At 38.2% G+C, this 72,089-nt stretch overlaps 2 protein-coding genes and 1 long non-coding RNA gene across 4 annotated transcripts in view; all 3 read right to left on the reverse strand.

Annotated features, from left to right (window-relative positions):
- The window catches only part of atg4db (autophagy related 4D, cysteine peptidase b), a 10,004-nt gene extending 8,048 nt beyond the window's left edge, over positions 1–1,956 (reverse strand). Inside the window, exons 1-2 of one of the 2 annotated variants that reach the window (XM_084387670.1) lie at positions 1,843–1,956; positions 966–1,256 (exon numbers count right to left, since the gene is read on the reverse strand). In XM_084387670.1, the coding sequence (XP_084243796.1) occupies positions 966–1,137 (172 nt within the window). In that variant the 5' untranslated portion in view covers positions 1,138–1,256; positions 1,843–1,956. The remainder of the gene's footprint in view (positions 1–965; positions 1,257–1,842) is intronic. The other variant, XM_084387671.1, reaches the window with a different exon arrangement.
- Positions 1,957–6,801: 4,845 nt separating this feature from the next.
- On the reverse strand, positions 6,802–56,055 carry LOC311304483 (myosin-9-like; the record flags this gene model as incomplete). The annotated part of the gene is made up of 25 exons (XM_084431493.1): positions 6,802–7,065; positions 10,696–10,899; positions 11,037–11,204; positions 11,398–11,589; positions 12,544–12,645; positions 13,653–13,862; positions 16,852–16,912; positions 17,027–17,167; positions 18,829–18,989; positions 19,069–19,138; positions 23,264–23,385; positions 23,777–23,952; positions 28,195–28,309; positions 28,395–28,559; positions 28,794–28,967; positions 29,058–29,329; positions 29,582–29,677; positions 29,760–29,903; positions 30,035–30,133; positions 37,411–37,474; positions 37,564–37,656; positions 42,423–42,501; positions 42,596–42,623; positions 42,957–43,113; positions 55,729–56,055. The coding sequence occupies 25 exons, from the start codon at positions 56,053–56,055 to the stop codon at positions 6,802–6,804; spliced, it is 3,684 nt and encodes a 1,227-aa protein (XP_084287619.1).
- Positions 45,886–49,007, reverse strand: LOC311277572. The gene is made up of 3 exons (XR_014625290.1): positions 48,621–49,007; positions 47,744–47,776; positions 45,886–46,699 (listed from the first exon to the last, which is right to left on the reverse strand). It is a non-coding gene; the product is annotated as an uncharacterized lncRNA (long non-coding RNA).
- Positions 56,056–72,089: the final 16,034 nt, after the last annotated feature.

The following is a 72,089-nucleotide window of genomic DNA, read 5'->3' on the forward strand; positions in this document are numbered from 1 at the left end:
TTAAATAAATGCTGGTCTTTCGAAATTTATAAATCAAAGAATACTGATTTTTTTTTTTTTTTTATCACATTAAAGTACAGTAAAGACATGAAACACAAAATGTATCACAGTTTCCACAAAAGTATTATTCAGTGCAATGGTTTTTAACATTGATAATCATCATAAATGTTTCTTGAGCATCAAATCATCATATTATACTGATTTCTGAAGGATCATGTGACACTGAAGACTGGAGTAATGATGCTGAGAATTCAGCTTTGATCACAGGAATAAATTATATTTTAACATATATTCACATAGAAAACAGATATTTTAAATTGTAATAATATGTCACTGTTTTCTTACTGTATTTCTGATCAAATAAATGCAGCCTTGGTGACAAGAGACTTCTTTCAAAAACATTACAAAATATTACAGACTCAAAACTTTTGACTAATAGTGTATATGCTAAAAGTAACATTAATAATATATTTACCGTGAAAAACACAAAATTATATTACATTTAATCGGGCCAACAAAGAGTAAAAGAATTGCCTCAATATAAAAAAAAATAGTAACATTACTATCATGTTCTCCTGAATATTATGGAGGAATTATCTTAGCTGTCAGAACTAACAAGCTAATTCAATCAAATTAATATCTTACTTACATTATAAGACATGAAACTAGTGAAATCCTTTTTAATAAAACATACTGCCCCTCTGAGAAGCCGAGATTAATCTTCAGCTAGATATTTTAATAAGATAATGTTTTTAAAAATACACTTATAGTTTATTAAGCGGGATTATCAATAACGTGTTTGTGTCAGTCATTTATGTAAATTATTTAACCAACAACCTACAGATCAAATAAGTTTAAATTCAATGAAATAAAAATGCTGGACAAACACTGGCCATCAAAAAAACACGTTTATAAAAAAAATGGTTGTAAAAATTGCTACACAATATCTTCACTTCTCCACACACCTCCATATCTGACGTTATTCCAGGCAGAAACGAGTTTGGTTTTGAGTTTGGGCTTCTCCTTGGACTGCTGGACGTGTCCGTCGACATCAGCGCTGAGATCCAGCAAGCCCGGGTTCGACGGGTTCGACAGGTGGACCACCTCGAAGGACGCCAGATCATCTGCGGCCTCCATCACTCACATCCATGACCCTGTTGCCATGACATCCAGAGAATCTGAATCCCAGCCGTCCAATCAGAGGAGGGATGAGGGGTTACGGGTGATGCTGTACGGGTGATGCTGTACGAGTGATGCTGTGGGACAGTGAGAGAACAAAAGTAACTTTACTGAGCTCTGTTCAGGACTTTCTCAGGGAAACACTGAAACATGTGACTGAAGGAATCCTACAAATGTGTCAAAGCAAAAGTTAAGCCACATTAATATCACTAAACTCTAAACACACACACACACAAAAAAAAAAAATCCAAAAGTTATTTGATAATAAGTGTTTAGATAACTTTTTTTTTTTTTTAAGTTAATATAAATGATTCCGGTTTATCTGCCCTTTAAAGATGGTATTGAGAGACATAAGTTACTCTGATATTTCCCATGGAACTGAATGTACATATTCATAGTAGGCTATAGTACATCATCATACTGTACTACACTGGCATATGTAAAAAAAAAAAAAAAAAGGTATTGTCATCGTACCATGTTCAAATGTACAGTATTTAGGAGGATAACAGCACATTTCAGATGTGAGAGTCACTTCATACGTTTGATGTTGATGGTTTGTTGAGTTGACCGGAAACAATGTTGCGTTTATATGCATCGATTCGGCTTTCGGGTCATTTCTTTCACGAAAGGAAGCACATTTTAAATATTTGATCAAATACTTACCTTAAATCTGTTTTGACTGTCATGTCATTGTAAATATCGGAGGATTTCTGCTGGAATGGAAACTTTCCGCATTACAAACACGCCGCGACGCCACTCGGATTCACTGCCTGTTTATTTTCTCCGCCTCTTCCCTACTTCACTTGGCAACGAAACTCGTATCTGTCCTCTGATTGGCTGTCTGGTACTTTAACGCTCTCTGATTGGTAATTTTAGAAAGTAATAAGCAGGGGCAGTTTTAGAAATGACCTAAACACCCAAACATCTACCCTTCTTTTACTGTCTATGACACTTACACACATATCCGAATAATTAGATTTGATCGCAAGATCAAGAAGTGTTTGATCTGCTTTGTGTTTGATATTTGTCTCCAAGTGCATCATTTCCATTCAAAATAATTTTGATAAATTCCACGTATCACTTTATTCTAAAAAAGCCTATTTAGTTTGAATTTTTTTTTAGTACATTCAAATAATTTATTTAGTTTTCATTTATTTATTATTACTTATTCAAATATTTTTATTGCAATAAAAAAAAAAAATCCAATATTCAGCATGTAGTTGTCATTATTAATGTTGTGATGCAATAGCGCCTCACAGTGTTCACTCCATTATTACAATACAACATATAGCCTACACATCATACATGAAAGATTTCCCTTTCTCGCTCTCTCTCTCTCTTTTTTTTTTAACAAACATTACTAGAAAATTAGTACAACATAATTTAACAATGACAAGAAACTTATGTTGCTCAGGACTATATATTGTCACTGTATTAATCCCAGTACCTCTTAGGTTTAGGACTATACAGTCACTACCAGGCACTCTGATCCCAAATCTTGACTTTCTCTCATTACTCATTGTGTGAAATTGATCATTTCTCACTGGTAAATTCTTGGCATTCACAGACGCTGAACAACTTGCACTGGCATTAAAGGGACACCAGGCAACTTTTTCGTGTTAATAAATCATCTTCTTAAAGGGATACTCCACTTTTTTCGGAAATATGCTCATTTTACAACTCCCCCAGAGTTAAACAGTTGAGTTTTACCGTTTTAGAATCCATTCAGCCGAACTCCGGGTCTGACGGTACCACTTTTAGCATAGCTTAGCACAGATCATTGATTCTGATGAGTCCAGTAGCATTTCTTTCAAAATGACCAAAGAGTTTCAATATTTTTCCTATTTAAAACTTGACTCTTCTGTAGTTAAACCGTGTACTAAGATCGACGGAAAATGAAAAGTTGCGATTTTCTAAGCCTATATGGCTAGGAACTACTCTCATTCCGGCGTAATAATCAAGGAACTGTGCGGCTGTACCATGAGTGCAGCAGGCGTAATGATATGACGCTGCGCCTGAAAATAGTCCCCAGCTCGGTAACTTCTTCCAACGTGACCGGGACTAAGTTTGTCTAACCTATTAGACCTATTTTCAGGCGCTGCGTCATATCATTACGCCTGCTGCACCCATGGTACGGCCGCACAGTTCCTTGATTATTACGCCGGAATGAGAGTAGTTCCTAGCCATATAGGCTTAGAAAATCGCAACTTTTCATTTTCCGTCGATCTTAGTACACGGTTTAACTACAGAAGAGTCAAGTTTTAAATAGGAAAAATATTGAAACTCTTTGGTCATTTTGAAAGAAATGCTACTGGACTCATCAGAATCAATGATCTGTGCTAAGCTATGCTAAAAGTGGTACCGTCAGACCCGGAGTTCGGCTGAATGGATTCTAAAACGGTAAAACTCAACTGTTTAACTCTGGGGGAGTTGTAAAATGAGCTTATTTCCGAAAAAAGTGGAGTATCCCTTTAAGTCGGTATATGGTTAACTGACTCATTACAGGGCGAATGAAGACTCTCTCACCCGCAAATACTGCCTGTAGGAAGAATTTCCCGCTTGCAAGTTCGGTGTATCCTACCCGCGTCCTTCAGTCTCGCAAAGTCTCACAAAGTCTCAAACATCGCGAGAAGCAGGATCAGTTTACGGCAAGCATCCCCAGCACAGAGGCAGGCTAACGAAATTCGGCTAGTGATTGTTGATAATGGCAGAGCCGGGGAAGAAGCAGCGAAAACCCTTGACAGAAGAATTAAAAAAAAGGAAAAGAGCTTCAGACCGAGCGAGGGCTCGCACACGTATCAACATTGGTCAAGCTTTTTCAGAATGGCGAGAGCTGAAAGACAGAGAAGGCTCCAAGTCCTCGCATTCTTGCTTTTGCGCTTGCCTACACTTTTATTTTATGTCACTAAGTCAACGCGTCGGATAATAGGCAATAAACATGTTGCACATATCATGATCGAGCTAGAATAAACGTTCTGATGTTTTCTTAGACAAGCAAAGGTATTTTACCAGTCATTACCGTCATTATACCAGATGAACTTTTAGGCCTTGCTAATATAACTTTAGACAAATATTAGCCTCCGATATATATATATTTTTTTATGCTCATGTCCACTCTCCCAAAAAAACAAAACACGAAAGCAGTAGTTCGCCTCGTTCATATCGTTCGTTCCCGGTAAAAATACTAGTATGCATGACAACACAATAAAAAATAAATAAAAAACTCGCCATCAGTTGTGAAGAAAATATTACTTTATATACCTCGGTAGACATAACTGGTTTTGAAATAGCCGGTTCCTCTGCTCAGCTGGGTTGCTCGTGGCGAGGGGGGAGGGACAACAGTTAGTTTTTACAACAGTGTGTTTGAAAGCATTTACTACCAGACACTAGGGGGAGCTTCGTAGAGAAAAAAACACTCAGACTTGCCTGGTGTCCCTTTAATGTCCACATTGTTTTCCTGTTCTGAATTCTGCTCTAAATCTTGTGAAACAACAGGTAAGTCTTCAACAGCTTCAGTTTGAGTCGAATGTTACATTGAGGAGTAGGCTATTTGTGCATATATGTGTCTCTCCGTGACGTAACACATAACAAAGGACACACTATCTTTTTTATTTTAAGCAAAGTCCCTGTTCCTTCTAAAGATGTGACTGCATGTGTTTAAACATTCTAAGACCTGTTGTTCAAGTTTATCAAGAATCATTGCAGGTTGCCATTGATTTGCTACCCTGTCTAATCCTCACTCTTTCACCTTTCTTCATTTCAGGTAGCTCTTGTTTAAAAATGGGGCGCGTTTTCCCCCCAAAACTACTTCAGCGGAAATCCCGCCCTGCAGCCGATTCTAAAGATTGTATTGGTCATGTGAATCACAGTAGGCTACTGATTGCCTACACCAAACACTGATCCCTAAACCTACCCCTCATTGTAACCTTAGCCAATGAAATTAGCTGCAGGGCGGAATCTCCGCTTAACTGGTTTGCGCCCAGTGGGATTTTTTACTTTTTTTATAGAAAGATTAAAAATATGGGAGAAATACGGGAAAATATTTAAACGGGATGATAGTGGGATAGCAAGGTAAAATACGGGAGAATCCTGGGAAAAACGGGAGGGTTGACAGGTATGATCCAGAGAGAAACTGATGTTATAAAGTCAAGACCAACTAAAGAAAACACTGATCACCATCACAGTGACTAAAAAACTTTATTATTTTCAATAAAACATCAACAACTAAATATCTGTTAATTCTCAACTATAACTTTTGTATCAAAGAAATAATGTTAAACTGGTTTGTAAACTGGTTTCACACTCAGTGTGGCTGGAAGTCAGATGTAGTTCTTGTGTTTCTCTTTTTTCTGTTCTTGTTTCTCTGTCCTTCAGTGATTCTGCTTATCAGGTGTTCATCAGTGTCTCAATTCACTCACTTCTTTTTATTCACTCTGTCAAGTGGACTATATTAGTGAACTAATGTAGGGAATAGTGAATGAGGATATAGGGTGTGATTGGGAAAACAGCCTCTGAGTGTCGATTTTGAGCATTGTTAATTCACAGTATATTCCTGTAGGCTATTTTCTCGAAAACGACTAATATTACCCAGAATGCATTGTTTTCTACAGTATATTACTGTTTTAATGGAAAAGGGTATGATACTGTCAGAATTTGCCCTTTTTTACAGCAAGGGTTAACAGTGCACATATCTGCCTTATTCAGAGTAACCTCACAGCTGAAGCTAACGCAGCTTTTCTTACTCTGTAACTCTATATGATGGAATGTATTTAAGATTAAATTAAATTGTATTATTTAATAGCCTAATTTATTATATAATTGTATATGGATTAGCCTATATAATACAATTAATGCAACACATATAATTATAAATATATATAATAAATAATAAATATAAAAAAAAATAAAAAAAAATATATATATAATAAATAAATATAATAAACAAAAATCCATCAATATTTTTCAAAATGTGCATACTTTTGAACTAAAATCTCTGAGGGACGTAGTTTTGTCGAGCGCTTTCATGAAGACCATATACAGGTTTTTTTTTTTTTTTTATCAATATCGGATGTGAGTGAGCCTCATATATCATATAAAAGGTTTTTCACAACTCCTGACACAAATTAAGAAATTACTGTTACATGAAATTTTTTTAGAGTAGAACAGGCCAAAAATTTAAGCTTGAGTCTTAGATTATTTTAATGATGTACAGTTTGTAAATTTAATTACATTAATTTACATTAAAACCTAATGGTAAAGTTGACCTAATGTAAACAAAGAGCGCTTAAGTGCACCAGTGTCGTCCTGCTGGGTTAACAGAAAAAAGAAAAAAAAAGTATAAAACTGCTTATTGCACTAGAAATAATTCAAAAGGAAACATATTAAATTCACATGTACTCAGGCAACTTGGAATACAACAAAAAGAGCAAATTATAGTACTATATAACACAACTTAATCAGGGATTAACTGGAGAAAATAGGGAATGAGAGACGAGACCTACAAACTAAGAATCCGCATAATCAAAGCTTGTGTTCAACAACATCTCTGTGTTAGTTATAGTGCCACATACAAAGATTTATACAGCTATATTGCATTAAAACTTATTCATTAGAATCTTTCTTCTAGTTGTTCTCTAGCTGTTCCGCCAGATGGTTTTGATTCATCTTCTTCAGGATGTCCGCTGTGAGCTTTAAAGCTCCGTTTGGTCCATAACTCTTCACCATCTCATCCACTATATCAGTGTTATCTGTATTCTCAAGCAGAGAGACTGAAACGTTCCCATATTCTTTTAAAAACCACTTGAATCTCCTTAGTTTGCACCTGCCCAGATCATCCAGCTTGTCCAGAAGCTGCACTTTAATATCAGCCAGCTTCTCTGCAGGGATCTATGACATATAAGGTCAAAAGTTATTGGTATTATTGGTCTCTGGAGTAAAAAAAACAAAAACAAAAACAAGAAAGCATAAAAAAAAAAGAAAAAAAAAAGTATTTAAATAAATTGACGCAACATTGACACAACATAACACTCAAAGACACGAAAAGGCCAGCATCTCAGCTTGGACATATATGTTGATTGTGTTAAATTCAGGGATGAAAGACAAGCAAAAACGTCGTTCAGGACCATTTTTGATTGATTGTGTGACATCAGGCTCCTAATACTTGGGAAGTTACCCTTTTAAACCTAGTGGGACAAATCGGTTTCTTAAAGATATCTGAATAGCCTTCCAATCCAGTGAGTTTTAAATTAAGACTATTTCTAGATACTACTAGTTACTAGTTTTTTTCATTCATAATGTGAAAAGTCAAACGGAAAAAATGTCTGTAATATTTCAGATTGTTTATGTTTTCGGTTCACCAAGGTTCCATTTATTTGATCAAAAATGTGTGTGCTATAATCATGAAAGAAACAGGCTTGCATGTAATTCCATGAACTCTCAACTTTACTTCTGATTTTTCACGCAACCACACCCACAACAACTCCCATTACATGCATAATAAAAGTCTCATGCAAAAACTTCACAATACACATATTGTTACACTATCTCAGAAAAAAGCGATTAACGACCAAAGCACAAATAAATACAACATAACATCACAATCAAATGTCACAAGTTACAACCTATTAAACATTTCTTTTTATACTATTATAGACATTGTTTTCATATAACTTATATCGTTTTTATTTTACAGTGTGTATTTATGAGTAGCCTATGTGTTGGCGCTTTCTTAAGGTCTTTATCACTTTATTAAAATTAATCAAAAGAAAGAAGAATTAATACATAGAAAGAAATGCTCTCAGGGTAATATTTGTCATTTTCGAGAAAGTAGCCAACTGCAATATTACTGTGAATTAACTTCCCAATTTAAGTCACCATTATGGGGATCAGTATTTGCTTTTTAATATTAGTTTTTCTTTGGTAATCGACAGCCTGTATGCTAATCTTCAACACGTTTTACGCCAAACAATACTTTGGGAATCTGTTGGGAATGATGTGTAGATTTACTATGATAAAAAGGGTATAAAATAAGGGGGTAGAGAAGGGAATGTCGCAACAGGTAGGAATCATTTACAGTAATAGTAATATTGAATGATATTGTATATTGTCTAAAGAATGTAAATATTACTGATGTTTTCTTTCTTTTGCTTTCAGGTTTTACCAGTTATGATAAGACTTGAATTGTAATGACTATTATAACTGCATGTATGCATATGATATGACACTGTTATTATGCACTTTAATGAATAAAGACAAACTTTTATTAAAATAAAACATATGAACATATAAAATGTCATACAAAAACATACAAGTGTTGTGTCAATTACTGTGTGCCTAATGATGATGATTTAACACTTTTTAATGAATGATGGTAAAAATACATATATTTCTATGAATTAAATATGTAGTAAATTACTACAATCAAGTTTTTAGTGTAATCTTAAATGTATTTTTTTTTGTGCCCTGCAGTGACTAGTACTTAGAAATACTTTAATAGTTAAAAGACATAGCTAAAAGTGAGACTGTGTATATCGTGATGCTGTATAATTCTGCTAATTAAAAATGTATTATGCAGTAGCAATATTGCTCTGAGCATATGCATGTGACAGTGATTCATGCGCATACATGTCAGTCAGTGTGGCATCGCACATCAAGTTTGTAGAGAGCTTTATTCAGTCCATTTTAAATTCTGATTTTGGCCGCCTCTCAAATGGGTTAAACCAAAGATATTACCTAAGAAGTTCCAGTAAATGCGCTAGAAATCTGCACTCATTCAAGGATGTGCATGTATTGCATGGACGGAGAAAGCACTGACACCTGCAGGATTTCATCTGACGGTACTTCATATATAGTCGTTCTGTTCGGTGAGAGCAACGGTACCGCAGAACGAGTGTAGCCTCTATATCTATAGATGTTTTTAAATCTGAAAAAGCAACAAAATTGTCAGACATCCACAGGGTTGCCAACTCTCACGCATCTGGCGTGACACTCACGCTTTCAGCATCAATCTCACGCTCTCACGCACACGCAAGAAATGTCACGCCAAAATCCACGTTTCTCCCCTCTCAATCCGTTAATTTTCTGTTGATGACTATACTAGACCACAGCGTATTAATGACAGGAGAGGAGTTTAAGGCACACAGCTGTAACATCTGCCTACAACGTTCTCACTGCAGTATTCTCTGATCGTTGATTCGCTGAAACCTGATACGTCAGTTGCGTGTGAAAAGTTCAGAGAGAGTTCGAACTTCGGGGCATAGGTTCGGAGTCGGAGCCACTGATGCGCGTTTGAAAGTTTGGATGACAATCAAGGTAAGCTGATAATAAAATGGTGTGCCTTGTCACTACAGACGTAGCCTTGACTAATCAGTCTGTGTGCCGAGAGTACAGACTTCAACTATAGTTGCAAACATTGTCTGACGTGCGTTATGTGGGCTAGCTATTTGCTCAATAAAAATAGGCTCATGGTACAAATTACGTTTTGTCAAATCGGGCAAGTGGCATTTTAAAATTCCCCAAATTATGAAAGGTTGCCCAGATTGTGTTGAGTATGCCACAGTCAAATCCGGAGCGAAGCTTTTCAGCTATTGGCCTAAACAAGACTGACACAGGAACAGACTGTCACTTGATGGCACCCTGTGAGTGATGGGAAGTTCGGATCATTTTACTCAATCGTTTGTTCGATCTCGTTCATTAAAATGAACGAATCTTTTTTCGAGTCATTTCGTTCATTTAAGGGGCTTTAAATGTTATACTTTTAACAGCCAAATTCCACGAACACAGTCTACGCAGTCTTTATCATATTCTGAATTAAGAAATCATTATAATGCAGTCAAAAATAATTTACAGGGAACATAAATAGGCTACTTACTTTACTTTCCGAGTCTTTCGTTCATTTGTCACGTGACAGACGCAATGAACGTTCATGACCGGATTGAACCCTGCTTCAGATACGAGCTCCTGCAGAGGTAGTGAAGCAGGCCAACACTGCCACTGTGGCACAACAGGCCTAATGTGTGAAACTTTTGTGTTGTGGTTTTCTGGGGAGGTTGAGTAACTATTATGTGTCCCTTTTGTTTTGAGAGATTTCTTATTGTTTTGATGTTGTTGTTTTACATGTTTGTTATTTAATCACCTCTATCTTACTTTTTTATATCAATCGATCAATCAAATTAATTGTACAATTCTATTAGTTTTTTGTCTTTTTCTCCCATAAATCAGGGTTTATACTAAGTAAACAAGGACTGATATTTTTAAAATTAGGGTTAGGGTTGGCAAAAACTTTCTCCGCGCGCGCGCACTGAAGTTTTACAGAGTCTCACTCCAGCCAAAGTCCCAAAGTTGCCAACCCTGCATCCATGAGTGCATGTTAACAGAGGAAAACAACTGTAAAACAGCACTGGTTGTTCTCTCGATACTCGACAACGACTGAATAGAAGGTATAATGCGTGTATTAAATGAAATAATCCAGAAAAAACAAATTATTATATATTTTTTTGCATTATTGCTGAATCTCACCTGCTGTCTCTTCTTCTCCATTCCAAGCTCGTCGCGGCCCTGCAGGTCTCGCTCATATTGAGCCTTCATGGTCTGCATGTTGACCTCCAGACGCAGCTTGGCGTCTTCAGTGGCCTGAAGCTCATGCTCCAGCTCCTCCAGCTGAGTCTTCATCTCCTGCAGCTGCTGCTCCATCGAGCGCTTCGACTTCTCCAGATCGTGGACCTGAGAGAGAAAACCATGAGATTAAAACTTTGGTTTTAAATTCTATTTTAAAAATCATGATTTAATTTTATAATCTTAAAGGGGTTTATAAATAAAGTTTGAAGTGAATTATTGGAGCTGAGGTGGTGAAGCCTTGCGCTCTTGCCCACATCATCTTTAGAGGACACCAGGTCCTTGAGGTCCGTCAGGGTTTCTAGTTTGCGCTCTAACACTAGTACGCGGGTCTCTTTTTCACGAGCTTCCGTCTCGGCGCGGTCGCGTTCCTCTGCGTAACGGGCGGAGATGGCCTTCTCCTCAGCCAGCATCTGTAAAACAAATTTAAAAAAAAGCTTTATTATCATTATTTATTATCATTATTTATCATTATATTATTTATTATAATGCTTTATAAAAAATTTGCCATTAGTCTTGATTTTGAGTTGTTTTAGCTTTTTAATTCTTGTTTTGTCTTATTTCAAAATCTGGTTGAGAGCGGCAGTGCAGATGTTAATTCCTGACCTGGTTGAACAACTTCTGCTTCTTCTCCAGGTCGGAGACAATCTGTCTCAGACGGTCCTGGTCCACCAGTATGTCGTCCAGCTCCTGCTGCAGACGCGTCTTGGCCTTGTCCAGCTTGTCATAGGCCACGTTCTTCTCATCCAGACGCTGCGTCACAGCCTCCAGCTCCATTATCTTCTTCATGTCCACCAGCTACAGGAGAAGAGACAGACAAACATTAGACATCTTCATGGAAAATGACATGCTCGTACTACTTTTTAATGATTGCATACTGTGGTAATATAAACATAAGCAGTAGTATGTTTAGTACTTGCATTTGGATGGTGTAAAGGATACTTTTCACATACTATTAAAATTGTTTAAAAATAATATAGCATGCTTTATACAGTATATACTTAACAGTATGCAGTTGACAAATAAAAAAAGCACAATATTTTTTCACACAACAATCTACAATTGTAAAGCTTTTTATGTTGTCTCTCGGGAAACAAAAGGTACAAAAGTTGTCACAGGGGCAGTGCCCTTTCAAAAGGTACACATTTGTACCTAAAGAGTGCATATTAGTACCACACAGTAATATATTAGTACCTAAATGGTATATATTAGAACCTTTTAAAAGGTTACCGCCACAGTGACAGCTATTGTGCCATTATTTCTGAGAGTTTAGAAAATCGAATAGACTTTTAAATGTTTTCTTCTCACTGCTCACTGGGTGAGGATTATTGCAAACCATTTTGTGCAGGTTCACAAATTTATTGAAAAGAACCGACTCAACAACAACAACTCAAATCCAACCGCAAATCAAATGTCACAAATCAAATATCACGATGGCTTGCAAAGTTAAACGTCTCAGCTCAGAAACATTTAGTTGATTCAATGTTTTATAGCAGAACCCTAGAAAATGTATATCCACTATAGAAATGTCCATGACTTTTCCAGTTCTGGAAAACTTCAAAATTCCCTGATATTTCCAGATTTTCCATGAAAAACATCACTATGGCTATGGGTATGGCTAAGTAAATTTTACATAAATAGGAAAATTCCTTCTCACTATAGAAATTTCCATGACTTTTCAAAGTTTTTTTTTTAAGGTTCTGTTCATTTCCATGACATTTCCAGTTCTTCAATACTCATTACTGTGTGTGCCTGTGCTTGCATGGTGCTGAGGTTCCTCTTGGCCTCCTCTTTCTCTTCCAGCTGCTTCTTAAGGCTATTCTGTTCATCCTCCAGCTGCCTCAGGCGCAGTTTCAGTCAGGACCACTTCGCCAAGTATGGATAAATAGATTTATTGCGATAATAGCATACAGTTAGTGTTGGCGGTATGGAGCTGTTCTGGGCAAAACTCCCACGCCTGTCCATGCAGCTATGCCTGGACAGAGCGGGAGAGCAGCAAGGCAAACCCCCCATGGGGTACAGAACAGAACCAGTATATGCATGATTACAATTCTCAATTACATGAGTTGAAATGAGCAATTACATGTGAAATACAATATATATAGACAATTTGCCAAGATTACACTGTAAAGAAAACAAGTGATCAGAAAGATGAAGGTTTGTTAGGAGGAGTTGGGGTTGGAGGAGGGAGTTTAGATGCGAGCAGCAAGCTATGTGGGAACTGCTGAAGGAGTGTGAGATTTAAGTGTGCCGCTGAGATAGATGTCGACACCTGATTGGACCACGTCATGAACAGCTGGCTAACAGCTGATGCGGGCTTGGCTGACATGGCCTGCCTGAACTAACGCGATGCTTGATTTCTGCCACGTCTCCTCGTCAAGTACCTCCTGTGAGGATATGATCAGGGTTCAGAGAGTGAGTGAGAGCCAAACACCTGCAGAAATCCCATAATGCAGTCGCTGCTCTCTGTACCACCTGCACATCCTGTTCATGTTATCTAGCTCCAGCTGAAGTAGGAAACAACCATCAACATCACACAAACACCTTCATTACATCTCCATTCATAATGAAAATTGATCAATTAATTATAATAATTGTTTTCGGTCAGTTATTTGAGTGGGAGTACCAGATGCATCAAGCTCTGATCAAAAATTCCTGTTCGCTGTGTTATATTTGGATGTTTGGATTACGGGTAACTTTCTCTGTGTTCAGGTTTGACTGTAATCATAGTGCAAAAACTGATATAAATAAAATCTAAACATTGGACTGTGTAAAATGTTGTGAATGAGGAATCTGGAAACATCTGCGTGGCGTGGGTTTTGCGGTTATAAATTCAGTGTTGTTCTGTGTGGTTGACACACCTGCACTTTGTCAACTGTCTCAGCCAGTTCGATGCGCTGTCTTTCGCTCTCGGCATATTTGACCTGCAGGTCCTGAAGCTCCTGAAGCTGCATCTCAGCCTTCTTCATGTGGTTTTCAAACTCCCCTTTGTCCTGCAAGAGTGTCTGCAGCTCGAACTGAAGCTTGTTCTCTTCCTCCAGAGACTTCTCTTCCTCCATAGACTTCTCTTCCTCCATAGACTTCTCTTCCTCCATAGACTTCTTCAGCTCAGTCCCCTTAGTTTCACGCTTCAGCCTTGAGGAAAAAAATAAAAAAATAAATAAATTATATATACACTACCATTCAAAAGTTTGGGGTCAGTAAGATTTTTTTATGTTTTTAAAAGAAGTCTCTTCTGCTCACCAAGGCTGCATTTACTTGATAAAAAAACAATTAAAAAAAACCAGTAATATTGTGAAATATTATGACAATTTAAAATGACATATAATATATTTTAAACTGTAATTTATTCCTGTGATCAAAGCAGAATTTTCAGCATCATTACTCCAGTCTTCAGTGTCACATGATCCTTCAGAAATCACTCTAATATGATGATTTGATGCTCAAGAAACATTTATTATTGTTATCAATGTTAAACAGTTGTGTACAATTTTTTTTCAAAATTCTTTGATGAATAGAAAGTTCAAAAGAACAGCATTTATTTTAAATTCATTTATTTTATTTATTTCCCCCAAAATAAAATTAAAATTCTTACTGACCCCAAACTTTTGAACGGTAGTGTTTAATGTTACAAAAGCTTTAGATTTCAGATAAATGCTGTTCTTTTGAACTTTCTATTCATCATAGCATCATGAAATAAAAATGTAAATAACTGTTTTCAACATTGATAATAATCATAAATGTTTCTTGAGCATCAAATCATCATATTATAATGATTTCTGAAGGATCATGTGACACTGAAGACTGGAGAAATGATGCTGAAAATTCAGCTTTGATCACAGGAATAAGTTATACTTTACTGTATATTCACATAGAAAACAGCTGTTTTAAATTGGAATAATATTTCACAATATTGTTTGTATTTTTAATCAAATAAATGCAGCCTTGGTGAGCAGAAGATACTTCTTTTAAAAACATAAAAATCTTACTGACCCCAAACTTTTGAACGGTAGTGTATATATAAATAATATGTGTGTGTATATATATATATATATATATGAATTATTCAACCCCCCTAGACTGTAATAATTTACAAATTCAAGCTTTTCTAAAGATACAGCAAAAACCCCAGTGTTAAATTAACACTTCTCAGAGTTTATTTGGAGTCCAAACTCAAGAGTGTTAAAATGAACTCTGAAGCAAGAGTTAATGAGATAATTAAGTGATTAAGTGATGATTTACCATTAGTGGTGACACCTGATGTTACTAAGCAGAATCACTAAAGGAAAAAGTAACCATTTATAAGTCATCGATATTGTGATCGGTGTTTGCTTTAGTTGGGCTCTTGACCCCTGACTTTACAACATACAGACCTTTTTAAAAATTGCACCTTGGCAGTGGCAAATAGTGGCAAATTAAAAGTGATAATGTCAATATATAATATAATGCTTTTGAGTTATATGATTTTTTTGTAATTTAGCTGTGTCATAATTATTCAATCAACCCCTATTCAACATTGCTGTTTTTAAATCGCTTATTTGTATGGTATGGTACAAAATTGTTAAAACAATCAAGCCTTTGAAAACTCTAAGAAAATTAAATTAGCTTGTGCTATGATGACACATATTTAGCCCATGCATGGGCTAAGGTTGAGTAGCAAATAGGGTTGGGAATCGAAAATCGATTCCAATTCTGGAACTGAATACATGAGGTCAGGAATCAGATACTTGTTATAAAATAAAAATGTTGATTCCTCTAATTGATTCCTTTGTGTGCATTTTAATATGACTTTAAACCATTAAAGGGGTCATAGACTGGATTATTTTATTATTTGTGACCCTGGATCACAAAACCAGTCACAAGTCACACAGGTATATTTGTGGCATTAGTATTAGACAATATTCACCTCTAAATTATAAACCTTTCTTTTTTTTTTATTTAAAAAAATTATATTTTTATTTTTTATTTATTTTGTGTTATATATTTACCTAATGCACCATGTTAAAAATGAGTAAAATGTAATAGTCAAAATTATCGATTTTTATTTTATGCCGCAAATCATTAGGCTATTAAGTAAAGATCATGTTCCATGAAGATATTTTGTAAATTTCCTACCGTAAATATATAAAACATTTATTTTTGTGAGTGGATGCAGCACAATCGCGCAAACATAAATGGACAACTTTAAAGGCTATTTTCTCAATGTTTAGATTTTTTTGCATCTTCTGATTCCAGATCGTTAAAATATTGTCTTATCCTAACAAATACACATCCTTCCAAGGTGGCGCCTCCCACTATGCAGGGCAGCTGCGGCGTTTCAGTGCTGTGTGTTTGTTTGTTTTGTCGGGTTGTTTTAAGTCATCAACCATTATTCCAGTACCGAAGAAAAACAGTCCGTGGGCCTGAATAACTACAGACCGGTGGCCCTTACATCAGTGGACATGAAATGTCTTGAGCGGTTGGTTCTATTCCATCTCAAACCCATCATAGCTCTCCATCTTGACCCACTGCAGTTTGCTTACAGGGCAAACCACTCAGTGGATGATGCAGTCAAAGGCCTGCATTATGCTCTGGACCATCTCGACTCTCCTAGCTCCTATGTAAGGATGCTGTTTGTATATTTCAGTGCCGCCTTTAATACCATTCTACCCGAGTGGCTGCGGAAGAAGCTTTCACTGATGGGGGTGGAACCCTCTATCTGCCGCTGGATTATGGATTTTTTCTCAGCAACAGACAACAGCATGAGCGGCTTGGCCAGCACATGTCTGATCTTCGGTCCACCAACATTGGAGCATCTCAGGGGTGCGTGCTGTCACAATTTCTCTACTCACTGTATACCAATGATTGCACTTCCAACAACCGTTCCATCAAGCTGATTAAATTTTCAAACGATACCACCTTGGTCGGCCTTATTAAGGGCAATGACGAGTCTGCTTATAGGCAGGAAGTGTCTCATCTGGTTGCGTGGTGTGATATGAACAATCTGGAGCTTAACCAACAAAAGACAGTGTAAATGGTGATAGAAATGGGAGAGAGGCGGGGGCTCTGTGAAAGTCTAACCATCAAGAGCTCTGTTGTTAAGGAGTCATTCAAATTCTTAGGCACTGTCATCACAAACAACCTGAAATGGGAGGAAAACAGTTCCTCCATTATCAAGAGGGCTCACAGTGGAATGTTTTTCCTAAGGCAGTTAACCAAACTGAACGTTTCCAGCTCTGTTCGGTCTAGGTTTTACAGAGCCACTGTGGAAAGCCTTCTTTCAACATCTATTACTGTATGGTTTGCCTCAGCATCGGCCCAGGCGAAGAACAGACTGCAGTGCATTGTGCGCACAGCAGAGAGGCTGACTGGACAGAGGCTGCTGTCAATCAATGACCTGTATGAGGCCAGAGTCAGGAAGAGGGCAGCTAAAATTGCTGCTGATCAGTCTCATCCAGCAAGTGACATTTTTAGGCTAGATACAGGATACTTGATACAGGATTAAACTATGAATAAGATTAGTGATTGAACAGGCTATATGATGATTGCAAACAGTTAAAGCAGCAAGAGAAAAACTAATGTTAAAAAAAATCAAGGGGCAGAATCCCAACTAAAGCAAACACTGATCTCCATAATGGTAACTTCAAACCAAACATTTTCAATTAAACATCTCAATAACATCTTCTGTAGATATATGACAGAAATAAAGTTATACTGGTTAATAAGTGTAATAATGTGTAATGGCTGGAAGTCAGTTGTAGTTCTTGTGTTTCTCTATTTTCTGTTCTTGTGTTCCTCTTTTCTTCAGTGATTCTGCTTGTTAACAGCAGGTGTTCATCACTAATGCTCAACAATCACTTACATATTCACTGAATTATCTCACTGCAACACTGTCTCAATGTTACTTTTTACTCTTTGTAGTGTGGATTTCCCTGTGGGGTTGAAAGGGTTAACAGTGTAAGATAAAAAGTCACACCCACGAAATGTATTTTAACAGTAATAAACTATAAGTTAAAAAACAGTTATATACTGGCAACACTGTTGCAAATGAAATGAGATAACTCAAGTTTTAATTCAGTGCATGGAATTTTTACTGTAACATTGCAGTAAAGAACTGTACAATTAACAGTAAATTACTGGCATTGTGTTGCCAGTATTTTACTGTAAAAAAGCCTGGTAAGGTCTAACAGTGTATATATCGATTTAATAATAAAAAAACCTTGCTACGTGTACTGTGCTGGACTAACTGGGACTAGTCGCAGCACTTACATATGGTTGCCCTATTGTTGGTTTGATTGCTTATATTGCTCTCCTCATTTGTCAGTCGCTTTGGATAAAAGAGTCTGCTAAATGATTAAATGTGAATGTAATAATATTGTTTTTATTAATATTCTGAATTAGTTGTTATTTGTTTATTTTCATTTCAAAGTTAAAGTTTAAGTATTTTTATTTGTTTTTGCCGGATTATAGCTACATTTCTAAGTACATAGTTTTAATTATAGTTCATTTTTAGTTTTAGTTTTAGTCAGCACATCAGTTTTACCTAAAAAAAAATATTTAAATGTTAATTTTTTTTTATATTTAATTTGGTTTCAGTTAACTTTTATTTTTCTCCATTAACATGAATGTTGTTTGATAGCTTTAGTTAACAGAAATAAGCTTTTAATGCTAAAGTCCCTGTTTATTAGGGCTAAATGACATTGTGTCACTGAAACAAGCATTTTCTGTAAAGCTGCTTTGAAAGAAAATGTACTGTGAGAAATACTATAGAAATAAATTTGAATTAAACTGACCCACATAGCAATGCCCTAGCAACCACAAATCCAGAGCGACCACAAAGCTACATCCCTCCCAAGAAACCAGCTGCCTCTGACTAGCAATTACAATTAGTAAATAATTTTGTCAATGAATAGTTTAAATGAACAATTTTACGTATTGTAAAAAAAAAAAAAAAAAACACTATATGTCTCATTAACTGTCATTAAACTGTATCATTTAAACCACTGAAAAACCCCGCAGCGATGGGGCACTAGTCGCAACGTGTGTCATAATGCTCACTTGCGGGCGACGTATCCACGACACCTGGCCTGGAAAGAGATGATGACGTTAGTCATCTTCATATCGAGCAGTTCCTCAAGGTGAGCCATACTTCCAGCACGGAGAAACACCTTGCTCTGTCCGATCTGGTACAGTTTGGGATCCAACTCCAGGGCTTTGATCTGAGACACAGATGAAGAGCTCATGATCAAACTCCAGCTGAAACAATGGATATCACTGTGAAGCTTTATTTAAGCTTACAATCAGCACACAAGCATGTCTGCCATCCATGAAGCCTTTGGGAATGGCGTTGGGAGTGAGGATTTCATACCTGTGCAAAAACGCAAACCATCACATTAGTCCAGGCAAAATAGCGTTTTACGACAGACTAATTGTAAAAGATTTTTTTTTCAGCATAGATCATTTCTATGAGGTGTCCAGAACAACATACTAAAAGTCCTAAGAAATCCTAGTTGAGGAAATATGTTAAATTCTCATCAATCCGAGATGTGTGCCAATAAGGCCAGGCAACAATACACCCCAATGGGGCTATTTTCTTCCTTTACTTCTATCAAAATGAAATTTTGTATTACAAGTTTCTTTGAAAATGAATTTTAATATGCAAATGAGCTATACACTAATAGAATATGCCCAAAATACACCCAAATATGCTTATTCTTTTCCTTTACTCCTAACACAATAAAACTTTACATAGTAAAAGTATACATGAAAAGTAACTTTTTTTGTATTACAAGTTTCTTTTGAAATGAATTTGAATATGCATATGAGGGCCACACTTATTGAATATGTCCTAATTTGCATAGGCAGAAACACCATTCATATGTATGACAAATACATCGGCCCAATCTTCATCCAATCATCCTACTGCCAATGGGTGATGGCAGTGCTGCTTTTAGACTGGCCTCTAACCTGAAAACTGCCTGGCTTAGTAGTACCTGCCAGGGGTATACTATAACCCCCGCCGGTATAGTCTTCAGGGTCACGGAGGCACACAAGCCTCCCCACCAGGACAAGGTAGTAACAACAGGGGAGGTTTCTTTATGTTTTTTTTTTTTTTTTTAACTAACCTAGATATTGCTGTTGCTAGCTTCTCATAACACTGAAAAGCTACTTTACAAACAGTGGAAGTCTGATGTGTGGCCCGCCTGGTCTGAAATACTTGCTACAAAAAGAGAAGCAGTTTTGGTGTCTGGAAAAATTATTTTAAAGAGCTGGAATGTCTGGAAAGTGTGTCTGTCTGGTTTTTCATCTGTCTTCTGTGTGAGAGTGAATCGTTTAGTTGGTAAGAATTACTTCTGCCTGTAATCTCGTAATCTTACCAACAATAGCCTACCAATCATTTGTAAATCTACCAGCCCAAAATTTTATCTCACCACATTACTAATGACTAAGATGGCTATTCTGACTTTCTTCTGATGTTATCTGTGGGGGAATGTAACTAGGTAAGGCTTGTTCACAAAAAAAAAAAAAAAAAAAAAAAAAATTTGTAGAAAGCAACTGGAGGCAAGACTGTGCAATCAATTCTTAAGGTCAATATAAGTCTTTTTGTGGCAAGTGACCCAGGTAAGTGTGGCAAGTGACTTCAAATTTATCGTGTTTATGCATAGGTTAACTTACTGAATGGACATGAATGTGTTAGTACAAAATGCAGCTGCAAGGCTGCTGAGGGACTAAGAAATATGATCATGTCATCCCAATTTTAGCATCCCTTCATTGGCTCCCGATTTATTTTAGAATTCAGTTTAAAATATTATTGTTTGTTTTTAAAGCTCTTAATAATCAAGCTCCATTTTACCTTAAAGATCTTCTTACTCCTTTGCCACCTTCCAGATTAAGATCTGCAGACAAGGCTCTATTATATATTTCCCGCTCCCGTTTAAAAACTAAAAGAGAGTTTTCTCAGTTGCCGCCCCCGTCTATGGAATCAATTGCCTCTGGACATTGAAAACATACCTCTACTCTCTGGCGTTTTGATACTTAATATCCTTGTCTTACTGTTTGTTTTGTGTGGTTCTACGTTACTGTGCTTTTATTTATTTTAATTTTCTTTACTATGTCCAGCACTTTGGATAGCTCTGCTATGTTGAAATGTGCTTTATAAATAAAATGTACGTACTTAGTCATTTGGCCCCTGTTTTTTCTACTTGTGACTATGGTTTCTTGGCCATAAGTCAATTAGGCCTAGTGTTGAGCTCATTTGCATATTTAAAGGAGTCATAATGTAGAAATTTCACTTTTCCACGAGAATCAATGTATGTTATGATTGCATAATGATTGTACACTGGCCGGGAAGCCGATATTTAAAAGTGAAGCGTTTGTTTACCTCAGGGTTTGTAAAATAGGCCACGTGCACGCGCACGAAAAAACGAGATTTTGATTTCTTCCCCCTCTTGACGTCAAGACGGGGGAGGATATACCAAATATGGACACCGCAAACCTATGCCGCGGGAAGCCCGCCCCTCTCCCCCTCTCCCCCTCAGATTCAGTTTAGTCGACTCGAGAAAGATGGAGAAACCGAGTGTAGCCTACACTTGAGATGCTCTGTGGGTGACTGCCACAAACAACATGCAAATGTGTTTTATCTACCAAAAACGGACGAAACTATCAGGGAACAGTGGATGAAATTCATTTTTAATGACGCTGTCCCAACAACTCTTTCAAGTGGCGTATCGTTAGGTGTGTGTGCTAAACATTTTACACCGGAATCATTTACAAATTTGGGGCAATATCAGGCGAACTTGGCCTCGAAGCTCCGTTTGGGAAAAGGTGCCATCCCAACCATCAGGGACTTGCCAGAAATTGAAAAGGTAAGACTGTGTTTTTATTGCTCTACTGTGGTTAACAAATAGCAGCTAACAGTTAACTGCTAATGCGGCTATTGTATGTAACGTTACCTTCGAGGTAAACACGGGGAATGGACTCTACGAATGCTAGCCACATCTTTCCACTTTGTTTTACACTAGCAGCTGTGACGGTACAGGAGTCCATGCTCAGTGGCTAAAACTGTTTAAATGCAAGTATAACATCACGTTGCATGTCTAAAGAAGAAACATATTGAATGTCTAAATAACCACAACATGAAACAAGGCAAAAACACCACATGATAGTAAAAATCTCAAAACCACTGTAAGCTGATTAAAAAAAAAACTACATCTCCGTTAATGTAATCTACATTAAATAAAAGGTAAATTTATGTGGGAGAAAATAGCAACACACGTTTTTGCTCGAACTGATGTTAATGTATGTCTCAGTCAAAATGATTGTCTTTACCATTCAGAGACATCTTGATGTAGACGTGCATCCAACAACTCTACATCTTCCCTTTCCAGCTCTGGTTCAGAGTCCGGCTCAAACATGTACGGTTGAATCCCATATGTCGCGGCCGGGTCGGGTTCTGACAACTTGCGCCATGTCAGTTTGTAATGATGCTGAAGTTACCTGCGGTGTCAACCCCCCTCCTTCCTGCAACCAATCAACGCGCCCCTCATTTGCATTATTATAATGACCGTCCACGACAGCCAAACATCGCATCAGATCTCGCGAGACAATAATGCCTTTAGAAATAAGGGTCTGAGGGGCTCTGTGTTGATTTTTTTTCCACTTTTCTTTTTTAGAAGGGCCTGAAAGACTATAATAGAGCATTGGGTACCAAAGTTAAAACAACATTATGACTCCTTTAAAATAGATTTTTCAAAGAAACTTGTAAAACAAAAATGTTACCTTTCATGTATACTTTCACTGTGTGAGGTTTGATTGTGATAGGAGTAAAGGAAAAAATAAGTCCATTAGGGTGTATTTTGGGCATATTCGATTAGTATATTGCTCATTTGCATATTCAAATTCATTTTCAAAAAAACTTCTAATACAAAATGTTTTACTTTTCTTGTAGACTTTCATTGTGTAAATTTTTTTTTGTGGTAGGTGTAAAGGAAAAAATTAAGCCTATGCGGGTGTATTTTGGGTAGCCTATATTCGATTAGTGTATAGCTCATTTGCATATTCAAATTCATTTTCAAAGAAACTTGTAATACTAAAATGTTTACTTTTCATGGGTACTTTCATTGTGTAAAGTTTCATTTTGATAGAAGTAAAGGAAGAAAATAGCCCCATTGGGGTGCCTGGCCTTTTTGGCACACATCTCGGATTGATGAGAATTTAACATATTTCCTCAACTAGGATTTCTTAGGACTTTTAGTATGTTGTTCTGGACACCTCATAGAAATGATCTATGCTGAAAAAAAATATTTTACAATTAGTTCTATTTTTGGCTCCAAAATGAGTTACTTTGCCTGGACTACATTGAAACACAATCAAATCTACCTAGCATCTAACAGATGCTAATATAATTTATTGTGAAGAACTTGCTAATTTATTCACTCCCAGAAAACCAAAACACCATGAGAAGCACAAAACATTGCTGTCGTTCATCCAATACCTCTGTCTGAACTCTTGGAAGACAATGCGGTTGGGGAATCCCTGTTTGTAGATACGGATGCCCTCCAACACACCGTTACACCGGAGCTGATCTAGAACTAGGAGAGGGTCCAGCATATCAGGCTGAGATAGACAGAGATGCAGATGCTTTAGATCAATTCAGGGTGAACAGCTCACAGGTTAAACTTTTGTCAATTTTATTATGTAAAATTTCAGTGTTCAGCTGAAAGAAGAAAGTCATATACACTAGGATAGCTTGAGGGTGAGTAAATTAGGGGATAATTAAATTTTTTAGGTCTATCCCTTTAATAGGGACAATGTCAGCTTCATTTATATAGTGCTTTTAACAATGTAGATTGTTCCAAAGCAGCTTTACAGAGATACAAGAATAGCCTAAATGCACATTAATGAACATCAGCATAAAAAAACTAAATGTTAACATGCTGGATTATAGCTAAATTTCTAATTTACATCTGCACATCCATTCTGCCGTTGAATGCAGAACATTTCATACCTTTTTCTGGCGGTTGGGAATGATGCATCGGACGAAGTTGGGGTTGGTGTTTCTGAGCATGGCCATGAGTTCAGACAGCTGCTTCTTATGGAGCTGTCCAACTGTGCGGAACTTTCCCTTGCGGGGTTTCAAGGTACCCGTCCTCGCTTTATCATCCAGATCCTTGTCCTGGTCCACTAAGAGACAAACAGACAGAGAGAGAGAATATCAATGTTCTGTAAACACGTTTCCTTTGTCAATCGTTGTGTCAAATGAGAGACACTAAGGGTCACTCTTGGGAGCCCCAAACACCTCTGACATTGTTGTTTATCAGAATATCATTATATTCTATGGAGATAGCAATAACACGATGGAGGCTGAGTGCACTTACAACTTAAACTTTACTTGGCCAATATTCAAGGTATATGTAATCACACAGCGTCATCTAAATCATAAGACAACAATTGCAGGACAACATAGTTTATAACACTAAATACATCAAAACATCAAAAAACTCTAATCAGAGGTGGTCATACACAACAAAGGGGTATTTATTTTCCTGAATTCAGCTTTAACCACAGTTTAGCAACCTCATCTTATTCAAATTACTACGCATTAATTTCTTCTTTTAACATACACATTAGGATGCTTGATGACGGCCAGGTGGTCTAGTGAGACAGGCAGGATAATGCTTAAGGCTACATTTACACGTGGACAGCTATTTTAATAAACAGACATTTCACCCCTCTCCGTTTTCAAAAATAACATTGTGCACACCTGTCAGTTTTCAGAAAAGTGTTTGTTTACACGAACCCCTGTATATGCCGTCAAGAGCATGCCAAACCTGTAGGTGGCAGTGTAACGAGAAGCTCAAGCCCACGTTAGCCAATCGAATCCCAAAAATAGTCACATATTGTGATGTAGACTGCCTAAAACTCAGTTTTTCTCAGTTTACATGCAAACGTGCAAACAGAGTTTTCCAAAATCTCCACTCTGGCCGGAGTTTTTAGAAAAAAAACGTTTTCAGAGGCGAATTCTCCGTTTGCGTGTAAACGAGGGGCACAGCCGAAAGGAAATGTCTCTGTTTTTCAAAATAACCATGTATGTGTAAACTGGGCCTAGAAATGTGGAGAAGGGGTGGTGGAGGGATGCTGCTAAACTGTCAATGAATTGAGGTGAGACTGCTGAATATATAAATACAACTCTTATCGTTGAAAAATAAGTCCCAGGCACTCAGTCAAATTTCCAATGAGGAGAAGGATAAAGTTAAAAAGCTTAAATTCTTATTTATGGAATTAAGGTATTGGTGAAATTCCAAAACCTGAGTGTCAGTATACCCTTAAAAATAAATAATAAATCATCAATGTAGCGACCATACCATGTTATACAATGATAAAAAGGATTAACCGAGTTGAAGACATGCAACTTCTCCCATAACCCCAAATATAGACAGGCATAATTGGGTGATAAACAACAACCCATAGGAACACCAATCTTCTGTTTGTACAGCTTGTCAATAAACACAAAGACATTGTTGTGAATAATAAACTCAGTGAGATGTTCAATGAAATGAGAAGGAGGTTTGGTGTCATTTCTATCAGAAATTAAGTGTTTCAAGGCGTGTAGACCCTCCTCGTGGTCAATGTTGGTATAAAAAGACTCAACATCCATGCTAATTAAATATTGGGACCCAACATTTCCTAAATTAGACAAACTGTTTAAGACATCCACAGTATCCTCAATGAAAGAAGGAAGAGTCCTAACAAAAGGCTTAATAAAAAAAAAATCAACAAACTTGGACGCTGGTTCAGTAAGTGTACCATTACCCGAGATGATGGGTCGCCCAGGGGGGTTATCAAAAGGAGGTTTGTGTACTTTAGGAAGTATATAAAATGTAGCCAAGGAAGGGTGTTCAACTGTCATATATTTAATTTCACTCTCAGTAATCCATTCTGAATTTTTGGCATGGGTTAAAATGTTATGAAAAATAATAGTCAGTTCAGACAAAGGATTACTTGCAATTCTTTCATAGTGCTTGGTTTCTAATTGTCGTTGATTGCTGAGTGCTCTCCAATCGTGCTCCTCCCGAACTTTATAATTAAACATAAGGGGCCCTATCTTGCACCCAGCGCAATTGACTTTGTACACTGACGCATGTATCATTCCTATTTTGCACCCGATGCACAGCAGACTTTTCCCTCCACAGATGCATGTCGGTAAGTTAGGGAATGAACTAGGCATGTTCCAGCACAAATATTCCCTGGGGCTATTTTGCAGTTTCAGAAAACAATTAAAATCTGGTCTAAACCCAGCAAACACGGAACGTTGGCACAATGTACCCCACCTTCTAACAACGTTTTAACAACACACTGTAAAAAAAAAATTACATCCCCAAGTCAAAATTTTCTAGTGACTGGTTACATCTAAATTTTTCAATTAGTCTGACGTATTATTTCTCATTGAGCCAATGTTAACAGACTATTGCAACAAGAATTGCACTTTGGCCAATTTAAAAATTTAGATGTTATTAGTCACTAGAAAATTGACATGGAGAGGCTAGAATTTTTTTACAGTGCATGGCCAAAAGGTTGCTATAACTGCGTTGTGTGGTGAAGGTTGTTACAGCATTGTCACAATGTTGACATTGAACCACCGTTCAGGGCCATTGCTTAAGGTTGTGCCTAGGGTGTCTGGACAACCACTGGACTACATAATGTACTCGTCACTGCCCTGAAGGGCGAAAATCAGCCTTTTAAATTTCAACTGACCATTAGGCTGTCTCTCATTCTTCATCGAGCAATCCTTACGTGAGAATTGCATTTAATTTACCTCAGCTAAATAAGATACGTAATTATTCAAACACAACCTACAACTTCCTTGTCTAATGTGACATTTATTTGAACATCTTCTGGTCAGGCATGACAAGTTTTTAAGAACTTTATGCCAAATTATGAAGCCAAAATTACTTTAATGATGAGTAATTGATTTCAGCGCGTAGCCTACTTGTTGCACGTTAATGCTTTTTCCTTTTTTTCTTTTTTGGAAATGCACAGAGAAAAAAAAAACATCGCACAACTGTTTATTTTTTTCTTTCATTTGTCATCTCATTCGTTTCTTTGCTAAATTTTCTCATGTCTGCTCATGCTAGTTCACGTTAATCCACTCCCTGTTTTGTTTTCTCACAAATGTATGACTTTTGGAGGTGCAATTGGATTACCATATGCAGTTTTGATAAAGTTGAATTAGATAACCTTCTATGTTATTTTTACTCTTCAAAGTTTACACTTGCAGATGTTGATTATAATGATTTACTGTTAGGCCCATAAATAATAATAGGGATAAACAATATTTAAAAAGTAAATAATTTTTTAACATACGACTAATTAAAAATTAACCACAAAACATGCTAAATGGGGGATACTGTATCTGTATCTAGCATAAAAAAAAAGGCCAGAACAGTTGCTGAATGTTGCGCGTCTTACAATTCTACATTGTTTCAATGTGGCGAGCACGTTGCCACAACGCAAATGTGTTTGCTGGGAAGTCAGTGGCGTGATATTCAGATGCTATTTTAATGGGCGCATGCTTGCTTGGCCATTTGCTACTTCAGACCAACCCATTATGTAGGGTACGCACAACGCGCATACTTTGCTTCTCTCATTTACACAGACACAGCAGTTCCAATTTTTGCAAACCATACATAATTATAAGGAAAATTACCACACGAGGGAAATCATTGTGGTGTCCATGAAGAAGTGAAAAAATAGGCATAAATCTAGCTTACACATTTACCCAAATTATTATATGCCTGTATTAACTGTAATTATATGGAGTATTAACATGCCTAAGACTTTTGATATTTAAGATATTATGAAAAGATATTGCCTAAGATATTTTTTAATAACTTTTCAATTGTCGGGTTTGTCAAAAGTGAAATTTGGACCCCAAAATCTGTGTTTGTATGCATGTCAATCAAATTATAAAACTTCAGGGACATTTTTTAAATAAATATGCATTTTTATAGTTTTGCAATTATTATATATAACTTATATATTTTTTACTCTCTATTTCCACCAAATAAAATATTATTTACTGCTTAACCAGTAAATCAGAAAAGACTGGAAAAGTCAAGTAAATTAATTGATTCAAAAGTACTGGATCCCTCAAGAACAATAAGCTCTTCTGGAACGCTGAAATTTTTATGTATGTATTTTTGGTAAATTAAAGAACCACTGATAGGGTGAGCCCTGGTTACCCATTTCTACTCAAATTGCAGAGAAAAAGGCAACCAGAATGTAAATACATTAGTCAATTGTTCAATTTACAAGTTCCACCCCTTTCTGAGAGCAACAGAAACACATTTTTTCATCATTTATATTCTTTCTACATGACCTTCTGCATTAATATGCATTAAAGAGCTGTCCATCCATCCAACTCACCGTCCTTCCACAACTCTGAAATAAACTCGATAGTAGATTTGTTCAGGAGAGTAGCCACATCATCATTCAGAGGGTCCCTATTTTTCATTAGCCACTCGTCTGCATTATATTCCACCTGAGAAACACAGTTATAGACATTTAGCAATCCCAAAGGAAACACTGAAATCCCACAACAGTACATCTGTGGAGCAGACAAGGACCTTTTCAGCGTAATGGCTGATGCAGAAATTGGCCTCGTCCTTCTGTTTCTTGGGTTTGTGTAATTCGCAATGTACGCGCAGGACCTTCTCCACAAAGCTCTTACCGGTAGCTTTCGGCAAAAGGCACTCTTCGTCCAAGAGAGCCAAGATTCCAGGAGGATTCGTCTGGATAAGGGAATACAAACTCAAAAAACTGATCCATTGATTTTTGTCAGTTTCTTTATAAAATTAAGATTATTGGTAGAGATGGAAATCATTAGGAATTAAAAAAATGCAAAGGATTCTCGACCCGACATTTGGATTCTAATCTCATCAGAGTTGGCAAGAAATTCACTCTTTTAAAGGCCACAGGTCATGTGATCGCTCTAGTAGGCATGTGATTGGTGGAGAGACGCTTACAGGTTTCTCTATGAGGTCAATGCAGGGCTGCAGGTCGAGGCCGAAGTTAATCAATTTCCACTCGATGCCCTCGCGTTGGTACTCCTCCTGCTCCAAGATGAACATGGTTTGGTTGAACAGCTGCTGGAGCTTCTCGTTAGTGTAGTTAATGCAGAACTGCTCGAACGAGTTCAGCTGCGAAGAGGAACACAACTACAGTCACTGCTAGGAACTGTGGGTAATCAATCTCACTGTAAGCTTGAAGCAGTAAGGATTCTGCCATACCTCAAAGATCTCAAAGCCGGCGATGTCCAGGATGCCGATGAAGGAGGCACCCTGACGCTTGGTCTTATCCAGAGCTTTGTTGATGCGCATTACCAGCCAGCAAAACATCCTCTCGTATGTGGCTTTGGCCAGAGCCTCCACCGCGAACTTGGCCTGCTCCTGCGTCTGGGCCCATTGCACGTAACAACCGCCAACTTTGATCCGGGGCGAGAGGATGGTGCGCGTGAAATCGGTCACGCTCACGCCCATCAGATGGCACACCTTCTGGGCGGCTGGAGAAGTGAAGGATAAGTTGTTTAAAAAAATAAATAAATAACACTCAACTGGCAGTAACAAATGCTGCTGGTTTGCCTTCTCTACTACCAGCGCTAAACAGCTTGATCAAGATGATCTACTGGGTTAATCTTGTTCCAACCAGCTGTTAACATATAAATTCATCTACTACATCCATGGTGTCAATACTTGTACGGGTTATTAAAACAAAGCCTGATGGACGTGTTTGTAAAGTCATAATGTGTGTTTACCTGTGTCATCAGGCATGGAGGCTTGGTCCGAGTGACACTCCTTCTCAAAGGACATGTTACCCAGCTGTAGCACAGATGACATGACCCTCAACAGACCTGCAGAAGGCAATGCACACAACTGAAGCACCTCAAATATCTCTAACACACATCAGATAACACTGTCATGATATATATATACCGATATGTTCTTTCTTAGATAAGCCCATGATTTTCATGGCCTCCATGGTCTCCAGGTACATGTCTTGGTCCTTCTGTCCCAGAATTGCCACGTTTCCATTGGACAGGAACTGGTATTTATTGTAGCTCTCCAGATACAGTTCAGCTAAAATTGGTCCAATAATTGACATTCATTCATAAACAAGAGCCCCATCCAACTATTATTATTTTAGTTATTTTTAAACTCAAACTATAGTTCAACAATCGTGTATTAAAGCAGTAAAGAGTGACACTCACAGCTTAGTTTGTCTTCTGCGCCGGTGAGCATGTAGTAGAACATGTGGAAGTTCCTCTCTTCTTTAGCTTGACGAATCACACGAGACATTTCCAATAGATCTGACGGTTGGAGTCAAGGACACACTAAAGCACACAAATACTCACACAAAGGAATTTCACAGTCGGCTTAAAACCCAAAGTATACTTTGTAGCATGCGCACACCATCCACTAGTCAGCAGAATGGTACAATTGCGCATGTGTAACTGATTTAAGTGCTTGAAACAAAAGTCCAATAGATAGTGCACACATTCTGAACATGTCTTATCACGCTCACTACCAAGGAGTATACTTTGAAAGGCTTGTGCAGATGTGCACTCAACTGTGCCCGAGACAGGCCAAAGCCTCATGTGTACTTCATTTTCTGCATTCTGCCATGTCTTATTTAATCTGAGATGTCCATCTCCAAATGAAACAAGTTTTGTGTTGTGTATATGACAGAATATTAAATACCTACATGATGCTTTTATAGTTCCGTTATCGATACGGTTCTCTCGTATTGCGTTGCTAGACGCTCTGGGAAAACTCTCTGATCTGTTTCTCTGAATACTGAAGCCTTATTGAATCACGCAGAGAAACTGCACAAGCCTATAGCCTATCCGTCTGTAAAAGCGAGTGTCTCGCCATAGGATTTCAGAATAACTCTCCTTCAACGACGAAGATCTTCTCCTCCTGGGACGCAAGAACCTTCTCGCCTTAGACAAGCCTCGCAGCGGATCATGCTAACTCAGCAGCGCTCTGCAAGCAAACTGACAATCTTCTGGTAAGGAACTTGCCAGGAACCTCTGAGGAAGAAACAGCAGAGACAGAGGAGTGAGCGGTGAGGCATGAGTGAGCTCATGCTGCCACAGGTCCTGCATGCCTCACTTTCCCCACAGAGCTAAAATTCGCCAGTACTCCAGTACCCTGGGTCTGGACGATGACATCACGGTTTTCTCCAGAGTGGCTATATATATATATATAAATGAACTAAATTAATAACTTCTTTACAACAAAATGAAATATCACTGAACTTACTTAAAGGAGAACTCCGGTCAATTTTAACATTGAGCAAATTTTTTGGTAAATTTGGAGTGCTGTCAATACAGAGAACAACTCTGAGTATACAGAGAACAACGACAAAAATCGGGTTCACGCGCGTGATCATAGGTAACTAAACCTATGCGCGTGAACTTGACAATCGACTACTTTGGACTTCGACCGAAAACAGGATGTAAATACAGGTATGTGCGCTGGCTTAAATAACATCAGTTGTATTCTTATCTTTCACATCTACTGCAGTCAGATTCACTCGTGTTCACTCTGAAGGAATCACTCACATTTGGCTGTGCACTTGTAATGACACATCAAGGATATTAAAGGGATAGTTCACTTTGAAATTAATTTTTGATATGTTTTAGCTTACCTCAAGGGCATCCAAGATGTAGGTGTCTTTGTTTCCGCAGTAGTTTCAATTTTGATATTTTTAGGTCAAACCGTTCTTGTCTGTCAGTCATATAATGCAGGTCTATGGTCACTGGCTCAAAACACAAGCACAGAGTCCAAATTAAAACAATTCCCCACGTCCAAATGAAACAATTCCCCATCATAAGTACACATTGATGGCCTAAGACACGAAACGAGCGGTTTGTGTGAGAAAACGAACAGTATTTATATCGTTGTTATCTCTTGAAAACAGCACACGTCCAAATGATCTGACGGCGCGGGCGGGTATAGATATATACATAGATGTCGCCTTGGCTACTGCAGTTCATTTGAATGAAACCGTAGCCAAGCGACATCTAGTGTATATATCTATACCCGCCCGCTGGCGGGTATAGATGTATACACTAGATGTCGCCTTCGCTACTGCAGTTCATTGGAACGAAACCGTAGCCAAGGCGACATCTATGTATATATCTATACCCGCCCGCGCCGTCAGATCATTTGGACGTGTGCTGTTTTCAAGAGATAACAACGATATAAATACTGTTCGTTTTCTCACACAAACCGCTCGTTTCGTGTCTTAGGCCATCAATGTGTACTTATGATGGGGAATTGTTTCATTTGGACGTGGGGAATTGTTTTAATTTGGACTCTGTGCTTGTGTTTTGAGCCAGTGACCATAGACCTGCATTATATGACTGACAGACAAGAACGGTTTGACCTAAAAATATCAAAATTGAAACTACTGCGGAAACAAAGACACCTACATCTTGGATGCCCTTGAGGTAAGCTAAAACATATCAAAAATTAATTTCAAAGTGAACTATCCCTTTAAGAGGCTAAAAGTAGGTTTAAACATTGCCCCACTGAAGTCAACAGGGTGCACATTTTAAAAAGAGGATAACACGGTGTAGGCAACACCGATTTTTGTCGTTGTTCTCTGTACTGACAGCACTCCAAATGTACAAAAAAATGAGCTCAATGTTAAAATTGACCGGAGTTCTCCTTTAAGCTGGACTGTGCTATGTTGGCTTTAATTAACTTTTTTATGTCAACAGGTCCCACATAACTAGGTTACATTGGATTTATGTAACATTATTTATTTCAATTAACTTAAGTTAATTACATAAGGTTTATCCAGTTGGATTATTTGTTTTGGTTGAATGTAAAAATATACATTTTAGGATAATTGAACTTAATTAACTTTAATTAAGACTGTTAACCTTATTAAACTAAACGGCATTGAATTAACCTTATGTAATTAACTTAATTTAATTGAAATAAATAATATTACATAAATCCAACGTAACCTAGTTACGTGGGACCTGTTGACATAAAAAAGTTAATTAAAGCCATCTTAGCATTTTTTAGAGTGTATTTTCTTCTGGAAACAAACTTTGTTGCAATTTCCTGTTATCTCTGTAACACTGCTTTGAAACAATCTGTATTATAAGAAGCACTATATAAAAAAATGTGACTTGACTCTTTTCCCACTCAGAAAAGGGTACGGCAAGCTGCCTCCTCTCGAAGAAGCCCAGGCAGCGCACCTATACCCACCCACTGCACTTGGATGGAAAGCGAAAGTCGCCCACCCATTCAAGCCCTGCAGGACCACTTCAGCCCTCACCGTTTGGACCTACTCATTGACTGGCTAAGCGGGCTCCACCCTCCACACCATGGTGGTCCTCCAGGTCTATCAAACTCTTCCGCTCCATAGACTACTCTGGCCCGGACTCCACCACGTTTAGAGAGATGTGCATCACAACAGACCTTGCCCTGCACACTACAAAAAAAGAGCCCAGCTTAGTGGTGTTGGAGTGCCACTTGTGGCTAAATCTGATGGAGATTAAGGACGGATTAAGGACAGAGACAAGGCTTACCAGTCTCCCCCACTGGTCTCCTAGGGCCCATAGTGGATGGTTTTGCCAACCGCTTCACCGCAGCTCAGAAGTCGTCGCAGGCAATGCACCACTTCCTACCCAGATGCTCAAGCTCTGCAAATGCCTCAAATGTGCCTCCCATCCCTGTGCTCAGTTCCGGGCATTGGAAGCGATGTGTTCGTTGCAAGCTTTGGGTTCTTTCACGTTCACGCATCTACGCAAATAACCAGTTCCTCCAATCCACACTGTCTATGGCACCGCACACTTTCACAAAGCGCATGGACCTAATGAATTACCTTGACAACTGGCTTGTATTGGCCCAGTTGGAGGCCGAGTTGTACACATTCACAGATCTTTGCTCCTCAGCCATTTGGAATGCCTGGGACACAGGATCAACTTGGCCAAGAGCTCACGGAATTCCAGCCAGTGTATTGCCTTCCTGGGAGCATTTTTTGATTCGACCCATATGAGGGCCTTGCTCACCCTGGAGCGTGCTTTAACTATTCTGCAGCTCGCGTCGGTGTTTATTGTCTGGGTTTTACTCCCCCTCATGACCTTTCAGAGGATGCTGGCTTAATGGTGTCTGCATCCTCATTACTTCCGCTGAGGCTGCTGAACATGCAGCCTCTGCAGTATTGGCTGAAACCACGTGTCCCAGCCTATGGTTGTCGTCTCAGACGCCTCCATATCAAGGTGGATCATGCCAGTGTTTTGGCCTTGACCCCTTGGAAGGACCCTCATTGGTACCAGAACGGCGAAAACCTGAGTCTGGTCTTGAGACGGAAGGTGGTTCGACAGATGCTTTCAACACAGGTTGGGGAGCTCTGTGTGAATATTAACTGCCTGGAAATGCTGGAGGTTTTTCTTGCCCTCAAAACCTGTCTGCTGGACCTGACAGGGCACCATGTCTTAGTCCGCTCGGACAACATAGCAGTGGTGTCCTACATAAACCACCCAGGTCGGCTCAGGTCCAGGTCTCTGTACAGACTAATGGGACACCTCCTCTTATGGGCACAACCTAACCTGCTCTTGCTGAGAGCAGCGCACATGCTGGACAGACTGAACCAAAGGGCAGTTTTTCCAAATGATTTGGAGTATCTTCGGGAAGGCAGAGGTCGACCTATTCACCTAAGAAAACAGCTCTCACTTCCCAATGTTATTCTAAAAGGACAGGCATGTACTGGCCCAGCCTCACCTTTTATGCCTTCCCTCCAGTTGCATTGCTCCCTCAGATCATCAAACAGATCAGGGAGGACAGATGCGCAGACCTTCTGCTTTCCCCTCTGGCGGAACCAGTCATGGCTCCCTGAGTTGATGCAGCGGCTGTCTGCAGCCCCCAGGCCATTCCCCTGAGGAAGGACCTCCTTTTCCAGCCGAAGGGAATGATTTGGCACCCCCAACCTTTTGGTTGTGGGCCCTCCATGTCTGGCCCATCGACGGGAGACAACGTCACATAACATGCTACTAAAGTTACAACAAAACAACAGCAAAATAAAAGCAAACAGGAGCAATCAATGAAAATTAAAGACAATTCAGCTGCAGGGATCTATGACCCCTGGGGGGTATTCCAGAAAGTAGGTTATGTGACATACCCGGGTATGTTTAAGGGTAAGTAAGCGGATAACCTGAACTTTTGGTTCCAAAAACGGAGGTAACTTTCAGGTTATGTAACCAGCCAGGTAATACTTTACTGAACTAATCATTTACAAAACATTCATAAATGATTAGCAAGTGATATACTAACATTTTATGTATGTTTTGTAAATTCCGTTACAAGTCATTAGTAAATGATTAACTATGATTTTACGAAACATCACTATGCGTTCATAAATGATTAATAAGTGATATGTTCATTATTTTATGTACATTTTGTAGATTCAGTTACAAGTCATTTACAATTGATTAGTTAATGATTAACTAATCATTAACAAAACATGAATATGAGTTTCATAGATGTTTAATAAATTATGTTATTTTCTTTATGTATGTAGCAATTAGAGGGTGCAGAAAGTGTTGTAAATGCCTTGCATACACGTACAGATCGTTTGTAACAGGTAAGTAACAGTGTTCAACACAATGATGTGTAAACGCATGAATAAATCATTTACAACACTTTCTGCATCCCCTAATCTAAAGTGCAAACTATTCATCACTTGTAAATGTGTTACATTCGTGGCTAAATAACAAAACCACAAAACATACATAAAACCCTAACCCTAACCCTAAGTGCACAAGAGAAAAATTATGGTAAGCAAAGGCTAGGTAACTGCTAAAGCGCTGTACTGGCAATAGTGATTTAGATTAAAGCTAACGATGTCAGATCAATGTTACAGACAATATTAGATAATATCAGATATATTGTGATAATTAAGCTATATTAAGCTATTTAAACAGCATTAAAAATTTAAAATAGAGATTAAAAACAAAGCTATACGGAGCTACATGAAGTTCAGAAAGTTTCTTCCCCACAATTTTGATCATTCATATACAGTGCTATGCAAAAGTTTAGACACCCATGCTAAAGTTGACTAAAAAGAGGAATAAAAAAAATCATCTTTTGGAAATTGAACTTAATGCCTTAATTACAAAAAAAATAGGAAAAATCCAACCTTTAAGGACACCAATTTTCTTTGTGAATGAATAATGTATCGTAAATAAATAAATGGTCTTCCTTAAAATACAGGGTGCATAAGTCTGGACACCCCTATATTAAATTCCCATAGAGGCAGGCAGATTTTTATTTTTAAAGGCAATTTATTTCATGGATCCAGGATACTATGCATCCTGATAAAGTTCCCTTGGCCTTTGGAATTAAAATAGCCCCACATCATCACATAGCCTTCACCATACTGGCATGGTTTTATTTCAGTTCCCAGATAGCAGCATTGTTTCGGCCCGGATCCGGCCCACATCTGGCACGTGTGGAATGCGGATCTGGCCCACATGCAGGGTGGAATGACGGCACTTGACTGGACCGCTCCTGTTTGCCAGATCTGGGCCACAAGCAGGCCATAGCAATGCCACATGTCAGCCAAGAGCAAAGAAATAAACCAGAACTGGACCTTATCTGAGCCATAAAATCTGTGTATATTAAATATGGAGTCATCTCAGCCTTTATAAGCCTGTTAACAAGCAGAATCACTGAAGGAAAGAAGAGAACAGAAAAAGAGACAAGCAGAAACACAAGAACTACAACTGACTTCAGACACAGTCTTAGATGAAATCAACTGAAGAGAAAAGAAGACATTAAATCTGTGAAGATCTCAGCAGAGGAGGATTAAACAACTCCACAAACAGCATTACCAGCTTCACTTATTACTAACCAGACTGACTTTATTTCTGGAAACTGGCCTTTAAAAATAAAAATCTGCCTGCCTCTATGGGAATTTAACATAGGGGTGTCCAGACTTATGCACCCTGTATTTTAAGGAAGAACATGTATTTATTTACGATACATTATTCATTCACAAAGAAAATTGGTGTCCTTAAAGGTTGGATTTTTCCTATTTTTTTGTAATTAAGGCATTAAGATCAATTTCCAAAAGATGATTTTTTATTCCTCTTTTTAGTCAACTTTAGCATGGGTGTCTAAACTTAGGCACAGCACTGTACAACATTTTAAACCATATTAATTCCATTAAAACCATATTCAGTTTTGTTATATAAAAGCAGCACACAAGTGATTTTTATGTGAAATGGTATTCAGAAAACGGCCCTACTCCCAGACAGATATTAATCTTTCTGTGACAGCCCTGGTCTTGGACAGCGGTCTGAATCTTTGTTTAGGCAATCAGAAGACTTTTGAGGCACTTACTGCTATCAGTTATTTTGCAAGTTCACAATGGCCAGGCATATTTGGAAAGTAGGAAGCTGTGTGTGCCACAGCTGAACAAAAGAGCCATTTTCAGCTTCATAAGCAGTGGGTTTTAGTTCTTTTGTGAGAGAATGCTACTATAATGCAGTGGCTAAATCTAGCAGATGTTCCAGAATGGCTAACATCACTTACAGCACATGCTTTCAGCTCATAAAGATACAGGTTTCAATATTGATTCCAACCATGTATCCGTTATTGTCGAAGTTGATTCTGATGAATTTGCTCTAAAATGTAAGAAAGACTGAAGTTAAATTACACAAATTCAGAATATTGTACAAAAAGATCGCCATAAAGGGTTATATCCCTAACTTACAAATCTAGAAGAGTTGTCGTTATTCACAGTCTTGGCATTGCCGAAGGGTTCTAGGATAGAGTTCACCTGTAACAGTTGCTTCTCCAGCTCTCCCTGTGCTCAAAACAGACCCATTAAGAATTGAATTCAGTTCAGGTGCTTGATAACTGTTCAAACTGATCACTGTGATAACATTTTAAGAGATCAATATAGGCAATCGAATACACTAAAATGTTAGTATTCACCCAAAATGACACTTCCACACTGTAAAACCTGATGAGTTAGTTCAACTCAAAACGTTTGAGGAAACCGATTGCCTTAAATCATTTAAGTTTATTAACTCAAACAATTTAAGCATAAAAAAAAATTTGATTTGTGTCCAAGTAACTCAATAACTTATTGTTAAGATAACTTAGGTAAATAATGTTAATAGTACTAAGTCCATTCAATTAATATAACTCAAAGTACATTAATTCATACACGTTATTTATAACTTTCATTTAATCTCAATGTGAGCACTTTTATTAGTATAAACTTAACTTTTAAAAGCTAATCTGCTAACATACTAATTTGCTAACATATTAACAATAGTATGTTATACAGAAGCAGTTGTTTTCAGAGCGCAATATTATGAAGAGATTATTTGCTCTCAAATCAAGCTGCATGCACCACTTGTCACTATGATGGTAAGTATCCTACACTGTAAAAAAAAGTGTCAAATGACTGGCAGCTGCGGCTGCCAAACAAAAAACATAAAATTTAAGTAAAATATTCTAATTTAAATAAACTGAAAAACACCGTGATTATTCAGGAAATACCTGTAAAATAACAATCATATACCTTCATTGTAAAAAAATCTTTAAAAAAGGGTCAAATGACTGGCGGCTGACAAACAAAAAACATAAAATTTAAGTAAAATATGCTAATTTAAATAAAGTGTAAAAAACTTGATGTCACCATGATTGAGATCAGTGTCTGCTTTAGTTGGCTCATGACCCTTGAGATTTTAACTGTAGTTTTCTCTGGCTGCTTTATCTCTGTATTTGATACACATTTGTTATAGTAATAAATGCCAGAGAAAACATCAGATGATCTTAGTCAGATAATGGTGATGTTATAATCATCATATGATGATCTGGTTCACTGCTTAGTCAATCAAGCATGAATATATTAGATTAGATTATGTAGATGGATTTTAGCTTTAAACAAAGTCTATAATACTATAATTTATCACATGACCCTTGAAATATTGTGTCATCAGTATTATAATAATCTGCAATTTTAATAAATATAGATTATACAGAAAAAGTTTTGAGCTGGTTCATTATTATTGTAGTATAGAAACATCAAGAATCAACATATGAATCTCAACAATGGTGACAACCAACAAAGCCTTTTGTGACTTTATAGTAGTTCAGAGTTGATCAGATTTTTTTTTCATTGTCACCATTGTTGCGAATCATGATTCTTGATGTCTGAGTGAGTCTATATGATCCTGTCAAAACATTTTCTGTATAATGATTTCATAAAATCTGAGTATCACAGCACTGCAGGATCTTATATAGCAGTTTCATCATGCAAAATGATCAACTAATATTTAACAGCTTAATCAGATAAAACATTTCAGATGGCATCAATGAAGCAGGACACTACATGATGCCTATTATCACTAAAAAGAGACCAACATCATCTAGTCTGAGTTTTTCTTGGATTCCTACCATAACTAACATGCATCAAAGACACACAGTTAAAGCAGCCAGAGAAACATTAAAGTTAAACACTAAAAGGTCAAGAGCCCAACTAAAGCAAACACTGATCTCCATCATGGTGACATCAGACTTTATTCTTTTCAATAAAGCTTCAACTTCTAAACCTCTGTTAATTCTCAATAAGAATGTTAGTATGAAAGAAATAAAGTCTGGATTGTAATAAGTGAATATGCTGAGATGCTGAGAGATCTGGTAGTGTTTAAAGGAGTCATAAGCTAGTATTACATTGGATACCTACTGCTGTATTATAGTCTTTCAGGCCCTTCTAAAAAAGTAAAGTGGAAAAAAAGTAAACACAGACCTACTTTTACCCTTATTTCTGAAGGCATTATTGTCTCGCGAGATCAATGCGATGTTTTGGCTGTCGTGGACGCTCATTTTAATAATGCAAATGAGGGGCGCGTTGATTGGTTGAAGGAAGGAGGGGGGTTGACACGCAGGTAACGTCAGCATCATTACAAACTGACATCATGGCGCAAGTGGTGAATGAACCCGACTCGGCCGCGACCTACGGGATTCAACCCTACATGTTTGAGCCGGACTCTGAACCAGAGCTGGAAAGGGAAGATGTAGAGTTGGATGGACGTCTACATCAAGATGTCTCTGAATGGTAAAGACAATCATTTTGACTGAGACATACATTAACATCGGTAACGAGCTAAAACGTTTGTTGCTATTTTCTCCCACATAGGTTTACCTTTTATTTAATGTCGATTACATTAACGGAGATGTAGTCTACTTATTTTATCAGCTTACAGTGGTTATTGAGATGAGACGTTTACTATCATGATGGCACCTTTTCCCAAACGGAGCTTCGAGGCCAACTTCGCCTGATATTGCCCCAAATTTGTAAATGATTCCGGTGTAAAATGTTTAGCGCACACACATAACGATACGCCAGTTGAAAGGGTTGTTGGGACAGCGTCATTAAAAATGAATTTCATCCACTGGTCCCTGATAGTTTCGTCCGATTTTGGGAGATAAAACACATTTACATGTTTTTTATGGCAATCAACCACAGAGCAAGTCCGGTGTGCACTCGGTTTCTCCATCTTTCTCGACTGAACTGAATATGAGGGGGAGAGGGGAAGGGGGGGCTTCCTGCTGCGGTGTCCATATATGGTATATCCTACTACCTCATGACGTCAAGAGGGAGCTGAAATCAAAATCTCGTATTTGAGTGCGCGTGCACGCGCGCTGGTTTATTTACCATGAGGTAAACAAACGCTTCACTTTTAAATATCGGCTTCCCGGCCAGTGTATAATCGTTAGTCGATCATAACATACATTGATTCTCGTGGAAAAGTGAAAATTGCAGGTTATGACTCCTTTAATGTTCTGTTGGGGTTTAAAGTGTTTCTGTATGGTGTGTTTTGTGTTTCACCATTGTGTTGAAGAGTAGAGCCTGAGCTTCAGTCCAGGATGAGCAGAAAACACTGATAATATGCTGCATGTTGCTTTATTTAACTGACAGTAACTGTGAAGTTGCTGATGCAGTGACATATAGTTGCAGCAAATCATGCATGTAATTAACTACATGTTTTTCAGTAAAAAAACTCAGAAAGTAAATGTGAAATAACTGTGTTTCTGTTAAAAAAGATTAATGAAGATTTCTGTAAAAGTATTTTGCACTTATTTAAATTAGAATATTTTACATTAATTTTACGTTTTTTTGCATGGCAGCCATTGCTGACGGTCACTGACCGTTTTTTTAAGATTTTATTTTTTACAGTGTAAAGCCAACATTAACAGAAATTCTTCTAAATTAGCACGACAAACCATTAATCACTACTAAATCTCAAATTTAACATTAATCTTACACACACACACACAAAAAAAACCATTATATTACCCTTAATTTTAGCATTTACTCTCCCTTTCGAGTGCCATCGGCAAAGCATGCTGGGAAATAGACATCCCAGCGGTTTCAGTTAAACTTAAGTTCTAAATTAAAATAAATAATTTCATAAAACAGTTGAAACAGTTCAGTTTACTTAAAATATATCAGTTCTGTGAACTTGAAAGAAAAAGAAAGTGCTAAATACTCATACAAGTTAATTGGACTGAACTAATTAGTTGAATTTAAGTTTGTCCTACTCAAACCAATTAATTATTTTGAGTGTTAGGTTTTACAGTGAAGTGAGTAATTTCTCATTTATCACCTCTAAAAACACACAGTCAATGCTTGAATTACTCACTCTTTATTGTGCAGACTTTAGGAAATGGCAGGTAATTGGAATAAGATTTGATACTGTATGTAAATGAGATTTGAAACATCAAATAAATTAACATCAATAGCAAATGTTTATTTCAAGGCCTGCTCTAGGAATCCTGCAGTTCTCAACTGAGTTTGGTCATGGGAAAAATTGGGGTAGCTCCGATCAAATGTTCCTTTTCTTAGATTCATTTTTTCCAGTCCTACATAGGTAAATTACAAAGACTCTCAGTGTGGCTTCATGCATAAATTGTCACACATGTATTTGACATGTTTTTAATGATTAAAAAAAGTTCTCATTCTAGTGTAGATATTCAGCCATTTTTAACAGATGCAGTTCAGGATGTAATGAGATCACAGGTGTGCTTTACAATGGCTTTGAACAGCTGATTCACAGACAAATTACTTTTATGAGTTGATTTTTAATTAATCATAAAAAAAATACTGCAGGTTTGATTAAGCCTGACGAGTCCTTTAGTCAATAACCTCACTCAGAGACAAAAAAGGTGAAACTTTTAAAGCATCTAAAGCTCAGTTTTTTTGAAAAGTGACATGGGGAGAGCACATCTTGAGCACTGTGAACATCTTGATTCATCTAGCTGCAAATCAATTAGCATCTAATATTTTAAGTTATCAGGGGGATGTAACAACATAATATGACTTCTAAAATCACAAAAGAATGTTTGGTATCCTTTGAAAAATTGGGTAAATTTAATACTGTAGGAGTGCTGGTTCTACTGAACTGAGACACTTTGGTTAATTGATTTAGTTTTCTTAACAACATACACTGTCAGATTTTTTTAACCTTTACATCTTTTCACCATAGGGCAGCACACTCAAGTAAACACCTTTGTATCCCTGTACCTTGTCTACCCATATAGGGTGCATGTTAGTACCTTAAGAGATGAGGACATGTGGGCCAGATACTGAATGACCTTCTTGGTGTTTTCTGTCTTTCCGGCACCAGATTCCCCCCTCAAAACACACAAACACAAAAGTGTGAGACGTCTTGCACATCTTCAATGCTCAAAACACAAAAAAGACACATGCAAGAACGTGAGTGACTCACATGCAGAGAATTGACTGATTAACACGGCCTGTTGGAAGAGTGAATTTATACAACAATGAATTTATACAATGCAAAAACATTCAAAATTTGACACACATTTTTGAGTGAAACAGAATATTCAGTGGGAGATAATATAGTACGAACTTGATTTTATTCATCAGGAATTGGTTGTAAAAAAATAAATAAAAAATAGGCAGAAAAATATTAATGTTCTCCACCCACACGCACATCAGCAGAAGAGAGATTCAGCTCCCCAGATAATAATGCTTTAAATCTGTTTTGATACTGTTAACAATTTTGAAAGTAATGAACTTGGATTAGAAAATTGTGTGATTAGACTGGTCTGTATGTGTAAGTTTACCCTGAATCATACTCCTGTAGGTCATGTCTGTGATGGCGTAGATGTGTGGCGGCATTTTGTGTCGTTTCTTGCCCTTGTACATCTTGATGTTCTCCTCTGAGTAGATGGGCAGGTTCTTGTACGGGTTGATGACCACACAGAACAGACCCGAGTATGTCTGTGGAGAACAGAGACAGACAATCATGTGTTTGTAAAGTAAGAAATATACTCTACCCCAGTGGTAAATTAAAAGTAAGGATGTAAGGAAAATAAATCTCTTTTCACCATCAACAATGTCACGGTTGGGGTCAAGGAAAGGCAGAGAACTCAAACGGGGATCAAATAAAAATTTTGTTGGTATATGTTTTGGGGAAAATATGCATTTAACTGTGGCAAAATTTAACTCTGACGTGTGTGGCATTCATATCTGTGATTTCATGATAGCCAGCCCTTACAACATAATACAAACAAAGTTTACTACATCAACCAAATTAAACATAATATACTTTACAAAACCTATTATTTCCAATAAAACATCAACATCTTCACCTCTATTAATTCTCAATAACTAGTTGGTAATAAGTGACCCAGACAGCACGTTCAGTCTTACCAACGTTAGCACCAGCGGCAAAGTATCGGAAGGGGTTTTTCCCCTGCACACCAAAAAAACGTAGGTGGGTAAACCATCGGTGGGATGAGTCTACAGCCACTCCAATTCATGCACACTACGGAGATCGGCAGAGGAACCGTGAGGAACCATTCTGCCGATCCCGCTTCTTTTTTTCTTTTCTTTTTTTTCAGCTGACATAATAATGTTAATCATGAACTTAATATAATTGATTTAAAAAGATAATAATAAGCATTTTAAATGAAGTTGTCCAGTGTCCCATGCATAGGACTGGATAAGGAAAGTACAAAGTAAGCCAAAGTTTTCTGTCTTTCCAAGAGACCGCAGTTAAAGGAGAACTCCGGTCAATTTTAACATTGAGCTCATTTTTTTGTACATTTGGAGTGCTGTCAGTACAGAGAACAACGACAAAAATCGGTGTTGCCTACACGGTGTTATCCTCTTTTTTTAATTTGCACCCTGTTGACTTCAATGGGGCAAGTTTTAAACCTGCTTTTAGCCTCTTAACATCCTTGATGTGTCATTACAAGTGCACAGCCATTGTGAGTGATTCCTTCTGAGTGAACGCGGGTGAATCTAACTGCAGTAGATGTGAAAGATATTAATAAAAATGATGTTTATTCAGCCAGCGCACATACCTGTATTTACTTCCTGTTTTCGGTCGAAGTCCACATCAGTAGTCGATTGTCGAGTTCACACGCATAGGTTTTTGGAGGGAATTTCTTATTTGTTGTATGTTTGTTGTAGTTTTCTATGTGTGATTTGTGGAGTGTTAAAATTAATGATACTGCTTTTGCAAAAACAAAGTAAAAAATAAATGGTCAAGGTCCATCTCCCGGTGCCCTCCGGTTTTGTTATTTCTCCCGGAAAACTCCTGTAACTTAATTTTAAAATCACTGATCCCTTCTTTTTTTCTGTTAGACTGACATTTCCCAGGTTGTCAGATTGTGTATGAAATACACCCTACACATAAACAATCACTTACTTTCAATTTAAACTTAAATTTAAACTGCCTACTTCTCAACTAGCTCTTGTCAAATTGTTAGGGAAGAAATTTTATGATTAACACATCACATAAACTGTTATTGAGTTTTGTTGATACACAATAGGAAACTTGTGTCCTTGGAACACAATCTGACAGCAGTTAACCTAATCAAATCAATAAGACCTAACGGTGGGATCCCACTAGAGCGGCGAAAAGCATTCTGTCGCCTCGCTCCCTTTGACTTAACACTGGAACAGCTGATTTTCAAGCATGCTGTGGCGTTTTCAGCGATGCAGCCGAAAATCAGCTGTTCCATTGTTAAGTCAAAGAGAGCGAGGCGACAGAATGCTTTTCGCCGCTCTAGTGGGATCGCGCCGCATAGATCATAATTATTTCGGGTTTACGTTGGCTCACGGTCGGCGATCATGTCGGGTTTACGTTGGCTTACGGTCAGTGATCATTCTAACGCCACCATCTTCCCGATGTCTTGCCGATTAGCTATACCGATCTCCATAAGACATCTCACCGAGGCACTTTATGTCGGGCAGGCACACGCGCCCGACGTCGGCAAGACCTAATTTGCTGTCTGGCGAAGCTGGTAATGCTGTTTGTGGAGTTGTTTAATCCTCCTCTGCTGAGATGTTCACAGATTTAATGTCTTCTTTTATTTTCAGTTGATTTCATTTCCGGAAGTCAGTTGTAGTTCTTGTGTTTCTCTTTTCTTCAGTGATTCTGCTTGTTATATTAGGTGTCTTCAATGCTAAATCATCACTCAATTAATTACTTAATTATCTCATTAACTCTAACACTGCTTCACTTTTAACACCCTGTTGGGGGGAGTGCAGGTGTAAAACTTAACACCAGGGATTATACTGTGTGGTTTTAAAGCTATTGTTAACCTTTTTTTGGCATTCAAAACATCTTAAAATGCACATATGTAGATCAGTGAAATCAAAATTTCCTCAGGGGAGGCCAGAACCCCCTTCAACTACCTCACATTTGGGACCTCAGTGATTATAAAACCCTGCCTTTATAACTAATAAACAGCCAATATCCTAACATGCATGTTAATAAGCAACTAGTTAATATTGCGAATTGGACCCTAAAGTGTTACCTTTATTTAAATCATATACTCATTTGGTGCTGAGCCCCCCTAAAATGAAAATCCTAGGATTGCCTCTGAGATTAGATGGAACTGTATTGATCCCAGATTGATCCCACTCTTGTAACACACTTCCGAAGCTTTGTTTGGTCACATGCTTTTTCTGCTCTGCGGTGATTTGTTAGATGTGGTGGACAAAACAGGTCTACCAGATCCCAGCAAGCAATTTCGCGTCTAATAGACGTCTAATAGCCGTCTAAACACAGCCCAGACGTCTAGGCTAAATCAAGGCTAATTTTGGGCTGTCAGTGAAAATCTAATAGACGTCTAAACATAGCCCAAGAATAGACAGCTATTGAATGACTACATATATACGTCTAATAGACGTCTAACCATAGCCCAAGAATAGACAATCAGACAGCTATTGAACGACTATATTTATACGTCCAATAGACGTCTAACCATAGCCCAAGAATAGACAGCTATTGAACGACTATATTTATACGTCCAATAGACGTCTAACCATAGCCCAAGAATAGACTAGTCATCAATTAGACCGCTATTAAACGACTACATATATACGTCTAATAGACAGACAATATGGGTCTAGGCTAAAACAAGGCTGATTTTGGGCTGTCAGTGAAAATCTAATAGACGTCTAACCATAGCCCAAGAATAGACTAGTCATCAATTACACTACATATACATGTAATAGACAACAAAATGAGGCATAAGGATTCTTTTCACTCAAATATAACAGGTTCTCATAAATGAAAATCCATCCAAACTAATTGAATATAAAGGGATTTATTTTGAACAATTATATAGACAACAACAACTTAGACAACATTCAAACATAAAAATGAACAAATAAAACATTGGAAAAATATGTAAAACAAATTAAGATATTAAAATTTTTAAGAATTAACTGTTTACTTTTGATCCATAACCCCCACCCCCTGCCCTCCCTGGTGCTTGTTTGAAATGATTAGAAATTGCATTTTTTATTTCACATTCCGTAGCTGATGGAAAGCTGGTCATCACTGCGTCTGCCAAATGAGAAAAAGGAAATAATTATTGCTCAAGAAAAGCATTGTTGACAGTCATTTAACTAATTACAGTCAATCACTTTTGCTAGGATGCACACTAGAGCTGGCCAATATAGAGTTTACAGAATATAGATTGAGACTATATAATTTATATCAATATAGACAATAATTTATATCAATATTATAAATTAATTAATATCAATAATTGAACATTTTTGCTCGCGTAATGGTGATGCAATACGGGGTGTAACGATACGCGTATTGAACAATTCTGTACAAGGCATATATATATATATATATATATATATATATATATATACACACACATATATAGGCTATATACATACATATATACATCTGAAATTTTCTTATCGAATGTTCATTTTTATCAAGCTCATATATGCAAGTTCAGTAATTTCACTTAAATGGCAATGAAAATTACCTATTAATTGTCATTTAAGTGAAATTACTGAACTTACATATATGAGCTTGATAAAAATGAACATTCGAGAAGAAAATTTCAGATGGCACTTAGAGGCTTTTGCATCTGAACTCTTCATATATGTGACCCTGGATCACAAAACCAGTCTTATGTCGCACGGGTATATTTGTGGCAATAGCCAACAAAACATTGTATGGGTCAGAATTATAGATTTTTCTTTTATGGCAAAAATCATTAGGATATTAAGTAAAGATCATGTTCCATGAAGATATTTTGTAAATTTCCCACCTTAAATATATAAAACATTATTTTTGTGAATGGATGCAGCACTATCGCCAATAGAAATGGACAACTTTAAAGGCGATTTTATCCATGTTTCGATTATAAAAATTTAAAGTACTGCGGAAACAAAGACACCTACATCTTGGATGCCCATAAGGTAAGCTAAAACATATCAAAATTTAATTTCAAAGTGAACTATCACTATAAGTCATTCTTTATCACTTACTCATATAACTCTAATAAACATAAAAAGATACTTATAGGCGTAGTTCACTTAAAAAAAAAAAAACTAAAAAAAAACCATGTAATCATTTACTCACTTTCACTTGGTTCCAAACCTGTATGGCTTTCTTCTGTTGAACACACACAAAAAATATATTTTGATGAATGTTGGTAACAAGACATTTAATGGTAGTCATTGACAAGTGTTCTGTATATTCAATTGTTGTACTTTGTTGACCGATTGCTGGATAATTTGCAATAAACAGTGTCTTTAAATCAAATAAAGTGGATTACATCACTCCAGTTCTGAGGTTTTTACACTGGCTATCTGTCTGTCAAAAAATTCATATCAAAAAACTACAGTTGGTTATTAAATTAACATTTTAAGGCCAAAGTAAATTTATAATCTTCTGATGCACTATGAAGAGCAGACCTCTCAGGTCATCTGGGACAGTAGCCAGCTACTTTTATATCTCCAAAGTCAAAACAAAACATGGAGAAGCAGCATTCAGTTTTATATCTGAAACAAATTCACTGAAAACTGAATGTATGCTGCATATTGTAATTATTTAAAAACAAGTGTAAAGACTTTATGTTTGCCACTACCTTTTATTAATTGGAAAGGAATTTTTTTTTTAAATAATTTCTTTTCATGTTGCACTATGCTGCTGTTAAATTTTATGTAAAGTAGGAATTTGCTTTAAATCAAAAACTTTTATTTATTAGCCTACTCTAATTTAAAAACAATATACTGGTATCTTTATAATAATAAAAAATAGTAATGAATAGTTTCATGCTTACCACATTCATTGAATTTAGATACATTTGCAATAACACGAGCAGGTAACGTTAACTTTTTGGAGAAAAATACTACTCTGCAATGTTAATGTTAAAATGTCACGGTTTCTACACATTATAACAACTAGGCTAACTAATTTAAACAATGAACATATCAAAAATAACACGCATACTTACAAGATCGAAGTAGAAATGTGAAGGTTTTCACTCAGACTGTTGCTCGCCCGTTGCTCTCCGACAGCTGCCTCGTGTAAAATAAAATGGCGGAAATGTTTATCGCGAAATTTGGCTAAAGTGATCTAGTCGCGCAATGCCAGTAGTCCCAGTAGACATGTCTCAGTAGTGTTTCGATTGTGCCATCTAGCGGTTGGGAAATGCAATTGCATGTGATTAGATTTTTTATCGTAGATTGTGTATGAATGTTATGTTTATGTGTGACAGAAAACATATTAAGCTGTGTGAGCGAAAACATTTCAAAGACTAATATTCTTATACTATATCGCTGGTCTGAATCTGGGCTATAGCCAAGCCGTACGTAGACCAGATTGCCTTGATTTCGCCAGGTGGGCTAAAGCAGACCCCATATAGCCCGTCCAATTCGGAGCTAAATCTTGACTACAGATCGACCATGTCTTGAAATTACATATTGAATCTTGTAGATATCATACCAATGCGAACATGATGGAATATCAACCATTTCATGCACTGCCTGGCAAAAAACAACAATTAATCAGTTTTGACTAAAAGTGGGCTACAATAGCCGGGTCTGAATACGAGCTAAATTGTGGCTACGCACAGCCTACACATATAACATGTAAAATAAAGCAAACCAAACAACTTGTAATCACAGTAGACTTTGCTTACATGATGGAATATCATACATCTCACAAGTTATTTTGGAAAAAAAATACATTTATCCAGATTAAATGTTATTTGGGCTAAAAGTGGGTTACGCATAGCCAGGTCTGAATACGAGCTAAATCGTGGCTACGCACAGCCTACACATATAACATGTAAAATAAAGTAAACCAAACAACTTGTAATCATGGTAGACTTTGCTTACATGATGGAATATCATACATCTCACAAGTTATTTTGGAAAAAAAATACATTTATCCAGATTAAATGTTATTTGGGCTAAAAGTGGGTTACGCATAGCCGGGTCTGAATACGAGCTAAATCGTGGCTACGCACAGCCTACACATATAACATGTAAAATAAAGTAAACCAAACAACTTGTAATCACGGTAATCTTTGCTTACATGATGGAATATCATACATCTCACAAGTTATTTTGGAAAAAAATACATTTATCCGGATTAAATGTTATTTGGGCTAAAAGTGGGTTACACATAGCCGGACTATATCGGGTCTATATTTAACCCAGACGTTGAAAAGACGGCTATTGCTTGCTGGGATGTAGCTAATGCATATTGTGTTAAAAGCTTCGAGTAATGAACTGTTTTTCAGTGCAATTTGATGAAAACCTCTAAGTAACACTTCACAAAGCCTAAGTTTCCCATCACTACTGATAAGCCTTATCTGTTGTGAGAAGAGAAGAGAAGAGGTCGATTTTGGCCTGTCTTATTAATATTAATGAGCCTCTCTTCTGATTGGCCAGTTGTTTTCTGAGTGACGCACGGCCAGGCCAACCACAGGTAAATAGGGTCATGTATGCTGTAGCCTGCTGTGTTTTTTTTACTTTCGGCGTTATTGTAAGAGTATTATAATTACCATTACATCAATGCTGCGCACAGATTTAACGTTAAAGCTAATTTAAACGGTTTGTAAACAAACTCAGGCTTTTGAAATAAAGTTCTGTTAGCAAAACAAAAAACACAGAGACTGAGTGAACTCAATCTCACCATCTTTAACTCAATAAAAACAACAGAAAAAAATTATCTGATGACACTGCCTTAGTGGGTCTACTTAATCAGGGCGATGATCTTGCTCTAAGAAGGGAGGTTCAGTCTTTTTCCAGCTGGTCTTAAAGGGATAGTTCGCCCACAAATGATATTTAGCCCATGATTTACTCACCCTCAAGCCGTTCGAGATGCATATGTCAATCTTTTTTCAGACGAACACATTTTCAGTTATTTTAGAAAATGTCTTAGATCTTTCAGTGGTTAGAATGTGAAGCAATGGGGTCCAGCTCGTTGAAGTCCGCAAATGAGCATGCATCCTTCACAAAAGTAATCCATCCGGCTCCAGGGGGATAAACGAAGGCCTTCTGAGGGTAATCCGTGCGGTTTTGTCGTAAAAATATACATATTTAAAACTTTATAAACGAAAATAACTGGCTTCCGGTGGCGGTCGACGCGCGTTCACGGAGATGGATGCTGGCGTATGACGTAGGACGTAGCGTAGGAAGCGTCGTGACGTAGAACGAACGTAGAGTTTTGTTTTGCTCTGCTCTCTGGCTGCGCTGTCACGCTCGTTCTACGTCACGACGCTTCCATCTCCGTGAACGCACGCCGACCGCCCCCGGAAGCCAGTTATTTTCGTTTATAAAGTTTTAAATATGTATATTTTTATGACAAAACCGCACGGATTACCCTCGGAAGGCCTTCGTTTATCCCCCTGGAGCCGGATGGATTAGTTTTGTGAAGGATGCGTGCACATTTTCGGTCTTGGAGCAGCTGGACCCCATTGCTTCACATTCTAACCACTGAAAGATCTAAGACATTTTCTAAAATAACTGAAAATGTGTTCGTCTGAAAAAAGATTGACATATACATCTCGAACGGCTTGAGGGTGAGTAAATCATGGCTTAAATATCATTTTTGGGCGAACTATCCCTTTAACTTCTATTGGTCTTAACCTAGACTTATTGGGAGGGCAGTATGTGCACAGAGGGTTTTTTAACAGGTGTATAGATAGGGTTGGCAACCGTTCCGTATAATACGGAATCGTCCCGTATTTGACACATAAAAGTCTTGTTCCGTATTGAACTGATAGATTCTCAAAAAAACGCACTTTGTTCCGTATTTTTGAGAATCAGTACAGTGCAAATCCATGACAGACACATCAGACTATGAACGAAGACAATTGTAGGTGTTGGAGCTATTTTGCACTTTGTTTATTTTAGGCTTAAGTTATAGTTTAATTTATTTCTTTTCTTTTCTTGCTAAAAGTTAACTTGCTTTATTTTGCATTTATGCTTATTTTCTTGTTTATTTACATTGTCGTTTATTGGTCACGTGGTGCTATGTTAATTTGCATAAATAGGTCAAGGTGGGAGGAACCAGGAGGGCTGCCAGGGCATATGGTTTTTTACCACAGCGTGAGAGAGGCAACAGGAAATGTCTGTGAGCTTGCTTATATGTGTAAATAAACCTCCTCGAACTCATCTTTTGCTATGGACATTAGTTTATTTTGGTACCTCTAACCATGAGTAAAGCCTAACCCATGACGTAGCCTCAGTGGCCATTTGAGAAGTTTGGTATTATTAGTTTTGTTTAAGTTTATGGACAAATAGCCACTACAGTATAGGCTATGATAAAAAAAAAAAAAAAAAAAAAAAAAAACCACGGTGCGGTATTAATTTCTCCCTCTGTTTGTCTATGATCAGCGTAGCCTTTTTAACATCTACATCATGAATGCCCTTTTAATTGGTCGTTTCAGTCATTGTGAATCACGTATCGTAGCAACGATGACGACAAGTGACAACAGCGGGAAATGTAAAAATGACTACCTCCGGCGAAAAAGAAAAGAGCACAAAAATATACATACATGTGTTGTATTGCTTGAATGCAGTATTTGAGTGCAATATTTTATATTTTCTTTATTAGCTGGTTTTTTATGTATGTTTTGCACTGGAAAGAAAGTTAACTATAACTATAATGGAAGTATAATTATATAAAGATAGCACTACACTTCCTTAAAATGTTGTCTAATTAAATTAAAAATATAATTTTTTGCACTGGAAAGAACATTCTAGAAGTCTAATTCTATTGCATAAGTTCGCACAAGGCTACAGAAAACTGTTGTGTTTATTTTTCTTCAAATGCAGTCTAAGCCGATGAGTTTTGAATGATATATTTTGTTTAAGTTAAAAATAAAACGTATTATAAACTAAACAAATCCATGGTTCATTGTTGGCAAAATGATCATGATAGCCTTTATATTTCACATCTATGTGGTTCAGTCTTGTATTGATTAGGCCTACTTTGCTATTCTATAAATATATAGGCCTATTATAATATGCTATAATGTATGAAATATATTTATCTAAATATCAATTAGTTTCCACAATATTCGCATGAAGTCATCATTTCAGGGGTTATTTAAAAAAAAATTCTTCTGTGGGGGCATGTCACCGGGATTTATCACGAGTAGGTCCATTTGATTTTTTTAGCAGCAAATCTTGTGACTCTGTTCTATTACTGGCGCGAGAGCTATGCCTAGTGGTCATTAGTTTAAGTAAGGGATAATGCCCGACGAGGTGTCCATTAACAGAAATTAATGGACGACGTGGAGGCGTGAACCGTCCGACGCGAAGCGGAGGCAGTTGCTTCCGCGAAGTCCATTAATTTCTGTTATACCATGGTCTGGGTGAATACTCGATTCTGATTGGCTGCAGGGTGTCCATTAAAAAGTGATAATGTACACCTAGGAAAGGCGTCCCGTCAACATTATGAAGCTGCAGACTCGGAGCCTGCATCTACAGTCCCGCACCCAGAGTCCCGCATTCTCAGACCCCTCGTTTTTCGAGACAGCGCCTCCCGCTGTCCAAAAGATCGTATAACACCCTTATCCAAATGCCATTGAAAACAATAGGATGCAATACGGTCTTGTTTTATTTAAAGTTATCCAAATAAATATTTGCGTTCCCTGCTTAATGCATGTGCCAAAAAAACTCATTGTGTTCTCTGACTAACAAATTACCCAGTAGTTATTTTTTGAGCGTGGGTGTAATTGAAAGAAAATTACTGACTGATGGAAGGGATACAATTACAGATTGAACTATCTTCTGAAAAATATTATGTGATATTATATTGCAACAATGTTTTTTATTTATTTATTATTATTCAAATTCCTATTTTCTTTCAGTTCAACCTATAATGGTCTAATTAACATTATAGTATACCATGCTAACATAAAAAAAAAAAACTAATTTATAAGTCGTTTTGGATAAAAGCGTCTGCTAAATGAATAAATGTAAAATAAAATGTAAATGCATAAGTAATAAGTAATAAGTAATAATACTTTCTGGTAGGCGAATGTTCCTTCTTTTTTCATTCTTTTTGCAATCGCTGTCAAATTCCTCAACGTCACAAATAAAAGATGAATGCCGATGAATGCAGATGAATGAAAGTAATTTTAATACTTACGTTTTATAAGAACTAATTTAAGTAGTCTACATAAATTATATAGGCCTAAAGTAAAATAATTACTCCGACATTAATTAGGATAATTCAATTTATAGTTTAAAAAAAGGTCAAACGGTAAATCTGATTAAATAATTAATGATGACATTCTTTGATATTAACACACTTAATGTATTTAATTGGTCTACTTTAATGTCAACTAATTTTAATAAAAATTTTTACAACATGCTTGTCTACAAAAAGTCCAAGGTTAAAGGATAACTTTCAAAATATTTTCAGGGAAAAAAGGCGAAAAAACATACATTAACGGCTCAAATTTAACTATCTTTACAAATATGAAATGGACTATACGTTGGTGTATCGATGAGCTATGAAGTAGTTTGATTAAAAAAGAAATCGAATGAGTATGATTCGCTAAATAAAATTAAATTTGATAGGAGGCGCTGTCTCTAAAAACAAGGGGTCTGAGAATGCGGGACTCTGGGTGCGGGACTGTAGATGCAGGCTCCGAGTCTGCAGCTTCATACTACTCGTCAATTTGCCTGATGACTTTCTAAATAATTGCGCTGGCTCAAACTCACCGATCAACTGCTGCGGTCGGGTCGCTGTGGCCACGTTGCTTGGCAACGCCTGTATACGGGAGATATTAAATAGTGCGCTCGACTTAATAAATAAAAACCCTCACGATTTTTACTCTAAAACACATTAAAGTATTATTAATTGATTAAATATTTCTTTCTTTCGTAAGTGACCATGGTATAAGCGGGATACCATGCACCTCCGCTTCGCGTCGGATGGTTCACACCTCCGCGTCGTCCATTCATTTCTGTTAATGGACACCTCGTCGGGCATTATCCCTTACTTAATGGACACCTCGAAGGGCATTATCCTGCTTAGTTCTTTTGTTTCTCTTTTCTTCAGTGATTCTGCTTGTTATCATTAGGTGTCAATAATCAAACAATCATCACTTAATTAATTACTTAATTAATTATCTAATTAACTCTAATACTGCTTCAGTGTAACTTTTAACACCCTGCTGGTGGTTTCCATATGAACACCGAGCAGTGTTAATTTAAGACCGGGGAATTTACTGTGTAGGATATGCAATTTCAGGGACCACATAGAAGAATATAACGCTGAGAATATTAAATTAATCTCTTACAATGCTGCTGTTCCATCTGGACATTTTCAGAATTACAAGCATGCTTTTGATTGCATCTCCAGAGGTACTTCCACCACTTTGACACTTGGCGTGCGTTCATGGAGATGGAAGCGTCGTGACGTAGAACGAGCGTGACAGCGCAGCCAGAGAGCAGAGCAAAACAAAACTCTACGTTCGTTCTACGTCACGACGCTTCCTACGCTACGTCCTACGTCATACGCCAGCATCCATCTCCGTGAACGCGCGTCGACCGCCACCGGAAGCCAGTTATTTTCGTTTATAAAGTTTTAAATATGTATATTTTTACGACAAAACCGCACGGATTACCCTCAGAAGGCCTTCGTTTATCCCCCTGGAGCCGGATGGATTACTTTTGTGAAGGATGCATGCTCATTTGCGGACTTCAACGAGCTGGACCCCATTGCTTCACATTCTAACCACTGAAAGATCTAAGACATTTTCTAAAATAACTGAAAATGTGTTCGTCTGAAAAAAGATTGACATATGCATCTCGAACGGCTTGAGGGTGAGTAAATCATGGGCTAAATATCATTTTTGGGCGAACTATCCCTTTAACTAACTTATTAAAATGTGTATTATTTCCTTTGTAAGAGAGATACGCCTGGTCTTGAGATTTTTCTGTGCATGTTCACATTTGTATTAATTACAATATTTAGCTTCACATTACTCCAGCAGCTGAGCTTTTACAGTACCACAATATATGAGTATGTGGGCAGGGTGGGCAGTATTTGGTGTGTATGACCTATAGTATCTGAGTGTGTGACAGACTCACGTATATAAGGTCGGAGTTGTATCGCTCCTTGAGGTTGTGTAGTACAGATGCCTCGTTCAGGCAGGTGAGCTCGGTCATGTTCTCCACCTTATTGAACTTGAGCGGGTTCATTTTCTGGATGGCATCCTTGTTGACTCGCACTTTCATTTCCGAGTCGACAAGCTCCACCACCACCTCGTCCCCGTGCTCCTCCTTCACGGAGCCCGGCTCGAACCCCTGCCGCTCTGACGGCACCCACACCAGCTTCTTGGTGGCCCAGTCGGCCTGTGCCAGCGGGTTGCTGACCAGGTTGCAGTCCACATGAAGGGACTTGTCGGCATCCGACATGGTTGCTGGAAGTGACAGAAGATGATAGAAGTGCTCAGAATGTTATGGCTAGTACCCCATATGGGAAACTAGTGCTTATATTTTTCAATATACTGCAACACAGTAAATTCCCCAGTGTTAAATTAACACGGGTTAGCTGGTACCCTCTGACGTCACAGGGCACCACAACTTTCAATAAGAAAATTCAACTGCAGTGGCCACGTAAAACGTAGTGTTAGAGAGAACAGCTGTTAGAGAAAAACTAATGTTAAACAGTATTGTTAAAAAGTCAAGAGCCCGACCAAAGCACACACTGATCGCCATAATGGTGACATCAAACAAACTATTACTTTCAAATAAATAATCTTAACCTCTGTTAATTCTTAATAAGAACTTCTGTAGATGTCTGACAGAAATAAAGTCAGTCTGGTTAGTAATAAGTGAAGCTGATAATGCTGTATGTGGAGTTGTTTAATCAGATCTTGAGAGATTTAATGTATTTTATCTTCAGTTGATTTCATCCAAGGCTGTGGCTGGAAGTAGTTCTTGTGTTTCTCTTTCCTTCAGTGATTCTGCTTGTTAACAGCAGGTGTTCATCAATAATGCACAATCATTATTCAATCACTTAATTATCTCATTACCTCCAACACTGATTAAGTGTTACATTAAACAGCCTGTAGTGTGCACACTTACAGATGGTGGACAACCAAAATGCCTATTACCGCCGATCACCGCGGCGAAAATAAACCAGCCGCATTTCAAAGTCGTTCCCGAAATGACCGCCAGGTGGCGCAAAGGGACATTGTGCAAAACAGCAGCAATTGCCGTATTTTAAAATGTAAGTGGGTTAAATATAAAACCCTAAGCCTAATAGGCATATTTTTCATATATAAATAGGCCTATTAGGCTACAACAGAATAGAACCAAAGATAGAATCAATTTTAGAACTGAAAAAATAGAATCAAAAGTTAAAAATAGAGACGATATTAGGAGCAATGACGATGAATATTTTTACTATTCTATTGAGGAATTAGATTAATGAAGAGCTCTCGTGAGCGATACAATTACATAGTAATTTATAGTGATTTCAAAAGCAGTCCTTAAAAAAAAAAAAAAGAGTAGTGTGGCATAATTTTTGAGAGATTACGCGGAACGCGTTTTAGTTAAGATCCTGGTTTCAATGCCCTTAATGTATATAGGCTAGGCTACTGCTTTAAAAAAATGTCACAACGCGTTTTGAGATTGTTTTGGATTAAACATTGAAGTTTAAAATGTAGTGTTTTGGCACACCAGGCCGAGTGGCGTTACGCATTGTTCAAAAATCAGGTTTTATTCTGGCATGTTGAATTGGCGTTAGATTTTTTTTTTTTTTTTTTTTTTTATTTATTAGATTTAGATTTTAGATTTCGTTAGATTTTTTTTTCTCATAACTAAAATAGCTAAAATAACTAATTAATATATGCCTTGTCTTAATATGACCTACTTAATATAGGCAATAGGCATATAATAGCCTATATAATAAATTAGCAAAACTTGGCCACTAAATATTTAATTTTCATTTATTTTAATTATCACAATTAAGTTTTAATTTTATTAAATTGAACAAGCGCAACAATCAGCATTTAATCAAATATTCTAAAAGATGTATTATTAATAATAATGTTATTTCAACATAATATTTCGTTTTTTCGACATAATGTGTGCCTGCAACAAGCAAGATGTGTAGCCTATTTGTAAATCCGGTGATGCGTGCATTGATTTTTATCAATAAACTAGTGTTTTCTGACAGTGTCGACTTCGAAGTTGACGATCGCCATATTTGTAGTGAACGCACCTAGAGAGAAATGCACATAAAGACATAATCAGAGAGTAGCCTTTTTCTTTTCGTTTTGAATTATTTCGTTTGAAGACATTTCAAGCTTTGTGTATTTGATGTATTTATCGTGTCTGTGTGAGGCATACGCTGAGTTTCGTTAAGTTAGGAGGATGAGATGCGCTCCAGCTGACGTGCAATGCAAGTGACCGCGCGGGCGCCTCCATGATTAGTGTCTGGTATATTTGCTTCTCTTACTTATTAAATCCAGGCAATTTTTATGATTTTTTTTTTTTTTTTTAATTAAGATACAATTTATAGAAAAAGAAATTCACTTTAAAGAAAGGTTTTCTACTAAACAAAACTTAATGAAGTGGTCAAAATCATGTCTGACCCACTCCATATCCATCTCTCGATATAATGCATCCTATCTTACTCGTGCTGTTCACTTTTCATATTCAACATAGATGGAAAAAATAACATTATAATATTTTAACAAATATGATACTAAATGAGATTATTTAATGGCTACAACAGTATAGTAGGCCTATAGACTCTATTTGTACAAATTGCTGCACATTAATTTAATTAAATGAAACCTTGTAACGAATTCACATTGTAGGGTAGACTGTGTACAGTTGAGACACCTTAAATAACTTGCGTTCGCAGCAAGCACAAGTTGTGATTTTTGCTGTGCACTTGCATATTAGTGTCAGCTGGGAAGGAAATATAGAGACTAGACCTCTTGGAACTTTAATTGAATACATAGCGTTGGTAAAGCATACTGAAATTACATCCCTACAAATTTATTAGGCCCTACTGAAAATAAATGTATCGAATTTAAGCAAAGTAGCCTAAATGTTAAGACTGTAAGCCCTTTGCTTTTTTACGTATAGCCTATAAAGGACTCTTATAGCCGACTTTGTGTTAATTTAATTTGTAAAGGATTTTTTTAACTCAAACATTAACACTGAAATAAATGAAACTAAATTATTGTAAAAAAATTTGGCACACCACGACGAGTGGCGCTATGCATTGTTCTAAAGCCAGGTTTTATTCTGGCATGTTGAATTAGTGTTGGACAAACGCGGCGGCGCGTTCATTTGAATGAAGAGCGCTTCTCTCTCGTGTGAGCGAACACACACTGGAACGTTAGGCCAGGTTGCAACGAGTGAATCGTGGCCGAGTGGTTGAACTTAAGTCACGATCATTTAGATGACACGGGTTCGAATCCCGAACTAACTTGGACTACTGATATTTTTATATTAGCCTATTAATGCATTTTATAGTCTATTGTTGATGCAGAGAGATTTGTCTAGTTCTAAAACATAGTTTTTTTGCTTATAGCCTATTTACAAAATAAAATCACCATGCATTTCCATTTTACACTAAGGAACAAATATTATACAATGACTTTACTTCTGTAGCCTATAATAATTCCAATCGTAATTTCAAAAGCAGTTCCATTAAAAAAAAAAATATATATATATATATATATATATATATATATATATATATATATATATATATATATATGACGTTTAAACGACAAACAATAAAATCAGAACCAGTATTCTTTTGCGTTCATGGTTTCAGTGGCAGTAATGCATCCACGGCTTTTCAAAATGTCACAAAGCGTTTTGAGATTGTTTTGTATGAAATATTGAAGTTTATAATGAAGTGTTTTGGCACACCACGACGAGTGGCAAACTCTTTGTTTTGTTTTGCAAACTCAGCTAGCCTGTGGGGGGTTTGGAGAAGGCAATAGTTGCTTTATCGTGGGGGTGCAGGACAGAGGTGTTAATGTTTCGTCTTTCATATGGAGAGTGTCGGAGCCAGCCTGATGAGCAGGCAAAGGCAACATTCTTTTAAGGATTAATTAATCTCAAAATCTCCAAAAGTCCATAGCCTATGTACAGTAGGCCCTATATCTTATTAAATTATATATTGTAGTTTTATTGATTGTATTTAAAGGTTTTCCACACACAATTTCAATTTAGCAGATACAGAGCTCTTTAATTCGCGACCCACCTCGTTTTATTGTAAGGTGAATTCAGCAAGGCATGTTGTATCTTTGAAGGAACAAAAGCTATTTGTTACAGTTTTTCTTTCGTGATTTGTGTGGATGACACACAGCGACATATACAGTATTATCAGCTGTATGGTGTTTTTTACGCTGAAATGCTTAATTTCGAGAAAGACCCGCCGCGCGCAGTGAGGGAGACCAAACTTACTAAAAAAATATCCAGCGCGAGAGAGGCAAAGAAAAACGCCTGTTCTTAATGTGTTGCTTTGAACTTTTTTCGTTTTGTACCGTTTTAATTTTATAATTTAGCTGCAATTTCTTTGACAATAGAAATTTAAAATGTTGCAAGAATAAGATTCTGTGTTTCTTATTTTGCATCACAAAGGGAATGAACTCTATCGATGCAACCCTGTTTAAATAAATAAACTGTCCCGACACTTTATTTATACCTTGAAATGTGCGATGGGTTTTCAAACTTAATTAATTTTCTTTTTCTTTTACATTTTCATTGTTTATTTTTTAAATGAAAGCAATACTGTATTGAAAGTATTTTTCTGATTTGTTCGATCTGTTTTGAAAAATGTCTTCCGTTGCTATGGCCGGGTATTACTGTCAGTCATCTCAATCTCGTGAATGATTCACACACACACAAAAAAATAATTTAGCAGATTAAAGACGAGCTTCATCATCTTCATTTTCTGGTGCAATCGGCTGACAGTCTTCCTTCATCAGATTCATCAGTGTCGTCTTTGCAGCGGCTCTGGAATGTAGCAAATTTATGTTGTAATGTACAATTGATAATTAAACAAGACGATTGACTTTAATAAACAGATGCATATTTAAGCATCAAGAACGGAAAAACATAAACACTGTCGGCTACACTGAGATTCGATCTCAGATCGTTAGAAGCTCCGAAAGGCTATTGTTAATGCATTGACCACAGAGCTATCGTCTGAATAGCCTAGATCAATGTTTGTTCGGGATTTGAACCGATTTGAATTCGGCCACGAAACACTAATGTATTTTTACATATTTTGCTTTCGTTAATGTTAACCAATTCTGTTGTAGGCCTATATTTTTTCCCTAAAAGTTTGTTTTATTCTCTGCTTTGTTTGTTTATATTTTTACATATTCAATCAGTCTAATTTTTGTTCAAATAATGAAAAAAGTTTTTTTATTTTTTATTTTTTTAAATAGATAGGTAACTTACCTTTTAAAATGCCGCAGTTGCTGCTGTTTTGCCCTGTCACTTGCGCCACCCGGTATAGCTAGTCATTTCGCGAACGACTTTGAAATTCGACTGGTTTATTTTTGCCGCGGCAGTAATAGGCATTGTGGTTGATTATTTATTAATTAATTCAATTGATAATCATAACAACATGTAAGCCTATTTAATTCTGAATATAACAAAGAATGCTTAAACCGACTAACATCGGTTAGTAGCCTACTGCAAGTCCTGAAAATGTTTTAATTTTACGGTAAATTATTTTAATTTATTTCACTGTTATGTTTCAGTTAATAAATCTACAAACACATTAAAATAACACGAAGTAAATGACAAGTAACCTATTGACATAGCCTTTCTAAATTATAGAAAAACTGGGCACACAATGTTAACGTGTGTCTACTTTGTTTAAATTTAATGAATTTGAATTCGTTTAACCACAATATTTATCTTGAATTTATCTGTGGCCTCAGCTCAGATTACTGACACTTTTCAAAGTCTGTGATTACAGCGCCACTCAGCGGTAAAAGGCAGCAAATACACATCCCAATTTTGCCGCCGCGGGAACGGCGGCGGTAAAAGTCTCATTCTGGTTGTCCACCATCTGTAGCAGTGTTCATTTCATCTGGGCAAACCCATGTGGGGCCTACATGGAAACTGAGGACAAAATGTACTCGGTTACTAACGTAACCTCGGTTCTCTCTAGAAGAGGGAACGAGTACTGCGTAAGTATCTTACGCTAGGGGAAAATCTATTTTCCGCGAGATATTGAAGCCAAAAATTATCCTTAATTTTGAAGTAATGTAAAACGCATTGCGGCAGCATACAGACATAGGTAAGGCGGCTTGCGCGCCTATTGGTTCTCTGTGGCAACTGCAGCAGCCTATCGAGAGAGGCCCTCATGACGTCAGATCCAATGGGGGCGCTTCGCGCCCACTACGTCACGTCCCGCCGAAACGGGCGTGGCTTAGGCCTATAAATACAGCTCGATAGGCTGTAACCTAGGTCTCTCGTACTGCGTAAGTATCTTACGCTAGGGGAACACAGTGTAAAACACTGTGCGTGCTGAGATCCGCCACCAAAGTCCCAAGGGCAGATGCCCGGGGCTCATATAGTGCATGATCACCAGGGACTCACAGAGCGTCCCGGAAAGAGGGGCTAAACAGCATCATTCCTGTAATAAGTGAGCGTCCTATAAGGCGCAATTATTTCAAAAGTGTTCCACACAGCCAGGGCGAATACTCGGCCTGGACTGATGAATATTATGGGTCAAAACACACTGCCCATAGAGTTACTTAATCGATCAGCGAGCAGCGCTCAAGCTTTTTCAGCACTCTGAGCCGATAGCATCGGGGCAGACAATACTGATTTATTAGACCGAAAACAGTTTAGCCTGCAAGGCAGGAACCTCTAGGTTGTAAAACCTTATAAATGTAGACGGGGAGGCCCAGCCTGCCGCCATACATATCTTGCAAGGCAATACCACTAGACCAAGCCCACGACGAGGCCATACCTCTTGTGGAGTGCACTCTGACACCTAGCGGGCACTGCAGGCCCCTAGAAGTGTAAGTCAGCGCTATAGCATCAACTATCCACCTGGATAGACTCTGTTTCGATGCAGCTAGTCCCTTAGAACGTCCGCTGAACGAAACAAAGAGCTGCTCCGTCTGTCTGAAGACAGTCGAGCGCGACACATAAGCCCTTAGTGCCCTGACCGGGCAAAGGAAGCTTGCGTCCTTCTCCTCATAGACCGGCAAGGCCGACAGGGAAATCACCTGAGCCCTAAACGGTGTGTTGAGGGATTTAGAAACATACCCGTGCCTTGGTTTGAGTATGACTCTCGAGTCATTTGGCCCAAATTCCATACACGTCGCGCTCACTGAGAGCGCTTGCAAGTCCCCTACGTGCTTTACCGAAGCAAGAGCCAGAAGAAACACTGTCTTGAGAGACAAGTGTTTGATGTCTATTGACTGGATTGGCTCGAATGGGGCACCTTTCATGGCTTCCAAAACCGTCGAAAGGTCCCAAATGGGGACTGATGGAGGTCTGGGAGGATTCAGCCTCTTAGCTCCTCTAAAGAAGCGGATGACCAGATTGTTCCTCCCAAGTGACTGGCCAAGCGTTGGTCTAGTAGACGCTGCCACCACGTAAACCTTGAGCGTGGATGGGGTTCTGCCCTTATCCAGTAGCTCTTGTAGGAAAGAGAGAACCTCCGTCACCCCACAGTCTGGGGGTGATATGCCACGAGCTGTGCACCAGCTAGAGAACACAGACCATTTCTAGGAATAGAGCCGTCTAGTAGACGGGGCCCTAGCCTGCGTGATCGTGTTTAACACTCCCACCGGGAGGTCAGCGGGTACCCGTTGATGGCCCATGCATGTAGGGACCAAAGCTCTGGGCGAGGATGCCAGATCGAGCCCTTGGCCTGAGACAGGAGGTCCCTCCTCACTGGTATCGGCCATGGGGCAGTGCTTGTCAGCTGCATCAGAACTGGGAACCAAGCCTGGTTCTTCCAGAATGGAGCCACAAGTAGCACTGAGCATCCGTTTTCCCTGATTCGCTCTAGCACTTGAGGCAGGAGCGTGATGGGGGGAAAGGCATAGAGCGGGCAGCGGGGCCAGACATGGGCCAGCGCATCCCTGCTCTTGGAGAAAAACTCCGGACAGTGAGCGTTTTCTTGGGACGCAAACAGGTCTACCTTCGCTCTGCCGAATGTCTCCCACAGCAGTTGGACTGTCTGCGGATGTAAAGACCATTCTCCTGCCAGAACATTGTTCCTGGACAGTCTGTCCGGTCCCACATTCAGATGGCCTGGCACGTGCACCGCTCTCAGCGAGCGCAGATTGTGTTGAGCCCAGACCAGGAGGCGCTCCACCAGCCCGTAAAGGTTTCGGGACCTGATACCTCCTTGGCGATTTATATAGGCCACCACCGACATGTTGTCTGAACGGACCAGGACGTGGTGTCTTTTTATTTGGGGACAAAAGCGCCTCAGTGCATTGTCAACTGCCATCATTTCCAGACAGTTTATGTGTAGAAGCTTCTCCCGTTCCGACCACTGGCCGAAGAGCGGTCTGCCCTCAAGCAGCGCTCCCCATCCAGAGGTGGAGGCGTCCGTAGACACCACCTTCACACTCGAGGAAGTCCCCAGGCTTACACCTGACCGGTACCAGTTGGTCGCTCTCCAAGGTTCCAGTGCTGAAACGCATTTCTGATCGACCTTGAGGCGAAAGAGACCGGAGGTCCACACTCGACACGGTACTCGCGCTTTCAACCAGAACTGTAGTGGGCGCATGCGAAGCAGACCCAACTGGAGTACTGATGATGCTGAGGCCATGAGACCCAGCATTTTCTGAAACTTTCTGAGCGGGACTATAGTGCCGCAGCGGAAGGATTTTGTCATGCGCTGAATATTCAGTCTGCACTGTGGCGATAGTTGTGCTGTCATAGACAGCGAGTCCAGTTCTGTGCCCAGAAAAGATATTCTCTGACTGGGAGACAATGAACTCTTCGCCCAATTGACTTTGAGACCTAGATTCTCGAGATGTTCGAGCAATATGGTCCTGTGTTCTATGAGCTCTGAGTGTGATCGAGCTAGAATCAGCCAATCGTCCAAGTAGTTCAAAACTCGCATGCCCCGAAGTTTCAGGGGTGCGAGCGCCGCGTCCATGCACATCGTAAATGTACGGGGTGCTAGGGACAGGCCGAATGGCAGGACTGTGTATTGATATGCCTGGCCCTCGAAGGCGAATCTCAAAAATCGCCTGTGACGTGATGCTATTTGTATTTGAAAATACGCGTCCTTCAGATCCATTGACATAAACCAGTCCCCTTGGCGAATTTGCGCGAGGATTTTCCTGGTTGTGAGCATTCTGAACCGGCGTTTCGAAAACACTTCAGTTGTTCAGCTGTCTTAGATCTAGAATGGGTCTGAGACCCCCGTCTTTTTTCTGTACCAGAAAATATCTGCTGTATAGACCCCCTTCGCTCTGAGCTTGAGATAAAGGCTCTATGGCCCCTTTGCTCAGCAGTTTCGCTATTTCGGCTCGAAGTAGATGTGCTACTTCCTTTTTTACCGTGGTCTCGACTCGCGCCGCGTAACGGGGGGGACGTCGATCGAACTGTAGCGAGTAGCCTCTTTTTATAATGTTCATCACCCATTTTGATACCCCGGGAAGCTTTGCCCATGCACTTGCATGAATAGCTTGAGGTTGAATGAGATCTGGGCTCTGGCCGCAACGTAGTGGCGACCGGAGAGCTTCAGTGTGCTGTAACATAAACGCCGTGTTTGCGGCTTTCGAGGCGGGGGGCGCGCTGATCACAGCGGGCAGCCTGCCCGCGCTCGGCTCTCTTATGGCAGCTTGCTGCGAGAGAGCGAGCGGGGTGAGCCCCGTCGGGCTTGTCATGTGTGTAAGTGAATGTGGGCGCGGGACAGCGGGCACATTTACTACACTGAAAACGCCGTCGGCTTGAGCTGACTGTATGTGCGTTGGTTTCGTTTTTACAAAAACCGTGAGACATGCAGAGTGTAGTGTTTGTGGGCACTGGGTCGTGGGCACAATCACTACATTTAATGCACAATCGACATGAGTCGATTTTATGTGTGCGAGCCCTGGACTGGCGGGCTGTGCTTGTGTGTAGGAATGAGCACTGGGCTGTGGGCATTTTTACTACAGTCATAACACCATCGGTGACCCGCTGAGCACGGCGCTTTTTACGGCGCGGCAACACAGCGGGCGGAAGTGCAGTCTCGGCGAAAGATGCCAGGCGAGTCCTCAGAGTCACCATGGGCATTAGCTCGCAGTGAGGACAGCCGGCGTCAGCGAGCGCGAGAGCGAGAGCTGCGTGATCTTCACCCAGGCAGGAACGCAGATGACATGGCGGTCCTCGTTGCTGAGTGGGGCTCGGCACGAGCCACAGAAGGTTCGAGACATCTTGAGAAAGACGCTCGCTCTTTTTGTGAGGGTGTGAGTCGCGGCGGCGAACACACACACTAGCAGAGAAAAAGGATATAGTACGCCGGATAGCGTAGCAGGTACGGCGACTGAAGGCGGCGAGTTGTCGGCCAGCGGCTTCAGATGCAAAGGCTCGTCCAGCAGAAGGCTTTCTCAGACGGCGCGGCTTCATCCTCTCAGGATCCAGCGATGCGTGCGCTTCGCTGAAGAGATGAAAAATCAGATTATATCAGCCTATCGAGCTGTATTTATAGGCCTAAGCCACGCCCGTTTCTGCGGGACGTGATGTAGTGGGCGCGAAGCGCCCCCATTGGATCTGACGTCACGATGGCCTCTCTCGATAGGCTGCTGCAGTTGCCGCAGAGCAGCCAATATGCACGCGAGCCGCCTTGCCTATGTCTGTATGCTGCCGCAACGCGTTTTACATTACTTCAAAATTAAGGATAATTTTTGGCTTCAATATCTCGCGGAAAAGAGATTTCCCCTAGCGTAAGATACTTACGCAGTACGAGAGACCTCTCGTAAGAGAACTGGCTGGGTCCCAGTTAGATAGCCCAGGTCAAACCCATTTAAGCCCCACATGGCTGTGCTGTACGGTGTACATTTTAGGACATCCTCAGACCTCAGACATATGAAGACAAGGTATCATGCCTCAGACTAAAAGGCTTCAGTCATTGGACAAAACGGCATCGCGCCTCAGACTGAAAAGCTTCAGGTCTCAGGAAAAACAATGTCAGGTGTCAGGTCTCGTACAATTAGGCATCAGACGAAACGGACTCAGACAAAAAGGCATCAGACATAAAGGCATCAGACGAAACGGACTCAGACAAAAAGGCATCAGACATAAAGGCATCAGACGAAACGGACTCAGACAAAAAGGCATCAGACTAAAAGGCATCAGACAAAACGGACTCAGACAAAAAGGCATCAGACGAAACGGACTCAGACTAAAAGGCATCAGACGAAACGGACTCAGACTAAAAGGCATCAGACGAAACGGACTCAGACTAAAAGGCATCGGACAAAACGGACTCAGATGGAGTTAGGGGGTTCGCATTGCCCCGCCCCGTATGATGTCACATGTACGTGGTTCATAGCTCGAAAGAACGCTTTAACTCCACGTTAGTTTGCCAACATACAAACTAGCTAGTTGAAATATGGCATCTAAATTTTAAATGTGCAAATAAAACTTGCGAAATGCATGTTCTCTTCTGTAAACAACTTAATTAGTGTAACATTTCATTAAAGCATATATATATACTGTGTATATATATATATATATATATATATATATATATAGTACAGGCCAACATTTTTGAAACATAGCCTACATTTTTTTTTTTTTTTTTTTTTTTACAAAAAAAGTTTTTAACCCTATACAAATATGTGATACATGCTAGGACAGAGAGAATGTTTTTGAAAGAAGTTTCTTCTGCTCATCAAGCCTGCATTTATTTGATCAAAAATACAGAAAAATATATATATATATATATATATTGTGATATATTATTACAATTTAAAATAATTGGTTTTCAATTTATTATACTTAAAATCATCATTTATTTTTGTAATGCAAAGCTGAATTTTCAGGATCATTACTCCAGTCTATCACATGATCCTTTAGAAATCATTCTAATATGATGATTCTTTATCAAAGTTGGAAACAGTTCTGCTGCTTAATATTTTTTCATAACCTGTGATACTTTTTTAGGATACTTTGATGAATAAAACGTAAAAAAAAAGAAAAAAAAAAGAAATATTTTAAAAATATAAATCTTTTGTAACAACAATATACACTGGTCAGTAATTTGGGGTCAGTCATTTTTTTCTTTCTTTTTTTGAAATAAATCAATACTTTTATTCAGCAAGGATGTGTTAAATTGATCAAAAGTGATAGTAAAGAAGCAGGGGCGGATCACCCCAGTTGGCAGCAACGAATTAAAAGTTATGGCCAATTTAACTGTGATTAAATTCAGTATATATACGTCTGCCATATGTTGCCACCCCTCAAAAATTCCTGCACCCCTCTCCATAAATATTTTTCTAGATCTGCCCCTGTAAAGAAGATTTATATTATTAGAAAATATTTTTTTTCTTTTGAATAAATGCAGTTCTTTTTAACCTTTTCTTCATCAAATATATTAGGCAGCAGAACTGTTTCCAACACTCATAATAAATCAGAATATTAGAATGATTTCTAAAGGATCATGTGATAGACTGGATGTCACATGTGACACTGAAGACTGGAGTAATGATCCTGAAAATTCAGCTTTGCATCACAGAAATAAATGATAATTTAAAGTATAATAAATTGAAAACCAATTATTTTAAATTGTAGTAATATATCACAATATTACTTTTTTTTCTGTATTTTTGATCAAATAAATGCAGGCTTGATGAGCAGAAGAAACTTCTTTCAAAAACATTAAAAATAGTAATGTTTCCAAACTTTTGGCCTGTACTGTATATATATATATATATACACTAATTATGTTGAAGAGAACATGCATTTCGCGAGTGCATGTTTTAATTAAAGCATAGGCTATATAGCCTATATATATATATATATATATATATATATATATATATATATATGCTTTAATTAAATGTTACACTAATTATGCTGTATGCAGAAGAGAACATGCATTTCACGAGTTTTATTTGCACGTTTAAAAAGTTAGATGACGTATTTCAACTAGCTAGCTTGTATGTTGGCAAACATTTTTTTTATTTTTTTTTTATTGAATATGTATCAGATAACAAGCGGATATAAAGGACATATAACTTCTACAGGAATTAAATTATATCAAGTATATGTAAAGCTTCACATAAATAAATAAATAAATAAATAAATAAATAAATAAATAAATAAATAAAAGACATACACAGAGTAAACATGCATCAGTGCTATTGTCAAAAATATCATCATAATATTTCAAGAATCTTGTTTTTAATCAACCTTAGAGACTTCAGAAATGTATCAAGTAAAGCGTTCTTTCGAGCTATGAATCGCGTACATGTGATGTCACATGGGGCGGGGCAATGCGAACCTCCAAACTTTTCCGTTTGTCCGATGCCTTTATGTCTGATGCCTTTTAGTCTGAGTCCGTTTCGTCTGATGCCTTTTAATCTGAGTCCGTTTCGTCTGATGCCTTTATGTCTGATGCCTTTTTGTCTGATGCCTTTTTGTCTGAGTCCGTTTCATCCGATGCCTTTATGTCTGATGCCTTTTTGTCTGAGGCTGTTTCGTCTGATGCCTTTTTGTCTGATGCCTTTTTGTCTGAGTCCGTTTCATCCGATGCCTTTATGTCTGATGCCTTTTTGTCTGAGGCTGTTTCGTCTGATGCCTAATTGTACGAGACCTGACACCTGACATTGTTTTTCCTGAGACCTGAAGCTTTTCAGTCTGAGGCGCGATGCCGTTTTGTCCAATGACTGAAGCCTTTTAGTCTGAGGCATGATACCTTGTCTTCATATGTCTGAGGTCTGAGGATGTCCTAAAATGTACACCGTAGTGCTGGCTGGGATGTTGTGTTTTTATGTAAAGGGAAAAATGTTGGTAGTTTGTTAGTTCAATGTTCAGTTATGTTGGACATTTTCGAGTTCTTTCTGTGACTGAATAATGTCCCTATAATGAAGTTGAAAGAAAGTTTACATTTACATTTACATTTACATTTAGTCATTTAGCAGACGCTTTTATCCAAAGCGACTTACAAATTAGGACTAAAATTAAGCGAGTCATCATGAAAAGGCAAAAAACAACGACAACGCAAGAAGTGCTCAGAATACGAGGTTCAGGCATTATTCAGAGTAGCATAAGCATGATAAGTGAGGTTTTAAAGGGAAAGGTTTTTTTTTATTTTTTTTTTTTTTATGAAGTTAGGTGCTCACGGAAGAGATGGGTTTTCAGCTGTTTTTTGAATGTTGTCAGGGATTCTGCATTCCGGATGAGGGTGGGGAGAGTGTTCCACCAGCATGGAACTGTGAATGAGAATGTTCTGGAAAGTGATTTTGTGGCTTTCTGTGATGGAACCACGAGACGTCGCTCGTTGATTGATCGTAGGCGTCTGGTAGGGATGTAGGCTCGTAGGAGTGAGTGAAAGTAGAGGGAGCTGAGCCTGTGATAGATCTGTAAGCAAGCGTCAATGCCTTGAACTTGATGCGAGCAGCGATAGGTAGCCAGTGCAGAGAGATTAACAGAGGAGTGACGTGGGCCCTCTTGGGCTCGTTGAAGACAAGACGAGCTGCAGCATTCTGGATCATCTGAAGAGGTTTGGTTGCACATGCTGGAAGTCCGGCCAGAAGAGCATTGCAGTAGTCAAGCCTAGAAATGACCAGGGCCTGGACGAGGAGTTGTGTTGCGTGCTCAGTTAGGAAAGGCCTGATCTTCCTGATGTTGTGCAGCGCAAACCTGCATGATCGAGCTGTCTTTGAAATGTGATCTGTGAAGGTCAGCTGGTCATCAAACGTTACTCCCAGATTTCTGACCGACCTTGATGGGGGGATTGATGATGAATCAAGCTGGATGGTGAAGTCGTGCTGTAGAGATGGATTGGCAGGGAGGACGAGCAGCTCAGTCTTTGCCAGGTTGAGCTGCAGGTGATGTTCCTTCATCCATGTGGAGATGTCTACCAGACAGCTCGAGACCCGTGCAGCTACGTAGTGTAGATGGAGAAGAGGAGGGGACCAAGAACTGAACCCTGGGGAACCCCTGTGGTCAGTTGATGTGCTCTGGATATCAACTGACCACAGGGGTTCCCCAGGGTTCAGTTCTTGGTCCCCTCCTCTTCTCCATCTACACTACGTCACTGGGACACATCATACAGGCACACGGTTTTTCCTACCACTGTTATGCTGATGACACACAACTCTTCCTCTCATTTCAACCAGATGTTGAAATGAACACCAGTTTGAGGAACACCAGACGTTTTAAAACATGTACCTCTAACATCAAGCAAACTTGACATTTTTTATGTTTCCAGAACCAACACTGAATATTTGGAGAACATTCTTATAACAAAATCTGTAACCAAAAAATCTGATAGCTTGGGTTTAACATAGGAGGACATTATAAAAATGTGTTTTCTATTTGAGGTAGAACCGTAACACAGTGGGATTCGAATGACAGACAACAAGGCGGTTCAGAGTTGATACTTTCTTTTGGGAGACAATAACTTTATTTATTGTGCAGTTTTAACTTTATAACTGTGGCGAGCAGGACAAGGCCGAGGGCCATGAGAGAACGGCACAAGTTTGATTTATTTTATTAGATTTATTTGATTTGTATTTGATTTACTTTATGTAATTAAAGTCTTTAAAGTCTTTCCCATCTCCTTCTTCCCACAACATTAAACCTCGTTACAGTAACTTTGCAGGACAATTACATTTACAAATAGCTATATTACACACTGCATGAAAGGAAATATTCGTAAAACTATAATAGGTGCACTTTAAGAATATTATTTTAAATTGTCACATAGTGTTCATACTGTTATAGGACTAACTAATTTCAGCGAATTTTTACTCTGTTAATTGTACATATGTCCATTCTATATAACATAATTAGTATGCTGGTTTCATGACATGCATCTGCTGCCATTCCTCTTTAAAGACACAACACATGGATTTGAGTGATTCAGAACTTTCCTTATATAATTAATTACACACAATTACTAAAACAGAGGACAAATACAAATGTACATGGTTTTATATTACATATTATTTAAAATAAAATTAAAAGAAGGTCAGAAAGATGACCAATCAGATTTGGTAAAAAATGTAAGTTGTTCCTCCATTTACAACATAACCAGTTACTTGTTGTTGATGTGCTTGTTTAACAACAACAACAACAACAACAAGTAACTGGTTGTTGTTGATGTGCTTGTTTAACAAAAAGTAATGTGTGATGTGTTAGACAAGTATGCACTCCACCGTCACAACTTTCCATACATAGCAAAAGAGGATGGGCTAACACGATCAGCAACACATCAAAAGCATTTCTCAATGCATTTTTCAAACGTCAAAAAAAAAAAAAAA

Source organism: Rutilus rutilus (genome assembly GCF_951802725.1).
Source record: "Rutilus rutilus genome assembly, chromosome: 1".
Lineage (NCBI taxonomy): Eukaryota > Metazoa > Chordata > Actinopteri > Cypriniformes > Leuciscidae > Rutilus > Rutilus rutilus.